Source organism: Hemiscyllium ocellatum, chromosome 2, assembly GCF_020745735.1.
Source record: "Hemiscyllium ocellatum isolate sHemOce1 chromosome 2, sHemOce1.pat.X.cur, whole genome shotgun sequence".
NCBI classification, from domain to species: domain Eukaryota; kingdom Metazoa; phylum Chordata; class Chondrichthyes; order Orectolobiformes; family Hemiscylliidae; genus Hemiscyllium; species Hemiscyllium ocellatum.
This window is the reverse complement of record NC_083402.1, coordinates 40,640,731-40,712,819: the sequence shown is the minus strand read 5'-3', so window position 1 is coordinate 40,712,819 and position 72,089 is coordinate 40,640,731. Positions and strand designations below refer to the sequence as shown.

The 72,089-nt window shown below is 40.3% G+C and overlaps 1 long non-coding RNA gene across 1 annotated transcript; it reads left to right on the top strand.

Moving 5' to 3' along the window:
- Positions 1-30,079: 30,079 nt before the first annotated feature.
- On the top strand, positions 30,080-47,282 carry LOC132827204 (uncharacterized). Its single transcript, XR_009645981.1, has 3 exons — positions 30,080-30,137; positions 40,559-40,722; positions 47,202-47,282. It is a non-coding gene; the product is annotated as an uncharacterized LOC132827204 (long non-coding RNA).
- Positions 47,283-72,089: the final 24,807 nt, after the last annotated feature.

The following is a 72,089-nucleotide window of genomic DNA, read 5'->3' as shown; positions in this document are numbered from 1 at the left end:
TGTCCCATGATTATGGAACCTCTATCAAATCTCTATTCAGGTTGTTCCTCTCCAAGGAAAACAATACCCATTTCTCCAATCTTTCCTCATAACTGAAGTGTCTCATCCTGATACCATTCTCATACGACTTTGCTGCAGTCTCTCCAATGCATGCACGTCTTTCATATAATATAGTCCCAAAATCGTATACATTGGAACACCTGAGGTCTAACTTGTGTCCTATATAAGTTCATCATAACATCCCTGCTCTTGTATTCTATGCCCTTTTTAGAAGTGCATGTACACCACATCAACAGCCTTCTCCTCATCAATCTTCTCTATTCACTCCAAAACATTCCAGAAAGTTAGATAGGCATAATTTTCTGCAAAAAATCCATGCTGACTCTTCCAAACTGACCTACAGTTTTCATTGTGATGATTAATTCTATCCTGAGTAATTACTTTTAGAATTTTCCCCACTATTATATTTAGACTGGCAGAGTCTCTAATTGCTGAGAAAATCTTTCCAATCCTTTTGAAAAAGTGCAAATTGTTTGCGATCCTCCTGTGCTCTGACACCACCTCTGAATTCAGGGCAGATTGAAAGGTTATGGCCAGTGCCTTTACAATTTCCAGTGTCACTTCCATCAATATTCTTGGATGTGTCTCCCCAAGTTCTGGAGCTTTATCAACTTTATGTACTAACAGATTATTTAATACCCTGTTCTGATCAAAGCAAAACCATTCTAGTGATGGAGTTTCCTTCGTTGTCACCATGGTCTACCTCATAGACAAAGACAGATGCAAAGTATTAACTTAACACCTCAGCAGTGACTCTTGCCTTTATGTATAAATTCTCTTCTGCTTTCTAATTGGCCCTACTCTTTCTTTTATCACCATTTTACTATTAATGTGCTTTATGTTAGCTGCCAGACTTTATTCCCAATTCCGCTTTGCTTCTCGTATTTGCTGTTCTCAAATTCATTTGGAGCCTCAGCTTAGTTCTCAATTTACTACCTGACATCTGACTTAAGCACTCTTTTTCTTCAAATATTCAGCAGATATTTGGACAAGGAGTCAAAGATTGGAAGAATCATACATTCAATTTGACCAGTGAGAAGGGGAGAAATCTGGAGTCAATACAAATGAAATGGACAATTGTTTTGTATTGAATGGGTTATATAGGATGTTAATACAATTATTAGCCAGTATGAATTTCACATTTAAAAGTGTCTTACTTAGTTGTGAATTTAGAAACCAGAAACATCAGAGTTTCAAAAGCTACAGACTGTAGAGAAGAAAATCATCTTAGGTCATGACATAAATTTGTGTCAAATCAGTTGCCAAAATATACAATTCCTTAGACTACGAATAGTCAGCGTAGCTTTGTGTGTGGGAAATTGTGCTTTACAAACTTGATTGAGTTTTTTAAAATCACATGGGAGAGTTAGCCAATTGGATACAAAATTGACTTGATGGTAGGAAACAGAGGGTGGAGGGACAGGACTGTTTTTTGGATTGGAGGCCTATGACCAACACTGTGCCATAGGGATCATTGCTGGCTCCATTGTTGTTTCTCATTTATATAAAAGATTGAGATGTTGGATGAGAATATATGAGGCATGATTAGTAAGCTTGTGGATAACATTAAAATTGATGGTATAGTGGACAGTGAAGAGGGTTATCTAAAGCTACAATGAGATCTTCAGCAACTGGACCACTGGGCTAAGGATTGGCAGATGGAATTTAATTTAGCTAAATGTGAGGTGTTGCATTTCGGTAAGACAAGCCATGGCAGGATTTACACAGTTAACAGCAGGGCCCTGTGGAGTGTTGTTGGACAGAGAAATCAAGGGGTGCAGGTACATAGTTCCTTAAAACTGATCTCACAGTAGACAGAATAGTGAAAAAGACATTTACACAGTTGCCTTCATTGGTCAGTGCATTGAGCATAGGAGTAGGAATGTCATGTTGCGTCTGTACATTTGCAATACTGCACGCATTGTGGATGCCACGCTAGAGGAAGGATGTTACTAAATTTGAAAGGATGCATAAAAGGTTTACAAGGATGTCACCGAGATAAAGAACAAAGAACAAATAAACTTATAGCAGGAACAGGCCCTTTGGCCCTCCAAGCCTGCGCCAATCCAGATCCTGTATCTAAACTGTCACCTATTTTCTAAGAATCTGTATCCCTCTGCTCCCTGCCCATTCATGTATCTGTCTAGATATATCTTAAATCCTGCTATCATGCCCGCCTCTACCTGATGGCCCATGGCCCTGCTGGTAATGCGTTCCAGGTATCCACCAACCTCTGCATAAAGACCTTTCCATGCATATCTCCCTTAAACTTGTCCTCTCTCCCCTTGAACTAGTGACTCCTAGTAATTGAGTCTCCTCACTCTGGGAAAAAGCTTCCTGCTATCCATCCTGTCTATACCTTTCATTATGTTGTAGATCTCAATTCAGTTCCCCCTCAACCTCCATCTTTCTAATGAAAATATCCTAACCTACTCAACCTCTCTTCATAGCTAGTGCCCTCAATACTAGGCAACATCCTGGTGAACTTTCTCTGGACCTTCTTCAAAGCATCCACATCCTTTTGGTAATGTGGCGGCCAGAACTGTACGCAGTACTCCAAATGTGGCTGAATCAAAGTCCTATACAACTGTAACATGACCTGCCCACTCTTGTACTCAATACCCCGCCAGTGAAGGAAAGTATACCGTATGCCGTCTTGATCACTTTATCAACCTGCGTTGCCATCTTGAGGGTACAATGGGCCTGAATACCATCAATTTTCTCCAGGGCTTTTCCATTTACTGTATAGTTCACTCTTGAAATGGATCTTCCAAAATACATCACGTCACATTTGCCCAGCTTGAACTACATCTGCTATTTCTCCTCCCAGCTCTCCACTCTTATCTATTTTCTGATGCATTCTCTGACAGTCCCCTTCACTACCTGCTACTCCACCAATCTTAGTGTCATCTGTAAACTTGCTAAACAGACCACCTCTACTTTCCTCCAGATCATTTATAGGAGAATTTGAGATGGGAGAGTTTGAGTTATAAGGAGAGGTTGGATAGACTGGGACTTTTTTCTTGGAGTTTAGGAGACTGAGGAGTGATTCTAGAGGTTTATTAAGTCATGAGAGGCATAGATAAGGTGAATAGCCAAGGTCTCTTTCCCAGGGTAGGAGAGTTCAAAACTAGAGGGCATAGATTTTAGGTGAGAAGGGAAAGATTTAACAAGGATATGAGGGGCAACTTTTTCAAATCAAGGGTAGTGCATATATGGAACAAATTGCCAGAGGAATTGATAGAGGTGAATACTATCACAACACTGAAAAAACATTTGGATAGGTACTTGAATAGGAAAGGTTTAGAGGGAGATGGGCCAAATACAGATGAAAGGGACTAGTTTAATTTAGGAAACCCGTTTGGCATGAAAGAATTAGACCGAAGAGTCTGTTTCTATTGCTGTATGACTCTAATTCAGATACTGCACATATCAGGCAACCCATCCCAAACCATTCATTTTGCAGCAAACATCTCTCGCCATTTACATTTTGCAATTGTGCTGGTCAGATTCCCCTGTGCACTTTAAGTGCTGATTTAGTGAATATTTTTTGTGTTCAGCAGTTCATAATGGCCATGAACCTATAAAAGATCTCAAAGTTTATTTTCAATGTCCAGTCCTATATTGTGCACCAAAACTTGTCCGTCAATCCAGTGTCAACAACCACATGACTCAATAAGATTGATCGTAGATTCGAATGTTGGAGAGCTATGGACTTTTTCTATATTGGCAATTCTCAGTATCATACAAAGATGTTAGCTCATATCGCAATCATAGCCACAAATAAATTATTTTAAAAATCAAGGAGCCTTTATTTTTTCTGTGAAGTTTAAGGGCTGGATTTACAGTCATCTTGCTGGGTGTGTTTTGTCAGGGTGAGTGGACATTTCAATATGTTAGATGACTAACTCTTTGGCTCCATGTCCACCCAAGACTCAGACCCCCATCCATTAAAAGAAAAGGTTAATGGACAATTGAACTCGTTAACAAGGCAATTGACATGAAAATTATTCTGTTGGCATGGACAGGTGGTTAGGAATTGGAAGGCTGTTTTTTTTAACACAAGTGTTTACAGAGCATGGTAAGAAAGGGGAGTGAATATATCCTTCTGAGGGTTCACTATATGCACTGGAATTGCTCAATCACAAGATGTGACCCAGTCACTTTGTCTTTTCTCACCTAAACCCCAAAATACACCAGCTACCCAATTCAACATCTCCCTAGGTTCTTCAATACCTTTCTTGCCAAACAGTTGAGGACTTTACCCTTGCAGGCCCAGCAGCCAATAAAATTGACAAACAGCTCAGTCAAGAATGCAAGTCCATCCCCCACCTTCCTAGCTCCTCTCACATTCTCTGCACTACAGCTATGGGATGGCCTTGTCTAATGTCTGTTCATTCAAGATCAATGTTTCCTCTGGGGGTGGAACTGGAGGATGCCATTCCCTACCTACTCCCTGCCCCCATTGTGATCGTGTTAAACAAATTAGATCTACTTTTGATGCATTTCTTTATGCTAATTTAACCAAATCTAGAATTTTGACTGTTACAACTGCTGTAGAATTTGCAAAGTGCACAAAAATGGCCACAAGCAGCTCATCTGAGTTCTATTGTCCAACAAGTGTTGATTTACATCTCAATATTTCTTGTTGAATTAAGTTTTCAGATTTGATTTCTTTTAGAATGTAAGACATTATGTACAACAAGTTGGTCTATTGTAAATCACCTCCCAGCCTTCTTACTGCATCAAGGTTACTTTTCAATCATAGCCTCCTTTACCGCTGTTCTGTATCAATTCAGTCTACTATGTATAACATTGGTCTGAAACATATTGAACTAAATTTTTCTCTTTGAATCTTCTGTCAATTCATCATTTGAACTGATAAGCCAAATGTTATTAACAAGAATTGGCAACTGTCATTCTCCTCACGGACTTGTTGTTTCAGGTTACTGTCCAGGTCTCTTTCAGAATACCTGTGCATGATTCTATCAGTAGCTCTTGCAGTCTGATCCTTCGTCAAGAGCAAACTGATACATCATAGATGTTACAGCATTGAAGGCCATTCAATCAGACCCTGTATCAATGTTTATTCTCCAATTTGAGCTATCTGTTCAAATTTCTTTTTTCCCTTGCCCTTTTCTTAGTTATGTCTAGAATTACCAGTGCTGCTCCCACAAGCATTATAATCCAAAATCTCTGCTTCATGGTGGAAATCTGCAACTCCACACATGGCAATACCTTCCACAGATCATCTTTTAGACTATTGACATGGGTAACTTGTTAACAATATGATGATCATCAAAGATGATAAAACCAAAACTCTTCTTCCTTCCACTCTGTTGATTCAACACTAGTTTAACAATTCTGATATGACAGATTTTTAAAAATGCTCCCTCTATGCCGTGGGCAAAGATTTCTTCAGCCAAATGAGTTCCAGATATGATGGAGTTCTTCATAATACTGCCCTTTTGGGTTCAACAACAAATCCATCTACTTTGTGAGGTCTGGCAGGCACTACACCATTTACCTCAGAGACACAGGAGTATGTAAGAAAATCCAATTGCCCTGGAGCATTTCATATGTGGGTCCCACACAGTCAATCTGTCCCATTTCTCAAAGTGGTCTTGAAGAGTTTTGTCTGTGGTTTTGATGCTCAGACCACCAATGAAGAGTTTACACAGCTGTTTGTATTCTTCCTGCTTTCCTCAAAGAGAGAGAGGACAGCCCTGGATTGTCAATACCACAAAATGGCTCCAAGCAGAAAGAGTCTCAATAAAGTACAGCTGCCTTTTTGCCTTGCTTTTTTCCTCCAACTTCAATTTCAATGATTTGTTCATTAATTTACCTCCATCTTCTATTCAAATTCATGACTAATACAAATACCAATTCTTATTTTTGCCAGAAACCCTGCTTTGAGTCAATACCGTGAGTCCTCCCAACTTATTCCATGTGCACATCATTGAAATGACAGTCTCATAATGCTTGTTTTTCAATTTCCCATGACAATTTTTCTTCACTTGGAGCTGATTTTGATTTAGCCTCTCCCTAGGACAGGTGGTCTCTTCCGCTTTTCAAATTAGTCCTCTATTGCTATCACATTAGCACTGCAGATTCACGAAAGGTCCTATTAACTCTTAGGTTATCGTTCATCTTTAAAGGTTGTCTAATTCATAACTTCCAGTTTGATTCGGCATGGCTGTTCTATTTGTGGTCCCATTCCCTAAGCTTCATCATTTTGGAATTAGTTCCTAAACATTTTGATAACTCAGCTATATTGCATTGACATCTCCAACGCATTGGTTCTGACACCTGTCATTGTGCCACCTATTAAAACTTTATAACCTCTTAAGCATAAAAATATTAGAAGTCACTCGACACCCGGTTATAGTCCAACAGGTTGATTTGACATCACGAGCTTTTGGAATGCTGCTCCTTCATCTGGTGAAGTCACCTGGTGAAGAAACAGTGCTCTGGACTTTGTCCACCTAGTCCAACACCAGAACCTCAAAATTATGGCAGAAGTGTATTGTTATTACAATTAGATGGCCAAAAGCATGAAGACAGCCTGAACAGTAATTTGCATAGCTATGGTATAAAATACTTTGAATCAAATTTTATAACTTTGCAATTTACATTTGTAAAATAGCAAACCACTAATACACTTAATATATTCATTCAATATATTCTCAGTTCTCTTTCTTGGTAAACACTGTATTACTTTTCTATTTAAGACATATCGCCTCTTTTTTGTTTTGGCACAAACTTTCATTATTTCACATTAACTATCGACTTGAAAGTGGAGTCGCAGGTAAATAGGATGGTGAAGAAGGTGTTTGGTATGCTTTCCTTTATTGGTCAGAGTATTGAGTACAGGAGTTGGGAGGTTATGTTGCAACTGTACAGGACATTGGTTAGGCCACTTTTGGAATATTGCCTGCAATTCTGGTCTCCTTCCTATTGGAAAGATGTTGTGAAACTTGAAAGGGTTCAGAAAAGATTTACAAGGATGTTGCCAGGGTTGGAGGATTTGTGCTGTAGGAAGAGGCTAACAGGCTGGGGCTGTTTGCCCTGGAGTGTCAGAGGCTAAGGGGTGACCTTATAGAGCTTTACAAAATTATGAGGGGCATGGATAGGATAAATAGACAATATCCTTTCCCTGTGGTGAAGTCCAGTACTAGAGGGCATTGGTTTAAAGTGAGAGGGGAAAGATATAAAAGAGACCTAAGGGTCAACTTTTTCACTTAGAGGGGGTACATGTATGGAATGAGCTGCCAGAGGAAATGGTGGAGGCTGGTACAATTGCAACATTTAAATGGCATCTGGAATGATATATGAATAGGAAGGGTTTTGAGGGATATGGGCCAGGTGCTGGCAGATGGGACGAGACTGGGTTGGGATATCTGGTCGGCATGGATGAGTTGGACCGAAGGGTCTGTTTCCATGCTGTACATCTCTGTGACTATGACTCTACAACTATGACTATGACTACCAAAAAATTTAAAATTGTTTGCAAATGAATACAGTTTTCCTCATTATTTTCCATGCTTGTTTTCCCCTTATCACTTAAAGATTTGATTTTTCTTCCATCTTGTCCATGTTTCTAACCTGTCAGTCAGTCAGCGATTTTCATCCTGAAAATAATACTCCACAGCCAAATGTCATGCTTTAGTGATTGGCAGGATAATGAGGATCTGTTCATTTAACTCAAATATTTCAACAAAAGATGAAAGATAATGCTACTAATCAGCAGCAAGAATATTGCATGTTGTCCTCCAATTAAAATCAATGGTGCCAGATTTTATGGCAGTCATGAAAATGGAATATCCCTCACCATTACTCCTCTGAAACTGACAGCAATCACATGCACAGTTAAAGTGGAAATCCAGAAGGATATGTCAAAGATTTGTGCTTTTCCATGTGGTTGAAGTCTTGATTATGCAGACGAACTGATGAAAACCTACCCTTGTATGTTATCAGCCTCACTGTAAAAGTATTTGAAAATGTTACAATTGTTGAATAAGATTTAAATGAATGTGTGATAGATTGATCGGCCTCTTGGGCCCTAAAGATCACTGAGTTTAATTTGTGCAATAAAAGTAAGAAACAGGAATAGGAAGAGGCCATTCAGCTTCTTCAGCCTGCTCCAACATTTAATAAGATCAAAATTGATCCAACATTCCTTAGGTCTATTTTCCCGTCCTTTCCCCATAAACCTTGATTCCCCTCCTGATCAAGAAATGTTTTATTTATGATGAAATTCCACATTTTTGGATAAGGTAATAGAAGTTCATTTTTGATATCCCCATTTCTACCACATGTATGCTTCAATCGTTTATTTCTCTAGCTGTAAAAACATCCTAGAAGCACAGGATAACCAATGTCTTTTACCTTTGTGATGTCAGTGAGAATAATGTTTGCCTGGAGAACGCCTTGGCTTCATAACAAATTCAAACTGATACTGGGAAGGAGAGAATTCAGACCACAGAGATTGCTAGATATTCACAGGTTGCTCCCTTCCACTAAAGAGGCAGGCTCTGTTGTTGCACTGCCAAATGCAAAATCCAAGCCATTTAATATGTTTCAAGCCCAAACATTTGAGACCAAATTCTAATGGAAAATTAATCGATAATTAATTTGTCATTTTTTTCTCAAATTGTTATTAGCAATATTTTGCTTTTCAAGTCACTATATATAACTAAAGTAACATTTCCAAAATACTCAGAGACTGATAGTAAAAATAAGTGCTCATGAGACCCAAGGGAATTTGGCCAATCGAATCCACATTTGGATGAGTGGCAGAAAGTAGAGGATGATGGTTGAGGGCTATTTTTCCAACTATAAGTCTATATCCAGTGAGGTCCCACAGGAGTCAGTTTTGAGCCCTTGCTATTTGTGGTTTACATAAATGGTTTAGACTTCAATGTAGAGAAGTTGATCAGTAAATTTGCAGGTGATACAAAAATTGGTGGGTGAGTAATTTATGAGGAGAATAGCCTTAGTTTGCCTGAGGATATAGATGGTTCAGTCAGATGGGCTGATCGGTGGCAAATGGAATTCAATCTAGATGAATATGAGGTGATGCAGGTGGGCGAGCACAAGTAAGGCAAGGGAACACAAGATGAACAGCAAGACCTGGGAAGCTCCAGGGGTCTGAGGGACCTTGGTGTGCACCTTAATGTATGAGGACAGGTAGATAAAATGGTGAAGACAGATGGAACTCTTGCCTTTATTAGCTGGAGCAGAACATTTAAGAGCAGGTTATGCTCGAACTGTATAAACAATGGTTAGACTGCAGCTAGAGTACTGCGTACAGTTCTAGAATCTACAATATAAGAAATTGTGATAGCACTGGAGAGAGTGCAGAGGAGATTTACCAGGAAGTTACCTGCACTGGAGAGTTTCAGTGATATGCAAAATGGAACATAGAACAGTACAGTACAGGAACGGATCCTTTGGCCCATGATGTTGTGCCGAATACAATGCAAAATTAACTAATCATGTCTGCCTGCTCTTTGTCCATCTTCCTCCACTCTTTGCTTATTCATATGCTCATCTAAATGTCCTGTAAATGCTGTTATCTTATCTGCCTCAACCAACATCCCTGGCAGTGGGTTCCAAACTCCTATCACTCTCTGTGTAAAAAACCTACCCCTCACGTCTCCTTTGAACTTCCCCCTCTCACCTTAAATGCATGCCCCCTGGTATTTGGCATTTCAACTCTGGGAAAAAGATTCTGACTTCCAACTCTGTCGATACATCTCATAATTTTATAGAGTTCTACAAAGTATGCCCTCAGCCTCCATCCCTCCAAAGGAAACAACCCGAGTTTTTTTAGTGCCTCCTTATAGCTCATGCCCTCTAATCCAGACAGTATCCTAGTAAACCTCTTCTGCGCCTTTTCCAAAGCCTCCACATCCTTCCTGTAATGTGGCGATCAGAACTGAACACAATACTCCAAGTGTGGCGTAACTAAAGTCTTATAAAGCTGCAGCAAGACATCCTGACTCATGTACTCAATTCCCTGATCAATAAAGGCAAGCATTTCATATGTCTTCTTTTCTACCCTATCTATTTGTGTGGTCACTTTCAGGGAGCTATAGACTTGAATCCCAAGATCCTAATAGTCTGCCATTACGTACATACTGAGATTGGACAGATAGCAATTGTTTTCCTTAGAGCAGAGGAGATTGAGACAGGGCATGATTGAGAAGTATAAAATATTGAGAGGCAAAGACATGGTAGAGAGGAAGGAATTATTCACCTTGATTGATAGATCAATGACTGGGGGTGATAGTTTTAAGGAAAGGGTGGTAAAAGTCTGGAACTCAATCTCTGTAAAATAGTGGAAGCAGAAATCCTCATAACATTAAAGAAGTACTTACCTGTGCACTTGCAATGCCAAGGCATACAAGGCTATAGGTCAAGTGCTGAAAGTGGGATTAGAATAGTTAAGAGTGTTTCTTTGACTGGCACAGATGCGATGGACCAAAGGGCCTTTCCCTATGCTGTAGGTTCCTATGACTCTACCCAATATGTAGAAATATTGTTAAATGTTGAGATAAACTGTAACGATCTAAAAAAAGTATTCACTGAATATTTGAAATACCTGCAAGAAATGCCCTTTACATTCCTGTATTTTCCCCTGGGTTCTGTGAATTGAACTTCAGCTTAAATATTTCAACTTTGTCTCTGATGCTTACAGTGTCCAGCTACTGCAGAGTTGTTCTGTGTTTGAGGCAGATGTATCTAGGATCTGCAGCCTTTCAGCTATTCTATAATACTGCAAAACCAGAATGTTTTATGCTATTCATGTCACATTATAACTGTCTGAAAGAGAATAAGGAAGCAAAATTATTGCGTCCATCAAATACAATGGCCAGTCTTTTCAGTCAACAGTGAACATTCCTGAAGAAGGGCTTATGCCCGAAACATCGATTCTCCTGCTCCTTGAATGCTGCCTGACTTGCTGCGCTTTTCCAGCAACACATTTTTCAGCTCTGATCTCCAGCATCTGCAGTCCTCACTTTCTCCTAGTGAACAAATGGTTCCAACCCATCATCACATTTGCTCTTATCCATGGATATGTTTGAGTTTTGGCTGTTGAGGTTAGAAATCTATTTCAACATGTACCCTCTACAGACTCTCTGGAAACCCTGTGCACACCAAAAGAAATTGTGTATCTCTTTTAGCAATCAGAATAAAGATTCCATTGTGAGGCAACAGAATTTTTAGTTAGAATAATTAATTCAATGCAAAATCATTTCCAAAAAGCAAACTAAAAAGCATGAAGATGGGTGGGATTAGGAGAGAAATAAAATAAACAAGAAATGTTGTATTTGTGTTTTAAAATCTTCAGCAAATAGTAAAATCTAAACAAATAAAATGCCTTAATGTAAATGTTATTTTTCAGTACTAAGCTTATTTATCAGTATCAATTTTATTTGTTTTGGCTGTGAAGATCATGGACATTCATTGTCTATCCCTAATTGCCCTTGAGCTGTCTTTTTGAACTATTTTCATCTACGTGGCATAGATAGTCATTAGTTTTGTAAGAGTAAAGTTCCAGAATTGTGATCCAGTGAAAATGAAGGAACAATGATGCATTTCTAAGCTGGGAGTGTGTGATTGTGAGATGTGATGTAATGACACAAAGATTGTGATTGATATGTATATTAGTATAATTTATTTTATTTATGTTTGGCTTTTCGAACTAAAGGAACATGTGTTTGGTCTATATGCATGTGAGGATTTTAGTAATTGTCTTGCCAGTATTTCTGCAGCCATGATTTTTAGTAAAACAGCATGTGTGAGAAAGCAGTTTCTGGGGTGTTCACAAGAACTTATTTGTTTTGTGAGAGTTTTACAATTGAAGAGAATAAACATTTCATTTTCAGTTAAGAAGAATCAAGGAATCAATTTTCTTTGCTGAGGGGAAAACCAATAGATTGGAAAGCTTTGTTTTACGTTCACTGAAGGTTTGATTAATGTTGGATATAAGAACAGTTTAAAACGGTTTGGAAATAGGTTACTTCAGTTTAAAGGTTTTAGTTTGGAATTTCCAGAATAGATATGTGTGACTAGAAAACTAAAGGGTTATTTAAAGTTGAGAAAGTTTAAGCTCATTTGTATGACTGTCAAGGAAGAGGTCTTCCAGATGGGGGATTAAAAGGAAGAGTAAACCTCCAATTGTGACAGATAAAGGTACTTTCTCTCTGGTATTTGAGTATTGTAAAGTGATGATGCTGGAATCGATGGGTTTTTGCTTGCCATGTGTTTTGAAATATTCTGAATTGTGTTAAATGGAAAAGCTTGGTTTGTTCTGTTTTATCTTCATTTTCCTCATTACAGAATCATAAAGTACACAAATGGCCCATCATGTTTTCACTAACAAAAAACTAGTCTGAATACACACTAGTCCCACTTTCCAGTACTTGGCCCATGGCCTTGAGTACAATGACATTTCAAGTGCTTATCTAAGTGCTTATTTAATGGTTGTGAGGTTTCCTGCCTCAACTACTCTCCCAGGTAGGTCACTTCAGATTCTCACCACACACTGGGTGAAAAGGTTTTTCCTCAAATCCCCTCTAAGCCTCCTGCTTCTCATCTTCAAATTACATGCCCCTTGTTATTGATTCTTTAACTAAAGGGAACAGTTGTTTTCTATCCACTCTGTCCATGCCCCTCATAGTCTTATGAAACTCCTCTCAGTCTTCTCTGCTCCAAAGAAAACAATCTGAGCTAATCCAATTTCTCTTCATAGCTAAATTGCTCCAATCAGGCAACATCCCAGTGAATCTCCTCTGTTCCCCTCCAGTGTAGTCACATTCCTCCTATACTATGGTGACCAGAACCACACACAATACTCCAGCTGTACTCCCAAGTCTGGTATAGCACTAACGTAGCCTCCCTGCACTTAGAATCTATGTCACAACTGATAAAGATAAGTGTCCCATATCCCTTCTTGACTACCCTGGTAATCTATCCTGCCACTTTCAGGGATCTGTGGATTAGTACTCCAAACCCCCTCTGTTCCTCTGAGCTTCCTTGTGTCTTGCTGTTCATTGAGTACTGCCTTCTCTTGTTACTTCTTTCAAAACATATCACTCCACATTTATCATTTAAATTCCATCTGCCATTGATTTGCCTATTAAAATCTTCATGGAACCTAGGACCTTCTTCCTCACTCTCAACCACCCGACCAACCTTTGTGTCATCCACAAACATACTTACCAACCCCTCCACATTCTCATCTATGTAATTTATACACACAGATGTATATACACATCTAGATCATGAAGAATAATGGACTCAGCTCTAATCCCTGTCATGCATCCCTGGACACTGGCCTCCAGTCACACAAACAGCTTTCCAGGATCATTCTCTGTCTCTTACTACTAAACCAATATTGGATCCAAAATGCCAACTTACCCTGGATCCCATGTGATTTTACCTTCTTTTTTAGTCTCCAATGTGGGAGCTTGTCAAAAGCTGTTTTCAAAATTCTGTATTATTGTCAAAACCAATTCGATAACATTGTGTACTTAAGTTTCAGTGAAATGTTAGATGTTAAGAAAACAAAACATGATCTATCAAGCCAGATCTGGCTTTTCCAGTAGCACTATCAGCTGGATTCATTACAAATGAGAATTTGTGGAATTTGAATTCACTGAAATTAAGAGGGACCCTTGCATTTTGTTTGAAACAACATACTGAGTAGTTCTGGAAATAAGACAGCTATGCTGTGATGAAGTTTTCTGCACAAATTTTGAAGATGGCTTTGAATGTTTAGATTAGATTAGATTACTTTACAGTGTGGAAACAGGCCCTTCGGCTCAACAAGTCCACACCGACCCGCCAAAGCGCAACCCACCCATACCCCTACATTTACCCCTTACCTAACACTATGGGCAATTAAGCATGGCCAATTCACCTGACCCGCACATCTTTGGACTGTGGGAGGAAACCGGAGCACCCGGAGGAAACCCACACAGACATGGGGAGAACGTGCAAACTCCACACAGTCAGTCGCCTGAGTCGGGAATTCAACCCAGGTCTCAGGCACTGTGAAGCAGCAGTGCTAACCACTGTGCCACTGTGCCGCCCACTAAGACATTCCTGGAAATTGAATATATAATAGTGGATTATTTGAAATTTACAAAGAAGCTAAGTTGGGCGAGTTAGCAGATAACTTGATGGTCGAAGTAAAAGCAGTATCTTGCCAGGTTGAGATAAAGTAAGATCCAATATTTAGAATTAGAAGATGAGAAATCTAAATTTGGGCCATCGCTGCTGGAATTAGTCAGATACAGTTAGAAATGAAAACATTTATCCTAATGTGGAAGGATTTAGGGAAGGGATAAACCAACCCTAGTTAACCAAGGGAGTTAAGGATCTATTCAAATTGAAAGAAGAGGAATACAACATAGCAACGATGAGTTGAAAGCCATAGTATTTAGAAAGTCTGAAAAGTCAACAAAAGATGACCAAAAAAAATAAAGTGTAGGAATTAAACTATGATAGCAAACTAGAAAAGTGATCACAGGCCTACTGAAAAACATAGTAATGGAGAACCAGGAAATAGTTAGGAGTTTAATAAATATTTTGAATCTTCATGACAGAGGACACGAATACCATTTTGAAAATACTAAATAATCAAGGGGCCAAAGGGTAACTAAACACAATAACACTAGGGAAAAACTACTGTGGAAACTAATGGGGCTAAAGACCAACAAGTCCCTTGGGTCTGATGGGTTGCATCCTTGAGCAGGATGGATAAAGAAGAACTTAGATGTACTATTTGGATTTCTAAAAGGTATCGGATATGAAGATACTTAGCAAGATAAGGGCCCATATTGGGAGTAGTATATGATCATGGATAGAGGATTGGCTGACTAGTCAAACATAGACAGTTGGAATCAAGGTGGCATTTTCAGGATGACTGTGTATAAATAGCAGAGTGGTTTGAGGATCAATGCTGAAGCCACAGTTACTTACAATATATATTAATGACTTAGAAGATGGAAGTGAATTACCTTGCCAAGTTTTCAGATGATATAAAAATAAGTAGGAAGGCAAGTATTGAGGATAGGCAGAGTAAGTAAGTGAGTGTACAAAAACCTAGCAGATAGTATAGAATGTGCAAAAATGTGAGATTATGGGGGCAAGAAGAATAGAAGAGCTGAATATTCTTTAAAAGGGAAAAGATTGAAGAAAACCATCGCAGAAAGGGATTTAGGAGTCCTCAAGCATGAATCACAAAAGCTGGCAGGTTCCTGTGTAATAGGGAAGACAACTGGATTGTTGCCTTTATTTTATAGGGAATAGAAAATGAAAATAGTTAGGTCTTGCTAAAACTATATAATACACTAGTCAGACCACAGCTGGAATACTGTGAACTGTTTTGAGCCTCTTCTCTAAGGATATACTTTCATTGGAGGAAGTCCAGAGAAGTTTTACGAGGCTGTTTCCAGGTATGGAGATATTTTCTTATGAGGTGAGTTTGGACAGGTTGGGCTGGAATGCAATGGAGCATAGCAGAATGACAGAAGACTTGTGGAACATACAAGCTTCTTGGGAGACTTCACAAGGTAGATGCAGAGCATACAGGACCAGAGGGCATACGTTCAGAGTAAGGGATCACCCACTTAAAACAGAGTTTAGGAGGATTCTATTTGCTCAAAGGTTCATGAATCCATGCCATGATTAATATAGTCATCTAGTCATAGAGATGTACAGTGTGGAAACAAACCCTATGGTTCAACTGGTCCATGCCGACTAGATATCCCAATCCAATCTCATCCCACATACCAGCACCCAGCCCATATCCCTCCAAACCCTTCCTATTCATATGCCCATCCAAATGCCTCTTAATGTTGCAATTGTACCAGCCTCCACCACTTCCTCTGTCAGCTTATTCCATACATGTACCACCCACTGCATGAAAACGTTGCCCCTTACGTCTCTTTTATATCTTTCCCCTCTCCCTAAACCTATGCCCTCTGGACTCCCCAATGCCAGGAAAAAGACTTTGTCTATTTATCCGATCCATTCCCCTCATAATTTTCTGAACCTCCATAAGGTCACCCCTCAGCCTCTGACGCTCCAAGGAAAATAGACCCAGCCTGTTCAGCCTCTCCCTATAGCTTAAATCCTCCAACCCTGGCAACATCCTTGTAAATCTTTTCTGAACCCTTTCAAGTTTCACAGCATCTTTCTGATAGGAAGGAGACCAGAATTGCACGCAATATTCCAACAGTGGCCTAACCAATGTCCTGTACAGCCGAAACATGACCTCCAAACTCCTGTACTCAATACTCTGGCCAATAAAGGAAAGCATATCAAACGCCTTCTTCACTATCCTATCTACCTGTGACTCTACTTTCAAGGAGCTATGAACCCTCTCTCCAAGGTCTCTTTCTTCAGCAACACTCTCTTGGACCATACAATTAAGTGTATAAGTCCTGCTAAGATTTGCTTTCCCAAAATGTAGCACCTCATATTTATTTAAATTAAACTCCATCTGCCACTTCTCAGCCAATTGGCCCATCTGATCAAGATCCTGTCATAATTTGAGATAATCTTCTTTGCTGTCCATTAATTTTGGTGTCATTTGCAAACTTATTTACCATACCTCTTATGCTCGCATCCAAATTATTTATATAAATGATGAAAAGTAAAAGACCCAGCACCGATCCTTGTGGCATTCTATTGGTCACAGGCCTCCAGTCTGAAAAACAACCCTCCACCACCACCCTCTGTCTTCTACCTTTGAGCCAGTTCTGTATCCAAATGGCTAGTTCTCCCTGTATTCCTTGAGATCTAACTTTGCTAATCAGTCTCCCATGGGGAACCTTGTTGAACGTCTTACTGAAGTCCATATAGATCACATCTACTGCTCTGCCCTCGTCAATCCTCTTTGTTACTTCCTCAAAAAGCTCAATCAGGTTTGTGAGGCGTGATTTCCCATGCACAAAACCATGTTGACTATCCCTAATCAGTCCTTGCCTTTCCAAATACATGTACATCCTATCCTTCAGGATTCCCTCCAACAACTTGCTCACCACCAACATCAGGCTCACTGGTCTATAGTTCCCTGGCTTGTCCTTACCACCTTTCTTAAATATTGGCACCACGTTTGCCAACCTCCAGTCTTCTGGCACCTCACCTGTGACTATCAATGATACAAATATCTCAGCAAGAGGCCCAGCAATCACTTCTCTAGCTTCCCACAGAGTTCCTGGGTACACCTGATCAAGTCCTGAGGATTTATCATCTTTATGCGTTTCAAGACATCCAGCACTCTCTCCTCTGTAATCTGGACATTTTGCAAGATGTCACCATCTATTTCCCTACAGTCTATATCTTCCATATCCTTTTCCACAGTAAATACTGATGAAAAGTACTCATTTAGTATCTCCCCCAATTTCTGCAGCTCCACACAGAGGCCGCCTTGCTGATCTTTGAGGGGCCCTATTCTCTCCCTCGTTACCCTTTTGTCCTTAAAATCCCCTCCCATAACCATCCTATTATTCTTACAGATAGTTGAGATCTCCTTACAAGTTTGTTTCTCAATTTCCCTCTGACTATTAGGGGGAGTATAATACAATCCCAATAAGGTGATCATTCCTTTCTTATTTCTCAATTTTTAACTTTCTGGGAATATCCTACAAGAGAGGGTTGTTGATGTTGGATCATCAAATAAGTTCATAACTGCAATAGACAGATTTTTAATCACTAAGGGAATCAAGGGTTATTTGGAAAATGGAGGACAGTAGAGGTGTGGATTATGAGATCAGCCATGGTCTTATTGAAAGGCAGAGCAGACTTGATCAGCTGAATGGTCTACTTTTGTTCCTACATCATATATTTTATGGTCTTATTATAGTGTAATGCATGTGATTTATATATATGATATCATTTTATTTTGGTTGTATGAGAGGTTTAATACTTAACTTTTCAGTATTTATAGAGACTTTTTGTCCTATAAGCAGCATGATTAAAGGAGCCACTGACATGATAATGTATATCTGTTTGTATCGGGAGAGTGTTAAGAACGAGCAGAGTAAATATTGAGGAGCATTGGCTTGCTTGCTGTTTAGAAGAATCTTTTTTTTAGTTTAGGGGAAAAATCCTGTAGATTTGTGTTTCAGATTGCATAAATCCTGCATGGATGTATGAAGTAATTTCTCCTAGAGAAATTAGTTATTTTTGGAAAATTAGGCAACAGGTTACTTCAGCCTAGGGATTTTAGTTTCAAACCAGAAGTGTTTGGTTAGAATTTTGAAGGGACTATTTGAAACTGTGAAAGTCTAAACTCAGTTGTGTGAATAATCAAGGAAGAGGCTATCAAACTCTCTTGGTTTGAAATTGAAAGGATGATAAAGTTAAACCTGTAGATGTGACAGAGAAACAAATATGGTTTGATGTGCAAGTACTGGGACAGATTGTACTTATACCATATATTTCAGAATCTTTCAAATTGTGATCTATGTAAATAGCTTGGTTTGTTCTGGTTTACCTTTGTTTCTTTTGCATAATAAACTTCTGTTTTACTGTTAAAAACTAAACTTGTAGCATTACATCCTTGTGTTTCAATGAAAGATTGCCTTGCTAAATAAAAAAAGTCTATCTTGTGAAATAAAAAAAGACCTATCAAGCCTGATGTCAGTCTGGGTTTTGAGTTGTCCAGTAATAATATCAGCTGAGATCATAATAAAATGAAGTGGCCAAAAGATATTTGGTCTTTAATGTTCCAAAATGCTTTGATAGGCACAGCTATGACTATGTTTGGCAGTTTGTCAGAAAAGTAATTTGCAGATCATCCAAATATCAAATACAGAATCCTCAATGCTGATGAGCTTGTGTCTGAAACTATCAATTAAAATTTAGGACACAAGTAAGAAACTAATTAAACATTTGTCGAATTTGCAAGGAAGAAAGAAATGCTACAGGCCAGTGGTTTAGATCACTCAAGAAAAAACTGAGAGAATGTAAAGGAAATTGTGATCATGGAAGAATTCAGAAATAGTATTCCTGCAAACTTAAAAGCTTGTTTAGGTGAACATCAAGTAATCAAGATCAGGGAAGCAGCGGCTTTGGAAGACACCTATGATATCTCAAATACATCATTTCACTGGGAAGTAGCCAAATGGAAATCCATAGAAAAATTGTAGGAATTAAAAAACCAGTGGATAGTTTCAGAAAACAAACAAAATGTTGTCAAAATAATAAAGGAGAAAGTCTTGAGCAAAAATATGATATAAGAAAAGTAACATGTTTCCATTTTATTAAGACTGGACATACCAAAACCAATTGCTGGAAATTAAATGGGAAGCAATACTTCATCTAATTATATTTTTCAAGATCCATGACAGGAATGACTTCCTAAACCAGATGTCAATGCATTGGCAGATTGCTCACATGGATCAGCATGCACTGAACCACAGACTGGCTGTGAAGTTGCAGGGCTTATGGGAACACTGATGGGAGACTGATTACAGTAGTAGGAATGTTTAAGAAATTTTAAGAAAAGGAGAAATCAGGAAAGGAAATACGTAGAGAAAAAAGTATTGGCAGGAACATAGAGAGAGCATGGTTTCTTAGAAAATACTATGAAAGGAGCAATGACTTTGAACAATCATGAGAATTTTTCTCTGTCAATTTACAAAGAGTATCAGACCACTGGAAATTATCAGTATTTTATCTCAAAAAGGGAGTATTTCACTATGGTTTGAATCAGGAGTTATCCCAATAACAAAATTGAGAGACAGTGGAGCAAGTCAGTTACTGATGCTGACTGATGATGCAATTTAACTTCTAGAAGGGTAACTGAAAAATTAAATATAAATTAGAGGTATACATAAAGCTTACAAATGAGTCTTATTACACTGTTAGATTAAGGAGTAACTTGACAAATGAAGAATTTGTGATTGAATTTCTGAATTCTAAGATGAGGAATTGATTTTATTTGGGAAATTACATTTCAGGTTCAAGAATATTGGCTAAGGGGGATGGAACAATTAGTGGAAGTAAATGAAAAGGATATGCTACAGGAGGACACTCTGGATTGTTTTCTGACTGGATTGTCATCATTTCAAGTCATACCAAAGCGTGTACTCAGACATTGGATGAGAGACAATGCCTGAGCATTATTATTTGAAAGGCAAAGTATAAATGAGAAAATGAAGACCACTTCAAATATTAAGTGACGAGGAATGGGACTGATCCATTAGGTAGTAGTTCCATCTGAATATCATAGCAACCTTTTACAAGTGGCTCACAAAATTTCAATTTTAGGTCACTTACATATTAGTAAAAGAAAAGCTCAAGTATTGTAATAATTTTATGGCTAGGATTACTTACAAATGTGGTAATACTTTGCCGGACATACTCTACATGTCACTCCTACCATCAATTAAACCTGTACCTTTAATTTCAATATCAGTTTTAAAGGACTGGTTTTCAGCATATTTACAAGTTGTGTAGGAGCCCTGCCTTAAACCTGGAATAGGAATCAGTATCATTTAATGATTGTGGACGTTTCTTCAAAACAAATAACTGTGTGATTCACATCAGTCCTTTAGTTGGTTTTAGTCAAAACGGGGAAGAACATTTACATCACTTGCATGAGCTGTTCTATTGGCTACAAAAAGCCAGTTTGGTTCTAAATCCTGGCTAAGAGTGAATTTGCTCGGAGAAAGTGAGATTTTCAGATGCTGGAGATCAAAGCTGAAAATGTGTTGCTGGAAAAGTGCAGCAGGTCAGGCAGCATCCAAGGAGCAGGAGAATCGACATTTCGGGCATGAGCCCTTCTTCAGGAGTGAATTTGCCAAGGAAAAGTGACTTATTTCTGCAATCTTGCAACACGGCCAAATATGACCAAGAGAAGTGTAGGCGATGGCTAGTTTGGAATTTCTGGTGCCAAGGACAGAATGCAAAATTTTGCGATATGTTGACATGAGTATATTTTGTTGCAAGTTTATTCCGAAATTCAGCACTGCTGTAGTATTTGTAACAAAGGCAGAGATTTTGAGTGAATTCAAGGACATCAAAGTACTTTTGAAAACTTGAAAGCTGTGTTGATAACTTCGCTGGTTTTAACCATGCTGAATGATGAGAAGCTATAAATTTGTACTGATTGTTTTTGCCAGCGACATTGATGCTGCCTGTTTTAGATATAGTATAGAGATTGAATGGTGATACTCCAAGCACCACCTATTCCACTCTTGTCAGTATTTATCTCATAAATGTTTCATCCACGATTGTTATTGGAAGGGACCTGCTCCTTCCAAATGGAAAAAAAATAGCTCCTTGTAGCTGGTAATGTAATAGTATTAACCCATGTGTTGCTGACCAGTAGACAGAGCAACTTGGTAGCCCTGAATCTGTAGAGATGTTTGCTGTTTCCTAGTCTATATTATTTCATGCAGAAGTTCAATCAGAACATGTGTGTTAATCAATCCTTCTTGTCCCTTACCTCCAGAACTTAACTTGGGCAGAAAGATAGAATCGGCAAAGCAATGCTGGGATCCATTATATTTGTGTTAATACCCTGAACTGACCTTCATTCCTTCTGCTGTTGGCTAGGTTTGGCCATAGTGTCCAGAGATGCGCAGGTCAGGTGGATTCGCCATGGGAATGTAGGGTTACAGGGATAGGTGTGTGTGTTGACTGGGTGGGTTGTCTGGATGGATTGCTCTTCAGAAGAGCAGTATGGACTCGATGGGTCGAATGGCCTGCTTCCACACTGTAGGAGATTCTATGAGGTGGCAGTTATGACAGTCTATTTCCGTAACTCTTACCATCCTTTTTTATCTGATGCCAGAGGTCCTGTTCCCATGCCCTTCTAAATCTTTCCGGGGGGGGGGGGTGGTAAGGCTGCCCTCCGTGCTATACCAACACCTACATTCACCAGAGCTGCAGGAGGGATCCAAAATCGGAGAAACGTTTCCTGAAAGAACATGAACTTTATGAAGAATGAAGCTCTCCACTGCCAGTGTGCTATGCCTTTAACTGAATTACGAAGCTGCCAATCTCCGAACTGGAGATAACGCCTTTATTTAGTGAGCTGGTCTGACTTACCAGAGGGCGATGTAGCTCTCTGGGCTAATCAAATGCTTAATTTGCTAATTTCCCAAATAAGCAACGGGCAAAACTCTTATAATGGAGGGGACGCAGAATTCATAATTTTCACATTTAAAAAATCAGAGTTAACTAAAACGCCAGAAATACATTTCTTTCCCAGGGACACCTTTCTGCTGGTGGTTATACACTTCCAGTCGCTCTTGTGCACTTAGAGTTTGCCTTAATGACTATTAAAGCTGTTAAAGAGATTGTGCCTCATAGCCAGGACCACAGAAGACCCACGCTCACTGTTACAGAGCTGTGACAAGCAAACTGAGCATAGCCCTGGGGATTACTGCTACTCTACAAAGAAAGAGTTCCTACTTTCTGCAAACAGCAGAACAGATATAATTTGTTTCTGAAATATCCATCTGCAGCAAGACCTGGATAATATTCAGACTTGGGCTGATAAATTCCAAATAAAATTTGTGCCACACAAGTGAGAGGCAATGACCATCTCTCGCAAGACATAATTTATTCATTTGTACGCGAAGTTCAATAGCATCAATATGGCTGAATCCCCCAATGTCAACATCCTGGAAGCTATCATTAGCCAGACACTGAACTGGACTAGTCTTATAAATGCCACAGCTACTGAGTGGTCGCGGGACTAGGCATCCTGCGCAAGTCACTCAATTCCTGACCCTACAAGGCACAAGTCAGGAAGGTCTGTGACAGAATACTCCTATCTGCTTGAATGAATGCAGCAGCAGCAACACTCAATAAGGACAAAGCAGCCTGCTGGATTGGCACCACACCCACTGTCTGTACCATCAACAAGATACACAGTGGAAATTCACCAGGACTACATAGATAGCACCATCCAAATAAACGAAAACCACCATCTCGCAGGGCAAGGACAACAGAAAAACACCACCATCTACAAGTTCCTTTCCAAACCAGTCACCGTCCTGACTTCGCAACATATTATTGTTTCTTCAAGGTAGCTGGATCAAAAAGCTGGCAGTCCCTCTCTGACCACATTGTCTGGCTATTGCACATGGAATGCAGCAGTCAAGAAAGTAACTCAACACCTAGGAATGGGAAATAGACGCCCGCATCTCACGAATAGAAGAAAAAAATTAAATTTGCATGAAATCGTATGAGTAATCAAAATAAATGATAAAGATTTCTTCGTTAATATTAGTACTTTGAACGGAAATATCACAACTTTAGAACACATGATCAGTGCAAGAGTCTCAATTTCAGATTATAAATTGTTCTGTATTTTGCAACAATCTGTATTATACTCGACATGTCCTAAAACGCGAGAATAAATGAAAATTGCTCATTGTCAAGATCAGACCAGATTTCCGATCCAAGGCATGCGAAACACGGGATTTCAGAAGATTATGTACACGTGACTAGTACTTGGCCTATACCTGATAGAGAAAATATTTTCAAACCTTGACGTCATTAATGGTAGTTTTAATAAATACCAACTCATTACACAAAGAGAATCGGAGACAGTCCCTATTTTGTAGAAATACATTGGAAATTGTTTTATGATTTCTTTCATCAGTGTTTGGGTTCGTGTGGTGAGCATTTGAAACATGCCATAAATTCTGCTTTCCCTGTAAAGTGCACTTGATGGATGCTGTCACGTGATGACATTGCCTAATCTCACAGATCCTATCGGTATTGTTCTATCGGTGAAGTCTAAGTGTGTGTGTGTTTTTAAATACCAGAAAGTGATTGTGCTAGTAAAATCCTGCCGATTTGATAATGCGATTAGCGGTGGTGCCATCATATCAGCCAACAAGTCCCCAGTATATAAAGCACAAGTGTGCGATGTTACTGACCCAGGCAGATGTGCCAAATCGTTGAGAGCAGGAGTGTGACATCTTGAGCAGTCACGTACTGTGGTATTTCCACAGTAAACCCTCGTTCATCAATAAAAGACGCGAAGTAAAATGACTAATGCAATACGTTACTGATTTACCAGATTTCATTGCAGTAAATCCTCGCCCACATATTTTTTTTCTTGCATCAGCTGCTTGACTGATGTTCTCCCTGAAGCAAGGCAGTCAGCAAACAAGGCAATAAAAGTTCAAGTACACTTAATGTAAACAGACGTATCTCTAAAATCCTCCAATAACCGAGTGCACTAACCCAGCCTTTTTTAGATCATCACTGTTCCAGGATCTATAAAACCTGCAACGAGTACGACTTCAGAACCAAGCTTTTTTTTTATGCAGAGTCGTAAAAACACTTTGGCGTTTTCTGAACCAGCCGTTCTCTATCTAATTTTGGACAGCCTGGGATTTCTGACCGAAGTTATAACGATTGAAGCTACCTCACAAATATTAAATGATGATCATTTCATTCATTTATTGGTGTCCTTTAATTTGGTGAATACAACTAGCGACATACTCAGATAGTGGAGAAGGGAGACAGCTTCAAATTAAGGCAACTGCTCTCCGCCTCAAGGGAACAAGTCGCAATTTGTGTTGTCTTTTGAGAAATGAAATGTCTTTCTTGTTGTAGGTGCTTAGGATCAATAACATAATGGCCAGTGGAAAAAAAAGGCATCTTGCACAATAATAACTTGCATTTAGACAATAGACAATAGGTGCAGGAGTAGGCCATTTTGCCCTTCCAGTCTACACCACCATTCAATATGATCATGGCTGATCATCCTTAATCAGCTTCCTGTTCCTGCCTTATCTCCATAACCCTTGATCTCACTATCTTTGAGAGCTCTATCCAACTCTTTCTTAAATGAATCCAGAGACTGGGCCTCCACTGCCCTCTGGGGCAGAGCATTCCATACAGCCACCACTCTCTGGATGAAGAAGTTTCTCCTCATCTCTGTCCTAAATGGTCTACCCCATATTTTTAAGCTGTGTCCTCTGGTTCGGCACTCACCCATCAGCAGAAACATGTTTCCTGCCTCCAGAGTGTCCAATCCTTTAATAATCTTATATGTCTCAATCAGATCCCCTCTCAGTCTTCTAAACCCAAGGGTGTACAAACCCAGTCGCTCCAGTGTTTCAGCGTAAAGTAGAACCGCCATTCCAAGAATTGACCTCGTGAACCTATGCTGCACTCCCTCAATAGCCAGAATGTCTTTAATCAAATTTGGAGACCAGAACTGCACACAGTATTCCAAGTGTGGTCTCACCAGGGCCCTGTACCGCTGCAGAAGAACCTCTTTACTTTTATACTCAATTCCTCTTGTTATGAAGGCCAGCATGCTATTAGCCTTCTTCACTACCTGCTGTACCTGCATGCCATTTAGATAGTAATCTGCCTTCCTGTTCTTGCCACCAAAGTGGATAACCATACATTTATCCACATTAACCTGCATCTGCCATGCATCTGACCACTCACCTAACCTGTAGAGGCCACCCTGTAATCTCCTAACATCCTCCTCACATTTCATCGTGCCACCCAACTTAGTATCATCAGCAAATTTGCTAATGTTATTACTAATACCATCTTCTATATCATTAACCCATCTTCTATATCATTTGTATGACTTGAGTATAGAGTAAAGCCCCAATGCCTTATTTCTTAGCTCTGAATTGGCAGAGGTATAGGAAACTTGCACAATTAAGGTAAGAGAAACAAAGATAGCAACTTGCATTGTTCTTTCTCCCCCAGAAAAAGGAAACATCTCAGAGAACTCAGTAACTTAGCAAGTTAGATAACTAGCTTGATGGGATGGACGTGTACAGTGATACAGAAAACAGATATTTTGAGAGGCCACGAAAATGAAAGATATAAGAAAATCTGGAATGTAGTTTAAGGAAAGAGTTGAAACTGTCAAAAGAGTAGTAACTAAATGAAGAAGTCTGCAGTATGAGTCGTGAATAGTCATCTTTCCTTATTTGACGCCATTAAAATGTTCAAAAATTACAACCAGTACACGGGACAAATAAACAATTAACATCCATGGATTGACTGTGATTCTCCCATAACTGCAATGTACTCAATGTTAGCCATTTGTTATTTTACCAAACTGTTGAAGACAGTGAAGCTGTAACCCCTCTCCTAGCTGTGGGTTTCTTGAGGATAGGGGGAAGTTAGATGTGTGGTTGGAGACTAAGTGGGAAGTATCCTCTGTATATTTATGTGTATTTTGAAGATAACTTATAGACAGAGACTGTATAACGTACTATATAATTATATGTTATCAGTTATCTAACTCAATAAATCATACAATACAGAAGACACCATTGGCCCATCCAGATGTACCACCAAAATATTACTATCAACATTGGTCCCACTTTCTTGGACTAGGCCCATAGCCTTGAGTCTTGAATGTCATGGCAATCTGTTACCGTGACATTTTGCCAACAGCTGGAAGAGATCAGGCAAACACCGTGCGATCCAATATCATCTTCCATATATTCCTTAATGTTTAAAAAGCTTTCCGCTCAGTCCACTTTATGCATAATGCCGCATGTCAGTGATGAGGAGTGAGGGGATTCCTGTGGAAGAACAGACAATTGTAAGTAAACATTTGGAAGGACTCGTGTGATAACTGTTGTCATGAATCACTAAATCACTTAATTTGGATCCCAGCACTTTTGCCTTAGATCACCGCTGTTACCTTAGCACCGAACTGTGCTTAAGGTATCCAGAATTCTACATCAGAAGTCTTCTAAAAATATTTTTAAAACATGAGTTGTAGGTGCTTTTGGGATGATTAGAATTTGTTCCCACTTCTTGTTGCCCTTGAACAGAATAACCTAGCAGTTTCAGAGGGCTGCATTGATTTGGGTTTGTATTTACATTAAGGCCAGACCAGCTAAAGACAACAGATTTTTTTCCATACAGAACATTAGTAAACCAGGTGGATTTTTGAAATGAAAATCGATTGTGATTACATATTTGCCATTAAACTTGCTTTAAATTGCAGGGTTTTAAAACTAAACTTAGATTTCATGATGTATCATGGCGAGACTCAATCCCATGTTCCCAGAAAGTGAATCTGGATTCCTAGGTTGCCAGTTCAATGACAATATCTAAAGGTTTTGTTTACTTAACGAAATCACCACAATTGCAATGATAAATTTAGTTGTAAACCTAGATTTTAGAAAATCATTGTATCCTTGTAAAATAGGAGCCGTTCGTTCAACCTGAAGTGAATTCAGGTTCCAGATGTGAAATGATTGTTAGACGAAATTGTGTCAGGTAAAGGCTTTAAAGAATTTAAAGGAACACAGAAGAGGAGTTCATATACTGACGAGTCATCATCTAATCGAGCATCAAAGACCTGAATGGCCTGTCCTGTTTCTGCGTTCCTTGGGACAGTCTCCCAATGCACAATAGTGTCAGAATTTACTTTATCAGCATCTTCCTAATCAGGAATAAGTAAGCCTTTTTAAAAAAAAAATATTGGATGTGGGAATGACTACCTAAGCCAGCATTTGTGCCCATCTCTAATTGTCATTGAATAGCTTGCTAGGACATTTCCGAGAGAATTTAAGATTCAACCAAATCGCTGTGGGTCGGGAGTCACATACAGGCCAGACCGGGTATGGCTGGCAGATCTCCTTCCCTGAAAGACAGTAGTGAACGAGTCGGGTTTTTACTGGTTATATTGAACCAATGGAATCAACAAATCTGGCCTTACCAACCAGTTTACTGTGAGGTTATTTCATTGCATGAAAGTCCTCTGTTTCTAATTGTTTCATTCCCATCTCATATGCAGTTGTGCATTGCATCCATACGAAGTCAAAGCGCCTGTTTATTTAAATTCCCTGAGTAAGATTGACGCCTTCATGTTGACTTTTCTATCACAGTATAATACATTGATTTGGGTTTGGATTTAAATCAAGGCCAGACCAGGTGAGAACAACAGATTTTTTTCTATACAGAACATTAGTGAACCAGGTGGATATTTGAAATAAAAATCGATTGTGATTACATCTTTGCCATTAAACTAGTTTTAAATGGCAGGGTTTTAAAATTAAATTTAAATTTCACTATGTATCACGCATTCGTGTTCTGATATGCTGTTATTTCTGAGTGAGCATTGAAACGAGAGTTAATTACCAAATTGTTTCCAATTAAATTGATTTCATATTCAGGACATACGTCGCTCAGTGTTTGACGGCACCTTTCCAGTTAAGAATCTGCGTGGACTATTTAAAATTTGCAGACCACGCTAAAGACTTAATTTCTCCCACAGAGGGCACTGCCCTTTCTTTGCTGAAAACAAGCCCACACATTGGAAGGTTGGGAGATGGGGGGCTGTGGTACATCACTTTAGATACCCATAGACCTTTAAGAACTGGAACTGGGACAGTGCAGGTCCCTCTCAGTTGATGAACTGGCACAATTATCTAGCGGAAGAAACAACACCGGAAGCGCATGACAATTAAAATAAAACATTTACCTTGGGGAAATTCAGAAAATCTTGTTCAATTACAATTTCATTATTTCAGTCGCACCATCTGCTTTTGAACATGAGCATGGAGATACAGCTAATTTGCAACGCTTTGTGTTTTCTCTCCAAGGCAAATACAGGAGACAGCATAAACAGTACGTGCCTGCATATTTAGGCATTTACGTGCAAAAGGCGAGATTTTGACATGGATAGACATAAATCACATCCAGCGATTTGAAATTTGATTTTCAAGGTGGAATTTCCCCAATCACAATCCTCGTTACTCTGCGACCTCCCGATCAAACTGCCCAAAGTGCAACGTTATTCTGTGCACGAATATAGTTTCAGTACAGATCATTTAGTTTACAAGAACCCCCCTCCCCCTCCTATTCAATGCCACAATTCTGTAGCAAACTGGTTCGTAAAGCTGTGCAGCTTCCAGTGGGTTTGAATAATGTTGTTAGATAACTGCGAAATCCGACTCCAAAATATTCATCCCAGATGTTTAGTTTGGGTATCCCTCTGGGCTAATAAACTAAACAAAAGCAAACCTTGCAAAGCTAAAGCAATGAAAACCAGGCTACATAAACCAAGGGAAGTTTACATGACTGTTGTGCAGAAGAAACAATTGCATGAAATTTTAAAGTTAAGCCTGTGGGCTTTCCAAACATTAGCTGCACATCTCAGTGACTGTCATAACCCCTTCGTTATTCGTTACGTTAATCAGCTCAGGTTACAACCGCACATATGGCTGCATGTTTGCATCTATACTAATCTGATCAACAAATTTAAATTATTTCGCATTATCATCTTCATCTTCGGAAATTCTTCCCTCAATCCTGTGCACATTCACGTCCTTAAAGGAGACTTGTTAGGCTATGGGAGAATTTTACTCAAAGTAAAGCAGTGCTTTCGTTTCGTGGTTAATAATTTCGAGCATCGTTTCTTCAGAGCAGTTCAAAAGAGTGTCACGGATTTGGCAGTAACTTGAGCTGTTTGATTCGGAGCAACTCCATTCGACATTAGTAATGAAGCGAATCGTACCAAACTCCCTGCTGAGAGAAAGGCGGCCGCCTTTTCTGTACGGCTAGCGTTGAGAAATATTGTTATTTCAGTATTTCCAACAACCGTGGGTAAATGTCAGTGTTTGTTCGTTTACAAGCTCCTTTACCAGAACTGCAGAACTGGGGGTGGGGGGGGGGGGGAGAAAAACCATGCCTGCAGTGAACATAAAGAATGTTTTAACTTCTCCAAGCTGCCCTTCCAGGAAAGAAGCTGAATAAACAAACCCTGCCTCTTGTAGAACACGCAAAGCAGTTCTCCATGGGGGGGGGGGGGGGGTGAGCTCACGAAGATACATCTGTAACACTAATATAATGTCACCCGCAAAAATACACTGACTTTGACCATTATTGGTTCTATTTTATTTCGTTTTTGCGGGGTGCGACTTTTTGAAAATTACTGTTACTAGTTTTGCCTTAAGTTTCGATTAACATGTTACAACTGCAAAAGGGGAGAGGAGAATTAACTTCGACATACGCATCCAGCTTACACCAAAGCAAATAAAAGTACTTTTCTCGAATGTAAAATGACGAAATGGAGGTGAGATTGAAAGGTAAGGTAGCCCCGAGTTTAATGAAACAATCTACAGGCTATTTGTTCTTTTGTATATATCATAGAGTGCGATTGCGTTTGAGAGTGATGATGTTCCTTCGCTATAGCGTGTACATTAACAGCTGTGGTAATTGAGTCTGTAAAGTCCATCGCATTTAGTTCTAGACTATTGCTTCATAGACAAGACAAAGAAGACTTAAAAGCAGTTTGAAAAGACTAGCCTTTGAATGGCTACTATTCAATTTGTATTTCATTCCCCGCTGGTCATGGAATTGAGATCAGAACAAAAAGTGAAAACACATGGCTGAGGTCAGCAGGATCAGAGAACCACCACATACAGCAAAGGCTACAAAAAGCAATGGGAACTTGTGTGAAGAAATAGATTGTATAAACAGAGCCTGCTATCGTCTGCACACTATTATCCTGTAATTTACACGGTATGGGAGCAAAGACATGTATTAAATAGTGAGATGTTTCACCACTTTTCAAACCCTGCTTCATGCCAGTCAACTTCAATGTGCATCTGGGCATGTCTGAAATTCTTTTGCTAATGTGTTTATTTAAACTATCCGAGAGAAATTATTACATCACCAGTAAATCATGTTTATACATGCCGAATTTTCCTTTCAAGTTGCCAATACTGCAGCATGGTTTTAATTGCATAATAACGTCAAGATTAAAATTGTAAAATAAACGTTATGATTTATAGTGAAATGAAGTGATGGACAAAAGGTGGCAAAGGAATCTAAACTTGGTTGTTACACCTTAGCCAAAAGCACTGTCACCATGGTAGAAAGTGCAGGATTGCATCAGCAAGAGCAATCAGTAAGAACATTGTGATGTTTCTAATGGTAGGTGGGAGTAAGAATGCTGTGCTTTCTACCATTTGAATGGTTTGAAAATACCCGAATGAACTAAGTAATTGTGTTGATGGTTGGGAAGGGTCATCAGATGCCATTGCAGATGGCATCTTATGAAATGTTATTTTGATCCAAATTGTTTCAAATAAAATAAAATCTTGGGATTTTTTTTGAGGAAAGGTGGCTGTGGAGGGGAAATCGACTAGTTGAAAATCTCGATGTGACAGATCAAATCCATCAGAAGTACAGGGTAGTTAAAGATGAAAGGCCTGATCTATGACTGTACTAAATGTCCCATATACTGATGGCCCAGTAAAATATGCAAACACCACGCAAGAACTATCGAATGATCCACTGGCAACATGTAATAAACATGAGATTTCTGGCGGATTCTTGAATTGTTTGAAGCTTCATTTGCATACCGGTATTTATCATGATTGTGGTAAATGTGAGTAACCTCCTATTCCAAAGTAAAGCTATAGTTTAGAGCTGAGGACTTATTCCGTCGTTCTCTGTAATCACGGTTTGTCCAAAACGCTGAAGATAGTAAGGGGAGCCATTGCACTCTGTTGTGCCAGGTAACTGCACACAGCGAGAAGAATCCTTCCCACCAGGTGTTCAGCCCTGCCTCTGAACTGTATAAACATTGCTGCTTTCAAAGACAAATGTTCCAAACTTTCGGCTGGACTAACACCAATCAAATGTAAAATGGGTTGGGTGTGTGTGGAAGTAGAACAATCGACAAATTCAACTCTCAGTCCTTGAAACTAGTTCTTGAATGTATTGTCACAGGCTCCTGCCGTATGGAGTATTTCTGTAACCAACTGTTCCCTACTCTGCATTACAAATGTTCTCCTAGTCTAATGGGACTGAAAGTTTATAAGGGTTTAGCTACAGTGTGCCCCTTGGCGCGATATGTTGTTATAGCAAGAATAAAAATACTAAGTTAGCTGACTGTTTTAAACAAAATAAAGACGGAGAGCCGTAAAGTAACCGCGTGTGACCACTGAGGGATTCAAACAAGCCGGAAGAAATTGGAAATGGTGCTTAGAGTGTAACCTGACAACTCCAAGTCTCTGAAGCGGAATCCGCAAAATATATAATGAAGAGGTGGTCAAGGAACTAGCAAACCAGACCTTCAAATAAAAAGGCAAAGTTTGTGCAATAAAGTCGAGGGACACAGATCCAAGTATCACTGCCCCTCCCATTGCTGTCAAAACAATGACAGTTTCAGGTGATTCTGATGCTGTTATAAAGCTGACAGTAAATTCAACTAAAGGCACCAAAGTGAACGCTGTCATTTCTAAAACAACCACCCGATGAAGGAGCGTCGCTCCGAAAGCTAGTGCTTCCAATTAAACCTGTTGGACTATAACTTGGTGTTGTGTGATTTTTAAACTTCTAAAACAATATATTGGATCTGGTAATTTGCTAACATGAAATTTCCTTAAACGGGGCGTTGTTATATTAAGATGGTACTAAGCACGAGTTTCATGTGGGCAATGTTCAGTAATTAAGTAAGTTGCCTCATATAAGATAACAAGCAGCATTCCCTTGCAAAGAACAATTTAACATTACACTTCCATTCGTATTCTTTTGTTTACCGGAGAGACAAGTTCTGTGCTGGCCTGGTTTTTTTTTGAGTCTACACTAGGGACTTGAAATGTATAAATGTGGCCCTTTCTCCCTGATCTTTTCCCACCCATTCCCTTTTGCGCCACTGATCCCGTGATCACGTTCTCGGGCGCTGAGGACCACATCAACCGACTCGGAACACGGTGGTGTGTTTGATGAGAGGTGGTTAGAACTCAATCTATTGAGATAACGGTAAAAACTATTTATAAATACGTCGCAGACATGCCGGATGGTCCCTGACACAGAATTCCGAATTTGAAACAAATTCCCCGGGTTACTGATGGAAGAATTCATCTTGGTTTTAATGTAGCCTTGACTTGCTGCCGTTTAGCTCGGGACGTCTTTGTATCAGCAGCTGGCACATTGTTTCATTCCCTCACTTTGATCAGGATCGCTTCTTTCAGTGTCACCCAACGTGATCCTATTTGAGGATTTTCCTATTTGGCACTGGGCTGGGAATGGGGAAGGGCAGCGCAGAGCTCAGTTTTACAGTAACAGGCAGCCCATACATTAACAGCAGATTACTTACAAAACTCTGAAGCCATTTTAAGTGTCAATCTTTGAGGTAAACTGGCGAGCGCATTGGCTGTTCGCTGCTTCTGTCCTTCGCTGAGCAGAAGCCCTCCCGTCGATATCTCCGCCACTCCCGCTCGCTAGCAGTGGGAGTAAGATACCTATTCCTTGCTGCGGTTATTTGATGGTATTTATCAAAGGGTTTAAGCACTGAACCTGTTGCTCCCCTCTCCAGCAATAATGTCCCGAGTTTTTACAACATCCCAGAAACAGGAAGTCGTCAATCTAACCTTTCAGAGGGCTGACACACCGTTGTGTTTATCAATAGCAAATATATTAAAAAGAAGAAACAACCTTTTCTAAATGTCTCAGAAAGTAGCGAACTTCTAGCAGCTTTCTGCCTGGATATATTGTCCTTTGTTGCATGCTAATCTCTACTCACTCATTAAAAGGCGTGCACAGAGGTATTCCTGCACACTTTTAGAAACTAAATAACTGGTTCGACAGTAAGATTTTCCAGCAGCGAAACGCATTTAAACAACTGTGCTGGTAACATTTTTTTCAGATAAATATTTGGCTGTTTCACAAGGCCCACACTGGGCCTGTGGAAGCGCAGGGCTGAACAGTGCTTCGGACAGTGGAGTGAAAATCCTTTAGTCCTGACCTTTAGGGGAAAAATCTACCCGAGTACAAACCAGTTAGAAATGTATACAAAGTCACAAAGAGTTTATATTCCTCGCCAGTTTAATATATTCTCATTAATATAGCGCGAGTAATTTGTAAAGGGATAAACATATTAATTTGCAAGTTAACTAATGTAAATAAGACTTAATTTAATCGGAGCAATGTTATCATTTACTGCTTCCACAGGGTTTAGTAGCTCAGAACGCTATTCCTAATTTTAACTGCAAAGAAATATAATTGAGTTGACTTCGTTTTAGTCGAACGTTGCTATGTTTCATTGTAAAATAACATTCAAAAGGAAGCTTTAAAGTGTCAATTATAACTCAATGCACATATACCATAATTGAGGTGCTGATAGTATTCTCCACAGCAAAAGACCCAGGAAGCAATGCATTGAGTCCCCGATCCACTGCTTGTGTGTTCTCTTTTTTTTTGATGAATTTTGAAGAGATAGTCATCTAATTAAATTTAAATTAAGCAGGCAAAGTTATGAAATCCAAATCACAACATTTGGCCATTTAATATGCCCTTCAGAATACAACTTTAACAAAATTATCCATCATAACTTCCAAAAATATCAGACATGTTCAGAACAGGGCAAAATAAATCTCCACCCACTTTAATCTTTAAAATGGTGACAGTGATCCCTGTATTGATTATTGAGGTAGTAAAATATTAAAATTTTAAAAAGTAGTCAGATGTCTTAAGTATTTAAGGTGATCATAACACAAAACAGAGAGGAAAGGCTCAATTAACATTACACAACTCCATCTTCTTCAGGTTCTTCCTTTGTATTGATAGTCTGTCAGTCATTTCTGTTTTTTGTCAGTAAGTTTGATAACAAACAATGGAATGATACTTAGTGAGCGCCAATATTGTTCAGGGTCTATAGGCCACAGGTGTGCTTAGTCAGGGGAGTGCCCTGGGTGTGTACCACATCTTACTGGTGTTAGTCTTCAGGGGCCTTGTCCTCTTGCTGGGACCATCTATCACTTCCACTGTTCCTGACTTCATCCATCAGGAGGGATGATGTCCCTATCCACACCAGATGAAGCTGACGATGCTGTCTCTTGATATAGCTCACTGGCCATGGAAATAATGTATGAGGAAATGTCTGCTTGGGACCTAAATGAGAGTTGAGAGCACTGATGGCGACCAACTAACCTCATCTGCATTTGAAACCAAAAGTGCGCAGCTGCATTAGACTTCACTCAGGACAATATCCAGGACAAAGTAGCCCATTTGACTGGCACCACATCCAAAAAGATCCATTCCCTCCACCACTGATGCTCAGTAGCAGTAGTATGTAACATCTACAGGATGCACTGCAGAAATTCACCAAAGTTCCTTAGACAACACCTTCCAAACCCAAGATCACCATCATTTAGAAAGACAAGGCAGCAGACATATGGGAATACTGCTTGCAAGTTCCCTTTCATGTCACTCACCATTCTGACTTGGAAAAACATAACTGCTACTTCAGTGTCACTGTACTTAAGTCTTGGAACTCCCTCTCTGCAAACCTTGTGGATCTACTGACACTACTGTGTTTCAAGAAGGCAGTTCACCATCACCTTCTCAAGAGTGTCTACAGCCAGCAATGCCTGTATCCCGTGAGTGAGTAAAACAATAATATCCTTCATTTAACCCATTCCAGTTTCATTTTAATAAGAAATGACTGCTTCAACTTTGCACTCCAAATTCAGCACCACATTGAATTTACACAACATAATGTAAAATCAAAACAAAGAGTTGAAGAGCCTTAGTGGCTAGCTCTCATGTCTCTGAGATGGAAGGAACTAGGCTCAAATCTCATTCCAGGACTGGCTTGCCCCTTTTGCTGACAAGTCAGCATATGTTGGTACTGGTCCCCATCTAGAAACATGGAAAGAGTTAATGGGTGGAAGGACAGCGTCCATTGTAGAGTTGCCTGTCAAATGCAAAATTGATGGCTGATATGAGCAACCAGCTTTGCGGTGACCCCATGTAACATGGGTAAAAGGCCAAAGAAGGATTCAAAGCAAAGCAACAAAACTGAAGCTGGAGATCTGAAACAAAAACAAAAATTGCTGCAGCAGGACTGGCATCAGCTGTTGGAAGAAAGCAGAATTAATGTTTCAGAGCAGATGACTCTTCATCAGAACTGGTGTCACCACGTTGAAACATTGCTTTCTTCCCACAGATGCTGCCAGGTCTGCTGAGTTCCTCTAGCAGTTTTTGCCATGCAGCTTGAGTCTACCAGTTCCAAAAATTCTTATCCAGTCACCCTGCAGATGCTGTGACCTGACATAAGCACCCTGCCATAAACTGCCAACTAAAGATGTTGCAAAGCAGAAAACACGTCTTTTGCTAAATTTGTAATGTAAAGTATGGCTCCACAAGGCCCATCTTTAAGGTTTCCAAGCTGTTCTGTGTGTATGCACCTGTGACATCCTGGCACAGACATTTCAGTGCAGATGTATAAATGGTCGTGACAGGCAGAGGCATCATGGGACTAAAGTCAGAAATAAAAACAAAAAACATTGGAAATGCTGAGCAGGATATGCAGTATCTATAGATAAATTATAGTTAACATACCATCAGACTTTGGAGACAAATATAACTCTCCAAACCAAAAGTGAATCTTGGTTGGATTTTATTGAGAATATGCATCCAGTTTTGGTTTCTTCAAATGGAAGGTATAACCAAGACATTGAAAATGGTTCAGAAGAAGACTACGACAATGATCCAAAGTAATCAGTGTCAGTTACTCAAATAAGTTTAAAAGTGTGTCCATTTGCTTTGGAAATGGGTACGGAAGGGTGTTTTAATAGAAGTATAGAAAATAGCAAAAGCACTAGATTTTCTTTATTAATTCATGGGATGTGGCTGTCTCTAGCTGGGCCAGCACTTATCGCCCATTTCCAGTTGCTCTTGAGAAGGTGATGGTGAGTGCCTTTTTGAAGTGCTGCAGTCCCATGGGTGTGGAGACACTTGCAATGCTGTTAGGGAGCAAGTTCTTGGATTTTGACCCAGCTACAATGAAGTAACAATGACATATTTCCAATTTAGGGTGATGAATGGCCTGGAAAGAAACTTGCAGGTGGTGATGTTTCCATGTATCTGCAGCCTTTGTCATTCTAGGTGATTTAGAAACTGCTGAGTTACTAAGTTACTGAAATGCATCTTATTAATGGTACACGTTGTACTACTGTGAATCAGTGCTGAAGGGAGTAAATGTTGCATATGACGGATAAGAGTTAATGAACCTGACTGCTTTCCTCTTGATGATGTTGACCTTCCTGGAATCCAACTCAGCATCAGTAAGCAGATTGTTGCTGAGTGAATACAATAGCACATTAATAATCACCTCCATCTGAAGCTATTTACTGATAATACCGAAGTGAGTCAAATTGGTTGAATACTAGCAACTATGATGCTGGGGACCTCAGAAGGAGGATGACTCATCTTCTCAGAACTTCTTACTGAAAAATGAATGCAAATGCTTCAGGCTTGTTTTCAGCTCTGATGTGAGAGGCTCCCCCATCATTGAGTATAAAGACATTTGTGGAGTATCCTCTGCCTGTTTATTGCTTAATTGTATGTCGCGATCCATGACTGGATATGGGAGTACTGTAGAGCAATAATCTGACCTGTGGATTGTGGGATTGTTTTGTCCCGTCCATTTCTTGCTTCTTCCATTGTTTGGAATGTACATAATTCTGTGTTGTGGCTCACCAAGTTGACAGCTCATTTTTAGGTATGCCTGGTGCTACCAGGTTTGCTGATATCCCTAGAATTCCTCCTCTGCTCTTCATTGAACAATGATTGACACGATGACTTGATCATAATGATAGAGTGGTGGATATGCCAGGCTTTGAGGTTGATTAGAGTGGTGCTAGAAAAGCACAGCAGGTCATGTTGCATTCATCAGGGATTTTGCCCGAAACACCAATTTTCCTGCTCCTCGATGCTGCCTGATCTGCTGTGCTTTTCCAGCACCACTCTAATCTAGATTCTGTTTTCCAGCATCTGCAGTACTCACTTTTACCAGTCTTTGAGGTTGCAGATTTTGGTTGGATAGAATTCAACTGCTGATGATGGCCCATGGCACTTCATTATATGCAATATTGAGTTGCATGATCTGTTCTGAAAAGGAATCCTGATGAAGGGCTTATGCTCGAAACGTCGAATTTCCTGTTCCTTGGATGCTGCCTGACCTGCTGCGCTTTTCCAGCAATACATTTTCAGCTCTGATACTCCAGCATCTGCAGACCTCACTTTCTCCTTGCATGATCTGTTGGAAGGTTGCCCATTTAGCATGCTAATACGGCCATGCCGCACAATGGATGCTATTCTCAATGTAAAGATGGGACTTTGTCTCCACAGTGGTTGTCCATTGGGAACTCCCAACAACACTGTCATGGACAGATGCATCTGCAGCAAATAGATTGGTGAGGATGAGGTCAAGTAGGTCTTTGCCCCTGGATGGTTCCTTCACCACTTGCTGCAGACCAGCTGACTCAGTCATGACGCTACCAAGCCAGTCTTGGTGATGGACATTGAAGTCTCCCACCCAGAGTACATTTTGTGACCTATCATCCTCAATGCTGCTCCCAGGCAGTTTTTTAACATGAATGAAGACTGATTCATCTGCTGAGGGAAGAGTGGTATGTGCAATCAGCAAGAAATTCCCTCTGATTGCATAACACTCTGCCACTACCTCTTCTGGGTCTATACATCCAGTGAGACAGGGCATACCCAGGGATCATAATGGTGGTGCCTAGGACATTTTCTGTAAGGTATGAATCTGTGAATATGACCAGATTAGGTTGTTGCTGCATTGGTCTGTTGGACAACTCTTCCACTTTGGCTCAAGCTCCTGGATACTAGTGAGGAGAACTTTGTCGGGTTGATAGGGTTGAGTTTCCCATTGTTATTTCTAGTGCCTAGGCTGATGCTGTGTTGTCTATGAGTTTCATTCCTTGCTTTAGACATTGTGGCAGTTTTTTTTTTATGCAGCTGAGTAGTTTAGTAGAATACTTCAGAGGACAATTAAGAGTCAACACTTTGCTGGGTTTGGAGTCAAGACCAGGTAAGGGTGGCAAATTTCTGTTCCTGACAATAAATTATTTCAAACTTGATAGGTTGGGTTAGGCTACAAATCATGAATAGAAATTATACAACTGTAGGGCATTGTTGCACATGAGACAGTTTTTCTTTTTCCAGGTGAGGTGAGGTATGTCTGTGGTTAGGCCAGCAGGCTGGGCCTACTAACCATTTGCGGGGAGACTGTGTCCTGGCAGTTGGTCTTGTCTTCAGTGCCTTGGGGAGTGCGAGATGAGGAGTGGAAAATTCTAGTTCTTTGATAAGTCCATGAAAGAGAAACTCAATTTTGTTAAAACTCATTTGAAATCTCATTTTAAAAGATACCAAAAACGGAAGGTCTACTAGTTAATCAACTGCAATTGGCATAATCATTTCCAGTTGATGAACAGTAGCATTTTGAGGTAATCTGACCAAAAGAACACCCTACATAAAAGTCCATGCACATTTTCACCAAACTTTCAACCAAACCACATAATGTCAAAAAGAATGATGTCAAGACGTAAATGTCATCCGGTTTGATGGGATACACAAGGAGGATTACTCTTTGTGGCAATGAAGTCATATTTTTCAGAGAATAGCACTACATACTTGGCAGAACATGAGAGTTAGTGTTCATTCTATGTACAATAGCTGAAAGCTTTCTGAACAAACGTGGAAGAAAATGGCAAACTCAGGAACATTGGTATGTGTTATTAAGTCATTATATTCCTCTGAGTGTGCAACAAGCCATTAGGCAATGAACAATTAATAATTGACAATGAACCATACTTGAGAAAGGAACACCTCAAGCCATAATCTAATCATATCCATACCATCGATTTGGAATCAACTTACTATGACCATGTTTGGGAATCTGGTCAGTGGTGAAGTGTCATGTGGTCAGCCAATGAACTGTCTTTTGAATTTTTAACAAAGCTGCTTTCTCCATACTATAGATTTCTCTTTCTTACTCTCTAGCTTTCCTGCAAGCTTGACTCCTACATGCTATGGGCAGTGTTTATAAGAATCAACCAACAACTGCTGACTCCAGAAAACTAAGTAGAAATTAAACATCAACTTTGCAAATCCAGAATTCAGAGAAATCCTTGAGACCCATCTAAAGTTTCCAAAACATCAGTCCACCAAAACTAATCAATTAAACTTTCCTGAACCTGTCTAAGAATTTATGATTTTTATCCAGATCAATTGTCAGTTACAATACCATTCTCTTTTTAAAAAAAATCTGACAAGAAAACCTGCTGTGTGTGTCATTTGCAGTTATAGTGTTCATTTATACAGCACGGCACACACTGAATTGAAAAGTGATTTTTTTTAAAAAAAGCTTGTTGCAGTCAAAAGAGGAAAACCGTTCAGTCCCTTCTCAGTTACCCTGACAATAAGATAATCCAGTCCTGTAACACCATAGACCAAATATCTGTGTTTACCAACATGCCTCAAGATTGAATTGAGATAATCCCCAGCCAGGAAAGCTAAGCTGGAGGGGATGGTGTGATACCATTGCAGAGGTTAGATTCCCTACAGTATGGAAACAGGCCCTTCAGCCCACAAGTCCACACCATTCCCCTAACCTATATTTACCCATGACTAATGCACCTAACACGATGGACAATTTAACATGGCCTGCACATCTTTTTAATTGCAGGAGGAAACCGGAGCACCCGGAGGAAACCCACGCAGACAAGGGGAGAATATGCAAACTCCACACAGATAATCACCCAAGGCAGGAATCGAACCTGGGTCCCTGGCACTGTGAGGCAGCAGTGCCAACCACTGAGCTACTGAGCCACCCACAAGACTGGGTTCCTGGTAATTGAGCAGCCAGATTATTTTGTTGGAATAAAAATATTTCAACCATTCTTCTGTTGGGCCTCACCCGTTCTGTTGGCATTGCAACAGATTGAAGTGTTCACATTCTAACCAATTTGAACCTGAAATGACAAGTTAGAGTTATTTTTGTAAATTTATTCTTTCATTGGATGTAGGCACCCGTAATAAGGCCAGAACATGTTACCCAGCAAACATACCCTTAATTGAGTGATTCTCCAGATCATTTAAGAGGATCCTTGTGTCAATCACATTGCAGTAGGACTGGCATCACATTGGCCACATGGGATTAGGGCAGCTGATTTCCTTCCCTAAAGAATATTAATTAACCAGATGGGGTTTTACAACAATAAATATAGCTCTTACTGCCATGATTTCAATATTAGTGGGATATACGGTCTGAAGCAGGCCATACTGCAAACACTTGGTGGGCAGGTCTTTTCAAGATATAGCTGTTAATACCACCTCTATTTTGAATTCGTGAACAGCCCTGAGTAATATATGAAGAATAAGCTGCAACATTAATGAAAATCTGCTCCTTTTAGTTTTGTTCCCTTCCTTCCTCAGACTTAGAAGCAAACAACAAAAAAAATTGCATAGTATTGCAAGGGAAGACCTCTATGAAGAGGTCTCTTGGACTCAATATTCTTAAGCTTATTCCTTTCCTTTTATTGGATGTCCAAATAGCCACCCAGATAGTAATAGTGATGCTTTACAGGAAGCTAGAACCTTGCAATAATGTTTGCAACCCATGTACAGGATACACTTAGTGTGTGTGACTAGGTAGACCACAGATGAAGAGAAGCATTTGGTAGTGCAGATGACGGGAAGGAATCTAACAGTCAGATCATAGAATCCCTACAGTGTGGAAACAGGCCCTCTGGTCCAACAAGTCCACACTGACCCTTCGAAGAGTAACCCACCCAGACCCATTCCCCTACCCTATTATCCTGTATTTACCCTGACTAACGCGCCTAACCTACACATTCCTGAATACTTTGGGCAATTTAGCATGACCAATTCACCTAAACTGCACTTGCTTCAGTGACTTACTGTTTTGTGAAAATCGCAGTTGTCCAGTAAACTTGGGCAGCCAGCTCATGCTGTTGCCATTTCATGGTAAAGGAGATGAAATCAATGACCAAGGTGACTGTGGTATCAAGCACATGTTCGCAGTCTTTCACTGATATGAGCGAGGTTCTTACCTTGGCTTGAAGGATTTGGAGGTAAAAATGTTTAGGAAAGGGTGACTTGATTGGTTGCAGATGTTTTTATTGATAAACATATGTGAACACTATTTTTCAGCACACTCAGATTTACTTCCTTTCCTATGAATTGAATTTATAAACTTTTCTTTTACATGTAATAATGTTTCAGATTGACATTAGAAAAGCTATGAGCCAGAGTCTGTGCTGTCATAATAAACCTACTCTGCTATTGCAGGTAGAAACCAACTAGTTTTCTTTTCTAGTCAGAGATATCCAATGTATTGAGACTGCTACCTATTATTAGGAATTGTACCACCCTTACAAACTGCTCTAATTATCCTATTCCTTAAACATTCAATCTTTAGCCTTTCAGTTCTTCTAATCAAACAACAGAACTCACAGTTTCCTTTTCTTTCTAATATGTTGCAAATATCATTACCATGCAATTCCAGGACGACTGTTTAATGTCAGTCTGGCTTATGTAATGCTCAGAGCTCTTAGATTACCATGGAAGGCAAGTGGAATTTTTGGCATTTATTGCTAAATGAATGGAATATTAAAGTAAGGAAGTACTGGTGCAGTTGTACAAAGCATTAGTGAGACCACATCTGGAGTACTGCATACAGTTTTGGTCCCCTTACTTGAGGAAGGATGTAATTGCATTGGAGGCAGTTCAGAGAAAGTTCACTAGATTGATTCCAGAAATGAAAAGTCTGTCTTATAAGGGAAGATTGAGCAGTTGATGCCTATACTCACTAGAGTTTAGAATAATGAAATATCTTTTTGAGATGAATATGATGCTATAGGGTATGACTAAGTGGACATAGAGTGGATATTTCCCCTTGTGGGGCAATCTAGAATGAGAGGTCATAGTTTTATGCCAAGGGATGTCAGATTTAAAACTGAGATGAGGAGGAATTACTTCTCTCAAAGCATCGTGAATCTGTGGAATTCACTACACCAGAGAGCAGTGGATGTCAGGACAGTGAATAAATTTAAGGAGGAGATTGATAGACTTTTATTTAGTAATAGAGTAAACAAGTATGGTGAGTGGGCAGGAAATTGGATTTGAAGTCGAGGTGAGATCAGCCATGATTATATTGAGTGATGGAGCTGAATTGCCTACTCCTGCTTCGAGTTCATACATTCTTATGGGCAAAGTCCCCAAAGGCATTCTGTGTTACTATGGTGCAATATTCCTCTTCATTGTCCTCGACATAGAGTTATAGAATGCCTACAGTGTGGAAGAGGTCATTTGGCTCATTCAGTCCACACTGACTCTCCAAACAGCATCCTACCCAGACCTATCACACGACCGCTCCCCACTCCCCATCCCCCCTACTCTATCCCTGTAATCCTGCATTTCCCAGGATAAATTCATCTATCCTGGGTGTCTGTATGGAATGAGCTGCCAGACTAAATGGTGGAGGCTGATACAATTACAGCATTTAAAAGGCATCTGGTTGGGTACATGAATAGGGATATGATTAGATCAGGATGTCTAGGCGAAAGTCTCCAGCAGATTCTGGAAATTAGAGTTGAGAGTGTGGTGCTGGAAAAGCACAGCAGGTCAGGCAGCGTCTGAAGAGCAGGAGCATCGACTTTTGAGGTAAAAGCCCTTCATCAGGACGTTTAGGATATCTGGTCAGCATGGATGAGTTGGACCAAATGGTCTGTTTCTGTGCTGTACATCTCTATGGCTCTATGACCATGGGCAATGCAGCACGGCCAGTCCATCTAACCTGCACATCCTTTGACTGCAGGGGGAAACTAGAGCACCCGGAGGAAACCCATGCAGATATGGGCAGAATGTACAAATTCCACGCAGTCACACGAGGGTCAAATTGAACCCGAGTCCCTGGTGCTGTGAGGCAGCAGTGTTAACCACTGGGCCACCATACTGCCCTAGTCATCTCTAGTTTTAAACATGTACAGAGGAACCTCAATTATGCGAAGGACATGGGAGGGTAGTATTTTGTTTGGTTAATCGAATGTCAAATCACATGGGTTAGCCAAGCATCAGGACCTTGTGATCTTGCTGGATAATCCGAAATTCGGATAATCGAATGCCAGTTAATCGAGGTTCCTCTGTATGTAGAATTGATGTGGCATGGGTGCAACTCACATACCCCAATACCTGCAACATAAACATATTGCCTACAATTACCTTCACTTGTAATTGAAGTGTTAATTCAATTACAACTGTTCACTTTTGCTTTGCCCTCAAGATTTCGCCTTTGGTGTTTTGGTGATCAAAAGCCAATGAGTAGGTGCAGCAAGCAATTAGGAAGTAAGTTTGAATAGAGGAGTAGCAAATTCTTACTTCAAATAGATAGAATGTTGGTTGGATTGCACTTGTACTATTGCATCCATTTTAGTCTCTTTATGTCTGGCTATTGCTATACAGGGAGTGCAATGAAGGTACACCGAAGTTGCTCCAAACCAAATTCCTTGATCCAATCCACAGCTAGGTCCCTAAATCTGAACAAAGTAAACTACAAAGGCATAAGGGGTGAGTTGAATGCAAGAGGTTGGGTAACTTCATTAAAACGCATGATCGCAGACAGTCAAAACTTCATATTTAGGAAATTAATGTATGCATTGCAGCAGTTAAAAATACATTGTCGGCAAAAAAAAATAACAGGAAAAGTGGCCCAACTATGGTTAATAAAATAAACTAAGGCTGCTATCAGATTCAAAGTGAAGATCTAAATTTGCTCAGAAAATGGAGCAAGTCTAAGGACTGGCAAACTTTGGAATTCAGCCCACGTGGATATGAAAGTTGCATATGAAGAGAAAAATAAAATATGAGAGTAAGTGTGCAATGAACATAAAAGCAGGTGCAAAAAAGAATGTAAAAAGTGCAATATTAGTAAAGACAGATATAAGCCCCTTGTAGTCTAAAATAGGAGAATTGATAATGGAGAACAAGGAAATTAATAATTTTGAACAAGACACAAAAACTTTCCTAGAAGTGCTATGGAGGCAGCTGTCCTTTGTGAAGGAAGAATTGAAGGAAATTAATATTGCTGACAAAAAGTGCTGGAAACATTAAGGTAATGAAACGCTTGAAATTTACATCCCATTGTACTAAAGAAAGTGGCCATGGGATTAGTGGATAAATTGGTTGCCATTTTCTAAATTCTGTAGTTTCTGGAAAAGTCCAGACAGATTGAAGAGTGGCAAATGTAACCCCCTCTGTTTAAAAAAAGGGAGGAAAGGAGAAAACTGGGAATTACAGAATATTTATTCTAGCATCAGTACTAGGAAACATGTTGGAGTCTGTCATAAAAAATGTGATAAGAGAATACTTAAAAAATACCACCAATATTACACAAAGTCAACATGGATTTTTGAAGGGGAAATTGTGTTTGACAAATCTACTGAAGCTTTTTAAGGACATCAATAGATGTAGAGTAGATGACGGAGAATCCATGGATGTAGTGTATTTGAATTTTCTGAAAGCTTTTGATAAATTATGACATAAAAGATTGTCATGCAAAATCAAAATATGAATGAGATTCAGTCAACAGTCAAGAAATGAAGGGTGCGAGTGAAAGTGTCATTTTCAGAGTGGAAGGTGAAGGTACGTCAGGTACCTGGATGAAGGAATCAAATGTAATATTTCCAAGTTTGCCAATGACACAAAAATAGGTAGGTGTGAGAGTGGTGAAAAGGACATAAAAAGGCTTCAGAGTGATTTAGACAAGTTGAATGCACAAATACATAATAGATGCAATATGATGTTGAGAAATATAAAGGTTTCCTCTTTGGTAGGGAAAACAGACTGAAAGAGTATTATTTAAATAGTGACAAGTTGGGAAATGTTGATACGAAAAGGGAGTGCTTATACATCTGTCATTGAATGCAAGCAAGTAGGTGTGACAAACAGTTAGAAAGGCAAATGGTGTACAGGTCTTAACTACACAAATGTTTGAGTATAGGCCCAAGGAAGTCTTACTGAGATTTCTCACAGGGCAAGGTGAGACCACACCCGGAGTACTGTGTGTTGTTTTGGTCTCCTAACTTAAGAAAATATATACATGACATGGAGAGAGTGCAACAAAAGTTCACCAGACAGATTCCTGGGATGACAGGAAACGTTTGGTTCACTGGGCCTGAATTCATGAGCGTTTTGAGGAATGAGAGGTGATCTCATTGAAAGATGTAACTTTCTAACAAGGCTGCAGATTGAATACAGGGATGATGCTTTCCCCAGAGTCTAGAGCAAAGGGGTCACAGTCTCAGGATATATAGGCCATTTCAGACTGAGATGAGGAGCAATTTATTCACTCAGAGCTTAGGGAAACTATGGAATACTCTACCTCAGAAAGCAGTGGAGGTGAAATAGCAATAGATTACTAAAAGCTGCAAGTGCCAAGTGGTATGGGGAGAAAACTGGAAAATGGTGTTGAGATAGAAGCCTTGATCATGCAGAATGGTATAACAAGCTTTATGGGCTGAATGGCCTGCTCCTGCTCCTATTCTCTAAGTTTCCTGGTGAGTCTATTCCATGACGAGAAATTGGGCTAACTTCATCTGGAATATCGAAGAATGAGAAGTGATTTAATTGAAACAAAATGCTTAAATGGATAAATATTTTTTAAAGAATTCTGCATATTTCAATTCTAAGTGGTTTTCCTTACTTAAGAAATTGTTTCTGTTGGTTATACTACTTATAATAGATATTCTCCCTGTGTCTGCGTGGGTTTTATCCGGGTGTTCAGTTTCCTCCCACAATCCCAAGATGTGCAGGTCAGGTGAATTGGCTATGCTAAATTGCAAAGTCAGGGGTAAATATAGAGTAGGGGAATGGGTCTGGGTGGGTTACTCTTTGAAGGATCAGTGTGGATTTGTTGAGCAGGAGGGACTGTTTCATACTGTAGGGCATCAAATCTAAACTAATACTGAAAGGGATAGACAAGGTAGATGCAAATAAGTTGTCCAGAACTGGTAGACATAATTTCAAAAGTAGGGAAAGCCACTTAGGACTGAAATGAGGAGAATGTTTATACTCAGAGTATTGTGAACCTTTTTAATTCTCTACCTCAACCTAAAAGTTGTGTCATTCAGTATGTTTGAAGAAGAGATTGACCAATTTCTAAATGGCAATGATATAAAGGCCTATGGAGATAGTTCTGGAAAAGGCATTGGAGTGGATGATTAGTCAGGGTGAATGGCCTATTCTTGTTCATATGCTCCTTGAAATATTAGTTTGAGATTTACTTATATGTATATTCATTTATTCTGCAGGGTCTGAGGAGATGGTAGTTCACACATTCCTTGAATCGCTACAGAACTCCCCGTAATGTCCCACAATTGGAGAAGTCTGGAATATTGATCCAACAATAATAAAAAGATAGACGACCAAGTCAGAGTACCGGGTGACTTCAGTGGAAAATTAGAGATGGTGCAGCTTTTGTTCTTCTTGTGATTAGAGGTTGGAGCAAGGCAAACTATATGTTGCTGTCTTAATCTTGGCAATTACTGCATTAGATTCTGCAAATATCACATACCATAACACCGATACACCAATGCTATTTATTATTGATATTAATGACTTTGAAGTAGAAACATAAAGTAGCTAAGTTTGCTGACAATACAAAGCTAGCTGGAAAGGTAAGCTGTGGGAAGTACACAAGTAAGCTGCAAAGAGGTGTATACAGGTTAAGGGAGTGGGCAACAAGATGGCTGGTGGATTATAATGAAGGGCAGTTCACTTTGGTTATTAGAATAGCAAAGCAGAGTAATTTTTAAAAGGTTATATTTGTGTCCAATGCTAATGTAGCTGTCTCTTTGGCTTGAAATTCATATGATTTTGATGACATCTCTGTGAAGCTCTATGAGATGTTTTCAGTCTTAAAGGTGATACATAATTCTTTTTGCAGATTTGGGCAAGGGAATCATTGAGATTCTTAATCTCTATTGTAAACCTGAGAAAGAAAGTCATGGAAACCCAATCATCACTTGTGAATTAAGTGTTGTGAGGGCAAAGTTTTTTGATTCCTTCCTAGTTGAGTTACATTCGTATTTCTGTCACATAATCTGTAGATGGACAGTTTGTCTTTCTTTCTCACGTAAATGAGTGAATTGAATTTTCTGAATTAAAATCTTATATAGGTCATAAATGAGGCGAAAGTGAGGACTGCAGATGCTGGAGATGAGAAACAAGATTAGAGTGCTGCTGGAAAAGCACAGCAGGTCAGGCAGTATCCGGAGAGCCTGATGAAGAGTTTTTGTCCGAAACATTGATTTTCCTGCTCCTCAGATGCTGTTGAACCTGCTGTGCTTTTCCAGCACCACTCTAATCTTGGGTCATAAATGAGGTGACACAAAATCACATGTGCAACTGTGCATATGTAAATGGATACCAGCACATTGCATTGGAATAGATGTTCCCTTTTTAGACATGTGGCATGTAATTGTGATGTTCAACATTTATACTTATACAAGGCATTCAATAAGTTAGTACGCAGGTATAGCAAACAATTAGGAAAGCAATGATATATTGGCCTTTATTACTCAAAAGTTTAGAGTACAGGAATAAATACATTGTATTATGATTGTACAAGATTTTGGTGAGACTCTACCTGCAATTCTGTGTGCATTTTTGGCCTCCACATTTAATAGAAGATATATTTGCTTCAGAGACAGTACAGCAAATGTTCACTAAATTAGCACCTGGCATGATGGGGTTGCTCTGTGATGGGAGACTGAGCAAATGAGATCTATTCGCTGGAGGTGAGGTGAATGTGAGTTGATCACATAGAAATATATGATGAGGTAACTGCTGAGAGACTGTTCTGTTAGTCAGGGAATCAAAAACATGGGGGTACAATCTCAGGGTAAAGAGCTGATCATTTAGGACTGAGTTGAAGTCCAACTTTGCCACTCAAACAAAGATGTGTGAACCTTTAGCGTTCTCTAATGTAGAAGTTCTGGAGTTTCAATTGTTGAATGCATTTAAGGCTGGAACAGATAGATTTTTGGTTGCTCAAGGGATATAAAGAGAGGGCAAGAAAGTGGATTTGAAGCCACGATGATATTGAATAGCAGAGCAGGCTTGACTTGCCCTGTCCTATGTTCAGCTTTCTGAATAGTTTTGCAGCTCCTGACTTAAACCTTATAGATAGAGGATAAGATTTGAATGGAGAAAGTGAGGTCTGCAGATGCTGGAGATCAGAGCTGAAAATGTGTTGCTGGAAAAGCGCAGCAGGTCAGGCAGCATCCAAGGAATAGGAGATTGAACGTTTCGGGCATAAGCCCTTCTTCAGGAATGAGGAAAGTGTGTCCAGCAGGCTAAGATAAAAGGTAGGGAGGAGGGACTTGGGGGAGGGGCGATGGAGATGCGATAGGTGGAAGGAGGTCAAGGTGAGGGTGATAGGCCGGAGTGAGGTGGGGGCGGAGAGGTCAGGAAGAAGATTGCAGGTTAGGAAGGCAGTGCTGAGTTTGAGGGATTTGACTGAGACAAGGTGGGGGGAGGGGAAATGAGGAAACTGGAGAAATCTGAGTTCATCCCTTGTGGTTGGAGGGTTCCTAGGCGGAAGATGAGGCGCTCTTCCTCCAACCGTCGTGTTGTTATGGTCTGGCAATGGAGGATTCCAAGGACTTGCATGTCCTTGGTGGAGTGGGAGGGGGAGTTAAAGTGTTGAGCCACGGGGTGGTTGGGTTGGTTGGTCCTGTTTACCTGTACTTCCACGCACACGTCATCTGATCTTGATCAGATGGGCGAATGGGCTGAGAAGTGGCAGATGGAGTTTGATTTAAATAAATGTGAGGTGCTACATTTTGGGAAAGCAAATCTTAGCAGGACTTACGCACTTAATGGTAAGGTCCAAGGGAGTGTTGCTGAACAAAGAGATCTTGGAGTGCAGGTTTATAGCTCCTTGAAAGTGGAGTCTCAGGTAGATAGGATAGTGAAGAAGGCGTTTGATATGCTTTCCTTTCTTAGTCAGAGTATTGAGTACAGGAGTTGGGAGGCCATGTTGCAGCTGTACTGGACATTGGTTAGGTAACTGTTGAAATATTGCGTGCAATTCTAGTCTCCTTCCTATTGGAAAGATGTTTTGAAACATGAAAGGATGTTGGCAGGATTGGGGTATTTGAACTATAAGGGAGAGGTTGAATAGGCTGGGGCTGTTTTCCCTGAGGGGTGACCTTATAGTGGTTTGTAAAATCATGAGGGACTTGGATAGGATAAATAGACAAAGTCTTTTCCCTGGGGTGTGGGAGTCCAGAACTAGAGGGCATAAGTTTAGGATGAGAAGGGGAAGATATAAAACTGACCTAAGGGGCAACTTTTTCACGCAGAGGGTGGTACATGTATGGAATGAGTTACCAGAGGAAGTGGCGGAGGCTAGTACGATTGCAACATTTAAAAGGAATCTGGATGGATATATGAATAGGAAGGGTTTGGAGGAATATGGGCCAAGTGCTGGCAAATGGGACTAGATTGGGTTGGGATATTTGGTCAGTATGGACGCATTGGGCCGAAGGCTCTGTTTCTGTGCTATACATCTCTATGACTATATGACTGCACTGTATCAGTTGCACCTGATGTGGTCTCCTCTACACTGGGTAGACAGTAAATCAACTTGCGGATCGTTTCAGAGAACGTCTCTGGGAAACCTATGCCAACCAACCCCACCTCCCTGTGGCTGAACACTTCATCTCCCCCTTCCACTCTATCAAGGACATGCAGGTCCTGGGCCTCCTCCATTGCCAAACCCTTACCACCCGACACCTGGAGGAGGAATGGCTCATCTTCCATCTTGGGATTCTGCAATCACACAGGATCAATGTCCATAAGACCATAAAACATAGGAGTGGAAGTAAGGCCATTCGGCCCATCGAGTCCACTCCGCCATTCAATCATGGCTGATGGGCATTTCAACTCCACTTACCACTTACCAGCATTCTACCCGTAGCCCTTAATTCCTTGTGACATCAAGAATTTCTCAATCTCTGCCTTGAAGATCTTTAGTGTCCCGGCCTCCACTGCATTCTGCGGCAATGATTTCCACAGGCCCACCACTCTCTGGCTGAAGAAATGTCTCCGCATTTCTGTTCTGAATTGACCTCCTCTAATTCTAAGGTTGTGTCCATGGGTCCTAGTCTCTTCTCCTAATGGAAACAATTTCCTAGCATCCACCCTTTCCAAGCCATGTATTATCTTGTACGTTTCTATTAAATCTCCTCTTAATCTTCTAAACTCCAATGAATACAATCCCAGGATCCTCAGCCGTTCCTCATATGTTAGACCTACCATTCCAGGGATCATCCGTGTGAATCTCAATGTCGATTTCATCAGTTTCCTAATTTCCCCTCCCCCCACCTCATCCCAGCCCCAAGCCTCCAACTCAGCACCACCCTCTTGATCTGTCCATCTTACTTCCCACCGATCTGCTCCACCCTTCTATCTGATCTATTACATTTTCCACCTGCACCTTCATCAGCCTGTCACATTCCCAGCTGCTTCCCCACAGCCCTGCCCCCTCCCATTTATCTCTCAGCCTCGCCCCCAGCCCACAAGCTTCATTCCTGATGAAGGGCTCATGTCCGAAACGTCAATTCTCCTGCTCCTCGGATGCTGCCTGACCTGCTGTGCTTTTCTAGCACCACACTCTTTGACTCTGATTGCCAGCATCTGCGGTCCTCACTTTCTCCTTGTTTTCCTTGGAGCAGAGGAGATTGAGGGGAACATGATTGACATGCATTAAATTATGTGGGACACAGACAGGATAGACAAGTAGAGACTTTTCCCCTTATAGGAGGGACCAATGAACAGGAAGGATACATTTAAGGTAAGGGGCAGGAGTTTCGAGCAGATGTAAGGAAAGTATTTTTCACCCATAATGTGGTGGGAATCTGGAGATCACTGCCTGAAAAGTTGGTTGAGGGAAAAAAACCCATAAAATTTAAGAAGTATTTAGACATGCACTTGGGACGCCAGGACAAACAAGGTTATGGGCCAAAATGGAATTAGAATAGTTAGATCAAAATCTCGGAACTCCCTTCCTTGCAACCTTATGGGTGTTCCTCCACCTCAAGAGCTGCAAGTGCTCTGGAAGGTAGCTCACCACCGACTTCCTCAGGGCAATTAGGGATGAGCAATAAATCCTGGTCTCGCTGGCGATGCCCATATCACATGAATGTATTTTAAGAATCTCACACAGTTTTGCTCCCAGCCAGTCGTCTCTTTATATTTTGAGGATGTGAATACTTACTCAAAATATTAAAATAACTTTCTTGGAAAGTGCCTTCAGACTAAGTGAACACTTTAAAACTTGTTTATTTTCTACACTTGGGATTTACGGTACCAAGCCCAAGTGGAGGGTGGGGGAAAGCGTTGAGGTGGTGAAGGGGTTAGTCTGCCAGAGGAGGTGAGACAATGGCTGAGCAACCATTTCAGAGAGCGAGTAATACATCCATCTAATTGATGTGTGAAGGCATGAATTCAACTGTGATCATGGCAGCTGGTGAAAATTACATTGAAATGAATTATATAACTATCTGGTGTTGAAAGCTATTCTCAGTAGTGATGATCATGAAACTATCGTCAATTATTCCAAAAGCCCAACTGGTCCACTTACTGCCCTTACTTGTACTGGTTTAATTGCAACTCCAGGTCCACAGTAATCTTTTAACTATTCTCTGAAATGACCAAACAGTTCAGGGATGGGAAACAAATGCTGGCCACTTTCCATGAAAGAAAAATAAATAAAGATTTTCCACGCTTGTTTTTCACATGGGATCAGTCTCCAGGGTTACATTACTACTTTCAGAGCATTTTAACTCAAAACCTATTTGCATTGACATGAAATTGGCAATGTTACGATACCCTAAGAGTAATAGAAAATCTGTTCACTTAATTTTCTGTCCAATTCAATGGAATTTTCAGATTATTTTAGTGAAGGAAAACTGTTTGGTGTTTGGATATCATAGAACAACATATGGAAGTAATTCATTCCCAAACTCCTGTAATCACAAACTCAGTCTGTTATATGATGGCTGTAACTGTAATGAGAGATAAACAACATGATAAATTCATAAGCTGTACTTATCCAAAAAGATGTTGCATGATGCACTAGTAAGGCAATGCTAGGTGTCAGTTACATTAAACAACATTTTCTGGCTATTCTTGTATTATTAAGTATGGCAGCCTAACGATTCCAACACATCAAAGGCACCTAACATGTGAAGAGTGAAAGAGTCTTTCATATAATATATACAAAGGATCATATGGCTTTAAGAATAAATTTAGTTAAGATGTCTCCTGATAATCTATCTGGACCATTCGTACATCACTCATCAAGAGCATTGAAACAAAGTCCCAGTGCAGGATTTAAAAGCTTACATCTGTAGCACTGCCTGATATCATCCCATCCCTATGGCCCATTTGTGCTACTGTCCATGTCCCAATTCCTTCCCCTGTGCAATATATGCTGCATGACTCTATATTGGGAAGACGGAAGGATTAGGATCTTCAATCTCTATTAAAAGCTTCAGGTGGAATCTCATTCAGGTCTGAGTGATTTAGGCTATGACAAGTTTGTGGCAAGATATGACGAGAGGTCCATCTCCATATCAAAAGCATCTCAACAAGCTTTTGACAAATAGTGTGGCAAGTTTCTTACTAAGCAGCAGTATGTTGCCAATTAAAGATAGATTTTGTGAACATCTTGGGTTGTCTGGCTAGGTTGCTCAGTGGGATGGCCCATAGTTAACACAAAGGCTCTGTGCACTGACATTATGGGGAAAGATGTGGTAACAAGGGGAGGAGGGCCACAGCTGTAGGAAGGAGATTCAGCAGTTTTCAGAAATGGGCCGGGAGGATGGGCGAAGGAAGGATGACATTTGTGAAGGAACATGACCATATCTGCTAGGGGGCTCATGTTGGCATGGGGGAACGCTATTTGTCAATGGTCAGGAACACCTCTGCTTCAGTGAATCACTGCCCCTTGGAATGGTCACCTCACATGCCTGGGACTGAGGGAGAAAGGTAGGCAGATAGAGGCTGATGTATATGATTTGCGTGGGGACTTGGGGAAGTGAGAAACCTATGGAGTTTATGGGAAGGGTAACCAGACAAGGGATTTAAGTGTTTGAGGGTGGGAGGGGAGATCGATATAATGATGGGGATGATGCGAGTGTCTGGCTTAGGAGTGAATACTGTCACCTTCCATCATGCTAAAAATTGAAATGTGTAATAGAGAAGAAAGTGTATGATGACACTTAGTGGACTGGGCAAGTGACACAATCTGTGAGGGAAGGGGACTACAGGCCCTACTGAAGTTACTGCTTTTAAAGAGACTGATGATCTATGGCCGTGTTCCAAGTGCCAGCAGCCTGGAATATTTCTTCCTTGGCTAGCTGCAGAACTGTGCTAATGAGCTGCTCTTCAAAATGAGACAATCACATAAGCCTAATTTCCCACAGAGTGTCTTAGGTGGTAGGAGGCTCAGGAGACAGCCGTGTTGAGGCTTCCTCCGAGGCTTTGATACTCTGGTCCTCAGAGGTAACTTCTGGGAGAGTTGGCTGTTTCACTATGGTGGTGGTGGATATGCTGGGGGTATCTGAAAGTTATAGAAGGAGTAGACATAGTGGCCATTGGTTAGATGTGGTGGGCAAATGAGACTGACAATGGGATTATTGCAATCAATACAGTGGAATGAGAAGTGGAACATGCTTGGGTTTTGGTATATTGATGTCACTACATCTCCACAGCAGTAGTGCCAGTCATTTCCCATAGTTTTCTGCCCATTGGGGTTCTCTCCTCAAAGGGCTATTAGTCCTGGTGGTTGAAAAGTGGTGAGACATTCTGAGGAGGTGAGTAGGCGGTGCAGAGAGCATGCAGGGTTAGTAGTGTGGGATGTCTGGGGAGATAGTTAAGACTGAGTGAGGGAAGATGTTGTAGAAAGTAGTGAGAATAGCAGACCATGACCCTTAGTGGGAGGGGTGTGCAGTCGCAGAGATAGTGTGAGGCTGTAGAGAGGAGCATGTGGCACTTAGCTATGGCACAACAGAAAAGGTCATTGACCTTCTTAATGCACCTCTGGCTGTTCTTCCAAACTGTGGGAATAGTACTGATCTAAGTGGAGATCTTGGACCAGGCTGATAGGGTATGGTGTTGTAGCCTCCACAGTCAGTCCTCCAGGAAGAGGACCCCACTCCCCACCCCAACCACCAGGTCCTTCAGGTCCTTGTCAGAGAATCACAATTTCATCTTCATCTTCTCCAATGTATTTGGATTCGTTCTGTAACTGAGCAGGGTAGCTTTGGAATACCAGCACTTGTCAGGGTAGTACACAGTTTTCTTTCACAAAGATGGCACAGATGCAAGAGATGACAGTCTTTGGATGGGTATCTGCTGAGTGATGAACTGTTCTGGTGCTTGGTGTAGAGCAACACGGAGTTGGAATTGGACATGATGGATGCCAAAGGGGTTGGTAAGATATAGTGAGCAATCTCACTAGGCTTCACAACAAAAATCCCTCCAAAAATCCCAATGTGAATTGGACTTAACCAAAAATAAATGTAAGATTAGGCCTTCCATTCCCTGTCCCCCCCTCACTTTCAATTATCAGAGACTGAAAAGACCGTTGGCAATATTGATGTCATATTTGATCCCATAACATCCCTGATTCATTTCTGCTGTTGTGGTTGAAACCTTTGTGATCTCGAGACTGATTTCCAATGACTCTTGGCCAGCTCCCTAATTCTAACATTCACAAATTTAACATTAATCAAAATTCTGATGTACATGTAATAACTGTTACTAAGGTCCACTCATGACCTCCTCTACTTTCTCCAACTTCCAATGATGTCCAGTTAAGGAACATCTCCATTTTTAAATTCTTATCTTTTTGCAAACCCTTCCATGACCATACCCTTCTTTTTTTTTGTGATATCCTCTAGGTTCACAGTTTCACCCCTCGCCCATACCTTTGCACTCTTCTAATTCTCACTTGCAGATGTTTTCCAATTTCAATTGGCCCATCTTTGATCACTGTTCAACTGCCATTATCCTAAGTTCTGGAATTTCCTCCATAATGTCCTCATCTTTCTAACTCTCATTCCTTCTTTAAGATCCACCTTAAAAACACCTTGGATCAAGATTTTGCACAGGTATTTCCTTATGCAATGTGTTGTCAAATCTCACTTGATTGTGTGTGTAGTGCCTTGGATCATTTTACTTTCGGCTGAAAATGTGTTGCTGGTTAAAGCACAGCAGGTTAGGCAGCATCCAAGGAGCAGGAAATTCGACGTTTCGGGCATAAGCCCTTCATCAGGATCATTACCCGATCCAATCATTTTACTTTCATAAAGCTACTTTATAAATGAAAGTTGCTGCTGTGTGTAGTCTTTCTGGTTATATATAAATAATCTGAACCTCAGTATAAGGAATTCAATTTTGATATTTACAGAGGACATAAAATTTGACAATATATTAAAGAGGGAGAATGAAAGTAGTAGACTTCAGGAAGACATAGCCTGACTTGCGAAATGGACAACACATGGCAGATACAAAAATTTAATGAATATGCGTGAACTGATGTTTGAGACAAACAACATGGAGAGACAGTACAATTTAAATGGTATTATTTGGGGAAATTTGGTCAAACATTTTCACAAATCTTTAGGCATAGCACTGCAAGTTGAGAAACTTTGAGAAAGTGGATGAGATACTTGTTTTTATAAATTGGGAGCACTGAATATGTAAATAAGCAAGCTAGGCTAAGCATTTAAGAATAACTGCTGAAATATTGCACCACGCTCTGGGAAAGATATCAACTCTTGGAAAGAGTACAGAGGAGATTTACCAGAATGAGATTATGGATGAGAGAATTCAATTCTATTATGTGGCGAGAAAGAAAGACTGAGATCATTCTCCTCAGAGAGAAATTGTTAATGGTGTTAGGGGGTGGGGTGTAACAGAAGATAGAGTGTTCAAATTTAAAGAAGCTTTTGATTGAACAGTTGGGACATATGCTCTTTGGCAAATGGATCAATAACCAGAGGTCATGATTTAAAATGATTGCCATGATAAGTAGAGGGGAAATGAGAAGAAGATGTTGCACACAGAATATGAGGGAATACCTGGGGAGTGAGACCCAATTGGACCATTCTTGCAAAGATTTGGCCTGGGGATGAAGATATGATCATTTCCTTTCGTACTGCATAATTATATGAACAGGTAGCCAACAGTCATTAATAATTAGCAACCAAATGAAACTCCAGCCCTCTTTATGTTTATCATACCTAGGATGATGGCGTGGATAAGATGATATTACTAAACTGATCCTATTTTCAAGTGGATAAGATCATTTTTTTTCACTAACATACAGAGCACTGCCAGCAGTTACATGTGTGATGTATACTATAGATTCCATTCTGTGACATGCCTGGAATAGAGAGCAGAAATTTCCCACTATCTATTGAAGTGTGAGATTGTCAAGGGAGATTATTTCTGGTCTGCCATGGCTCATGGCCACTTTTCTCATGCATTCATCAGCTCTTCATATCAACAATCATCTAACAGGTCTCTTTGGCATAGATCTCATGGAATCGCTTGGCAGGAGAAGTAGAAGTGCTTGGCATTGTTGGAACATTTCGGCTTTCGTAATGCCGGTGCCAAATTTGAAACCCAGTCACTTCAAAACTTCAAATACTGCAAGGAACTGGCCGTCGTATTGTGATGTTCAATCATGATCACTGACAGCATGATAAAGAAGGAAGGAATGCTCACTCTCCTCTTTGTGGATAAGGATGTGGAGGTCTTAATAGACTGGATGGCAGAATGGAGGGTAATCCGCCACAGGTGACTACACCACCAGGCTAAACCAGCTTGGATGCAAATTGCAGCCCAGGTTAGTACTATATCCTGGGTAAATCAAGATGCCCAGCAGTGCAGGATGAAGTTTAGTGATTTTCTGTTCTCCCCATGGGTAAGTATATTTCTCTGCTACCTCATACTCACAAGGCCATCGCTCACTCTAACTGTGCCTCGGCACACACCTCCAACAAAGGCTCATGGACTACAACTTGCACTGTTGTGGCATATCCATTCAACATTCCTCACTCACTTCACTCTCCCAAATGACCAAACTTTCCAGCTCTCTGTGCTTCCTGTTTACTCACTGGGTACACCACAGCACCTCCTCCACACCTACATCCTCACTAACTGGTTTTCCATGCACTTCTGTCAGACTCAATCATGTCCTTTGTCATAAAACAAGATAAATCCCCTGCACTGATGTCTCCATAGCCCTCCAACTGGCCTACCTAAATCCCTGGAGTGGTTGTGTTTGACCTGTAGGACTGACATGGACCCAATTCCTACAAAGACATGGATATAAGAACAGCGGTAAGATTAAGCACCTGATTGACCGAGGCTAAACACCTGAACTAGAATCAGATGAGCCCCTTGATTGACTTGAGGTTGGAACCCAAGTGACAATAATCCACATTCACCCACTCAGACCAGTCCCGTTTGTCTTCCACACAAGGGTATTTGTTTAAAATATATGCAAGTGTATTTGTCACATAAACTGCTGGCATCTGTTGCTGGTGTGATATTGACTAGCTTGATGCTGTGTAGTAGCATGTCCATCCTCTTGATAATTCAATGCGCCCACTGTGACAAGCTGCCTGCCTCATTCTCTAGCTCTAAAGAACTATGCAAGCCGCAGAAGCTGGCAGCTTGTAACTGAACACTTTAAGATTCTGTGTGCTAAGAAAACAAGTTATAAGCCATAAAATGCATCTTGTGCAGATATGAGATGCATATGTGCCTCTGCATGTAAAGTGACTTGGCAGAAGGATGCAAGTTGTTGGTGTCCCCAGGCTCCAAAATAAAGTTTTGAAAAGTTGAAATGCGAAGTGCATTGGAGGGAGAGAAGGCATGTTGATGTGATGAGACCATAAGACATAAGAGTAAAAGTAGATAATTCAGCCTAGCAAGTCTGTTCTGCCATTAAATTGGATCATGGCTAATCTAAAATACATCACTCTTCGTTCTTGCTTTTTCCCTATAAGCCTTGATTTCCTTACCAATAAAAAACCTGTCTATCTCAACTTGAATACACTTAATGACCAATCCTCCCCCAGCCCTCTACAGTAAAGAATTCCATAGATTTGCTACCCTCTGAGAGTAGAAATTTCTCCTTATTGTCATCTTCAATAGGTAGCATCTTATTCTGAGATCATGCTCTTGAGTTTTAGATATCCCCACAAGGGAAATAACGGTTCCACATTTACCTTGTCAAGTCCCCTAAGAATCTTGTATGTATCAATTTTTTTCTAAACTCCAATGGCTACAGGCCCAACCTATTCAACTCCTCATCATAAGTGGGTAGCATGGTGGCTCAGTGGTTAGCATTGCTGCCTCACAGCACCAGGGACCCAGGTTTGATTCCAGCCTCCTGTGAGTGTCGGTGTAGAGTTTGCACATTCTCCCCTTGTCTGCAAGGATTTCCTCTAGGTGCTCCAGTTTCTCCCACAGTCCAAGATGTGTAGGTTGGGTGAATTGGCCATACTAAATTGCCCATAGTGTTAGGTGCATTAGTTAGAGGGAAATGGCTCTGGGTGGGTTACTCTTTGAAGGGTCAGTGTGGACTTGTTAGGCCAAAGGACCTGTTACCACACTGTGGGAAACCTAATCTAATCTAGTAAAAAGACGACCCCTCCATAGTTGGACTCAGCCTATTGAACATCACTAGGCTGCCTCCAATGATAGTATTTCTTTCCTGAGATAAGGGACCTGAAACTTTTCACAGTATTACAACTGTAGTCTGACTGGTGCATTGTATATTTTAGCAAAACCTCTCTGCTTTTATATTCCATTCCCTTTGAGATAATGGCCAAAATTGCATTTGCCTTCTCTGTTGCCCACTGAATTTGGATGCTAGCTATTTGAGATTTGCAGATGAGAACTCCAAAATCACTGTGTTCCATAGTTTTCTGCAGTCTTTTTCCATTTGAATAATATTCAGCTCCTTTGTTCTTCTTGTCAAACTGCATAATCCACTATTTTCCCACATTATATTCCATCTGCAAAATAAATGTCCACTTGTTAACCTGTATGGATTCAAGCAGGTATATAGTGTTAGGCCACAGATGAGCCATGATCTTATTGAATGGCAGAGCAGGCTCAAGGGCTGAATGGCCTTACTCTTGTTACTATGTTTCAGTGTCTAAATTCTCCAATTTGTGTCATCCTCACCACTTGCCTTCCCATCTATTTGTGTCATCTGCATATTTGGCAATAGTACATACACTTTCCTAATCTAAATCATTAACATTTATTGTAAATAAATGTGGCCCAAGTATTGATTACTGTGGAACACCCCTAATTACAGGCTGCTCCCCCATTCCCAACGCTCTGTCCTCCATTAGTTAGCCAATCCTCTATCCATGCAAGTACACTACCTTTAATATGATGGCTCTTATTTTATTAAATAGTTTAATGTGAGAATTCAAATATATTACATCCACTGCTTTTTCTTTATCTACAGTTTTCCTGATTTTTTTTACCTCCTCAAAGAATTCTTGTAAATTTGTCTGACATGATTTTTCTTTCATGAAGCTTTCATAACGCTTGTAGTTTGCCAATGCTGATTTGCATGGATATAGGATCGAAGAGGATGGTGGCCCTGGAATTTGTAGGGATCTCAGTGCAAATAAACAGTTGGATGGTGAATAGGGCAAGTATTTAGTAAGCTGCAGCAGCCAAAACATGTTCTGACTTACATGTCAGAAATTTGCATGAACTAACTTGACAGCAAAGGAGAGGCAAACTGGAAGTGGCAGAGAAGTAAGGTGAATTGAAACTTTAATGTAATGGAAATGCATGGAAATAAAATCATCATCGCTCCATTCCAAAGGTATGAAGTTGCCATTTATTGAGGGGAAAGTGTTAAATATTTTTCTCAATGTTGAGATTCTGATTTTTTTTCATTCTCTAAGTGTTTTCCTATCTTTTACATCATTGCCCACATCACATCAGGGATGTGAAAATTCTGTTCATGGCTTTGCTTGAGTGATTATAAAAATATGAAGAAACAGTTCTACGAACTTGCTTTCAGAAATTTTAAAACGATATTACATTTTGCTTCCAACCTTATTTATCTGGGATTGCACTCTGCATATTGCCAGATATAATTTTACGATCAGTAAACTTTGTGTGCAATTCTGGTCTCCCTGCTATAGGAAGGATGTTGTGAAACTTGAAAAGGTTCAGAAAAGATTTACAAGGATGTTGACAGGGTTGGAGGGTTTGAAGTACAAGGAGAGGCCAAATAGACAGGAGCTGTTTTCTGGAGAGTCAGAGGCTTAAAGGTGACCTCATAGATGTTTATAAAATCATGAGGGGTATAGGTAGGATAAGTAGACAAGGTTTCTTCCCCAGGTGGGGGTGTCCAAAACTAGAGGGCATAGTTTTAAGGTGAGAGGCAAAAGATTTAAAAGGAATCTAAGCGGCAACTTTTCCATGCAGAGTGTGGTGCATGTATGGAATGAGATGGGAAGTGGTGGAGGCTAGTGCAATTGCAACATTTAAAAGGCATCTGGATGGATACATGAGTAGAAAGGGTTTAGCGGAATATGGGCCAAGTACTGGAAAATGGGACTAGATTAATTTCAGATATCTGATCGGCATGGATGAGTTGGACTAAAGACTCTGTTTCCATGTTGTTCATCTCTATGATGATATGACTCTAAGTAAATAAATTAGAAATGCAGAGCCAGAAAATAAGTTGTACCCGCATGATGTGGGAGCTGGTGGGCTCCATTGTAGTTCTTCGTGACAACCATGTATTGGTTGCTTATGGAATTTTGGCTCAGAGTTCCTGAGCTGGAGTCTGACTTTCAAAGACCGCAACACATCTGGGAGGGGGAGAGTGTATTTCAAACCTAGACACTGTGTTTCAAGAGGCAGTCACATCCTTCAGATTAACTATATCAAGTTTGGTCAGTTGTCAGGGATAGCACTGAAGGAGCCTCAGCCTTTGAGTTTGTCTAACAGGTTTGAGATTCTAGCTCCCTGTGTGGATGAAAGTGGGAGCAGAAGGGAGGATGTGCAAACTGACCATCCCTCCATGGTTCAAGGAGCCAATCAGAAGGGTGAGAAAAAAGAAATGTTGTTGTAATCAGGGATAGTATAGTCAGGGGAATAGACACTGTTCTCTGTGGCCAGGATCAAGAGTCTCAAAGGCTGTGTTGCCTGCCTGGTGCCGGGTCAGAATATCTCACCTGGGCTGCAGGAACTTGGAGTGGGAAGGGTAAAATCCAGTTGTCATTGTCTATACAGGTACAAACGATACAAATAGAAAGAGGAAAGAGGTTGTATGAATAGCTAGAAGCTAAATTATAAAGCAGAAACAAAGAGGTAACAATCTTTGGATTATCACCTGGACCATGAGCAAGTTGGCACAAGGTCAATAAGATTAAAGAGTTTAACACATGACTCAAAGATTGGTGTGGGCGAAAAGGGTTTGAATTTATGGGACATTCACACCAGCACTGGGGAAGGAGGAAGCTATTCCAATGAGACTGGTTGCACTGAATCATGCTGAAACCATTGGAAAGGCTACCAGAACTCATAGTTCCACCCTTTCCATCAAACATTGATGGGTCCTCAGAATCAGAGATGGACTTGACAAATGTAGCAATCTTGACACCTTTGATACTGGATGAAGAGAGTGAAACTCTACAGAGACACTCCTGGTGCAAGAGGCAAGTGCCTGTGTGTTACATCCGTTTCGGATGCTAAGTCAGAGAAACCTGATCCGGTGCTAAAATGCCCCAGGAGGCTCTCCAAGAAAAAGGTTCAACCTATGCCCTCAGGTGCACAGGGGGAGGGATGTAGTGATTGTAATGAGGTCAGCCAGCTGTCATCATAGAATATGAGTTCCCTGATCCTCAAATTACTGAATAAAGTGATAGGACCTGAGAATTAGGGAAGGCTTGGGATTGTAATATTACTTAACTACGTCCACCAATCCTTGAAAGATTTTAGCAGAATAGAGTTAGAATGAGCTTTGTTGTCACATTTACTCACAACAGTACAGTGAAAAGCTTACAAGTCGCCACTTACGGTGCCATCTTTGGTACGTAGGCATAAATTCATGAGTACATGAATTCTTATGAGAACAATAGAACTGCAAAGGAATAAGAAGTCCAGCATCACAGACCTTAAAAAGTACAAAATCATAGCAATAAATTAATGGAATAAAGAAATAAAAAGTTCAGAATAGCAATCCTTCCTCAACAGTGCCATAAAAAAAATTAAGAAGAGAATTAAAGACAATATCTATCTTAGCCCATTTCATAGCTGTGAGCTCAAAGACACCGATTATACTCCCCCCCCAACCCCCACCCATTAGAATCCTGTGCTGGACTCCCACAACGTCAAGGAAAAGTCGCATAGGGTTACAGACTGATGCTGATGAAAACTGCCGTCAGAGGGAGCCCCAGGTCAGACCTTGGAATCCCTGGCTCGGACCCACCTCATCTTCAAAGCTGCTGACACAGCCCATTCAAATGACCCACCGGGACACAGCCACAAGAATGGCTGGATTCACACCATGTTCTCCCCTGCAGCAATCTCTCAGTGCTTACTTCCTTACCCAAAGAAGCCAAAAAAAGGTAAAGCGAACTTTATGATAGAAACAAATATATTAAGTAAAGAATACAGCAGGCCTGGTGATAGAAGCAGATGGGCCAGGAGCCCATACAGCTCCTAACCTGTCACTGCCATCTGGTGCCTCAAGGAAAGTAAGCCTCCTAATAGCAGAAAAAGCTGCAGCTCCACGGGCTGTCAGGAGATTTACTTGTTGTTTTTCATTTCCCACAATGTTGTTTGCACTGAACAAATAAAGCATTCATTCCAAATACTGGGCCCAGTCCTCAACATCAGGATCAAATGAGTCAAGCTTCCCAAACAAAGACATAATGTAAGAAACGTGTACCCCAGCTCAAAAGCGACTGTTGTGAGTGAGTTTCTTCAGAATCATACTTTACTCTCGTTGCCATTGAAGTAACTCCACACATGCCAGTATCTCAATCCAAGTCACCATTTATTTATACATGAACACTCCTTGACTTTAGTACTGCCTCAGTCTGAGTCAGCCATCAGAGTATCTCTGATACTCCTTTGTTTTTCTTTTCTTCTTTTTTAAAATGTTGCCCCTTTTAAATTTTTCCCCTCGCACCCTAACTCTCTAGTTCTGGACTCCCCCACCCCAGGGAAAAGACCTTATGTATTTACCCTAATTATACCCCTCATGATTTTATAAACTCTACTGAGGATGGCACAGGGAGAATGTACAAACTCCACACAGACAGTCGCCTGAAGGTGGAATCGAACCGGGTCTCTGTCAATGAGTCAGTCGCGCTAACCACTAGGCGACCGTGTTCACGCCCCCCTGATACTCCTTTTATCTGTCAGTCAGAACGCCCTGATTGGACAAGGTTAAACAGCCCCAGTCAAGGAATTCATAACCTATGAGATCCAGCTTGCTGATCTCATTACAAATGTCAACTTTGATTTTTGGACTCAAGTTCTGGAGTGAGTAGAGCAATGGAGAGTGAAATATAATGCAGATATGTTTAAGTGCTGTATGTGTTAAATTTTTTAAAATGGTTCATGAATGGCATTGATGTACTTAAAGACAAAGTTGAAGGTAACCTAAGCCTAAGTAGACTGAAGAACTAATGATCAGCCAAGCCAGGACAAGAACAATGGACCAAATGGCAAAACAGTAAATACAAATCAGAAGTGGGAACGTTTAAGCTTAAAAATGATCAAATTAGACAACATTTTTGTTTTTTGCGCCTGATTTTGAAAAAAAAGACTTTCAAGCACCAGAGGTAGTTCTGCAGAGATCCAAAGAGTTGTGAAGAAAAGATTAAAGGAATTTTGTTTTTTCATCCTAAAGAGGAAATGCCTAAGGTGTGATCTTATGAAGATTACATAAGCTTTTTATGTGTATAGAAAAAAAATTAAACCAATGCATTGATTTGACAAGTAATATTTCAATTGATTATTTATTCCATGATTACAATGTGCTCATTTTGAGTCGATTGCGTATTTGGTGATTGGAACTTTTACTAACAAAATGAGAAATGTCGACAGTTTGATATGTAGTGTGACACGATGGATATTGGACACAGTTGGGTACAGATCATCAAGATCTCAAGGAATATCCTAACAAGCTTGAAGAGCTAAAGGATATTCTCCTCTTTCTGTATTTCCACACTTCCTGTCACCAATACATTTTAGAACTTAAAGAAAATTAGAAAATATGTCAGTTTTTGAATGGCGCATACTTTGTTATCTTCAGGAAGACAATAAATAATGCTAAATACTTGATGCAAAATTTCAAAATAATAGATGCCATTTTGATGACAACAAAATTAAAATTAGTATTCATATGGCTGTTACAAAACGTGGACAAAATTACATTTTATAAGTCAGTGTTGGTGGATGCATTGCTCAGATGAAACCATAAAACAAACATTCTGCTAATGTAAAGAATGATCTGTAAGGCATGTTATTCCCAGGGCTTGTGTCATATTAGAGTGCCTTCTGCTTCTCTTACATAATGGCAACTGTTCATTTTTGTGGGGAATAATCAGCTGCACTCAGTTAAGTTGTGGTTGTATAAACAGTGCAAAGATCCAGGCTGCCAGCTTACTGCGGAACAAAATCTCCCACCTTCAGGGCATGATTTAATCTTGCAGACAGCTTGTTGCCCCCCAATTGAACTACTCAGCCAGAGTGAATTGCACTAGCTGTGTAGAATGTTGGTTCGGTGGTGTCAGTGTGTAAATGTGGGGGTGGAAAGAGGGTCATTAAAATTCAACTCAATTAAAACTACAAGAATAAAATATCTGCAACAAGTTACAGCCATACTGTCTTTCAAATGCTAAATTTAATTTAAAGTGCATCTATTCCCTTTTTAGACTTCATAAGTATAATCTTAAGCAGTTTCTTGGTCAACCTTTGCTGGGTTCTGAATTGTCCCCTAAAATAATCTTCAACTTGTTAAGTTTGCTGGCATGCAGTTAGGCCACTTACCTTGATCTAATACAATCTTTAACTTTGCTTCTGAAATATGATTGATTCATCTTTGAAATTTAGTGTTGGGCCTTAGGCAAATGTATTCCTGCTGTAGACCATTTGTACTTCTTTTAAATATTAAACACTGCCTGTCGACCATCAAGCCTTTTTTTTTGTGTTCACCCAAACCACCATAGCCAACTTACTCCCCAGACTTTAGAATTTTTAAAAGATTTTTGACCATTTCATATTATAGTCACTATTTCCACAAAGCTCCTTTATAAAAAGGTTATTAGTTATCTGTTTCTCATTACATAATTAATGTGAAGTAGCTCAATCATTAATTGGCTCTTCAATGTATTGTTATGCAAACCCATCTTGTGTACATTCCAAGAATTCATATTCCACAACAATAGTGACTACACTAGGTACTCACTATTGTTTACTCAGTCCATATGTCAATTGAATTTATCCATTATTACTGTACTGGCTTAAGGTGAGAGGGGAAAGACTTAAAAAATACCTAAGCAGCAATTTGTTCATGCGAAAGGTGTTGTGTGTTTGGAATGACCTGCCAGAGGAGATGGTGGAGGCTGGTACAATTACCAAAGGTGGCTGGAAGGGTGTATGAATAGGAAGTGTTGAAAGGGATATGGGCCAAATACTGGCAAATAGGACTAGATTAATTTAGGATATTGAGTCAGCATGGACGAGTTGGACCATAGGGTCTGTTTTCCTGCTGCGCATTTATAAGATTCTATGACTCTACCCATATTATATGCATCTCTAAAGTTAGTTAGCTCAGTTGAATGCACTGCTGACTTGTGATGCAAAGTGCCATCAAGAGTTTGAGTTCAATTCATGCACCAGCTGAGATTACCATCTCCTTCTCCTTCTCAACCTTCCCCTTCAGCTGAGGGGAGGTGACCCTCAAGTTAAACCACCACCAGTCATCTCTCCCTAATGGAGAGCAGCCCTATGGTCTGGTAAAACTATTGTGACTTTACCCTTGCATCTCTAAATTTCTGATTCATGCTATGCACAACATTACTATTGCTGTTCAGAATTGACCTGCCCATGCTATTCCTCAGCTTTACCCAAAATAATTCTACATCTTAGTCTTTTGATCTAAGATCCTCTCTCACTAATCTTATGATCTTGTCCTTACCAAGAAGACTACCCACTTTAGATTAGACTTACAGTGTGGAAACAGGCCCTTCGGCCCAACAAGTCCACACCGACCCGCCGAAGCGAAACCCACCCATACCCCTACATTACCCCTTACCTAACACTACGGGCAATTTAGCATGGCCAATTCACCTGACCCGCACATCTTTGGACTGTGGGAGGAAACCGGAGCACCCGGAGGAAACCCACGCAGACACGGGGAGAACGTGCAAACTCCACACAGTCAGTCGCCTGAGTCGGGAATTGAACCCGGGTCTTCAGGCGCTGTGAGGCAGCAGTGCTAACCACTGTGCCACCGTGCCTTTATTTTCCTCTCTACCTAATTTCCTCAATAATGAATACATTCGGATATTCAGTTCCCTATCTTGGTCACTCCATTGTTATATCTGTGTAATTGGAGATAAATTATACTCTTTTGCTTCAATTCGGGCCATCAAATTATCAACCTTTTTGTAAATGATTCATTCATTGAGATAGACTGCTTTTTGTACTGTTTTTATCACATTATTCTGCATTCTGATCCTATTTCATATTTGTCTTTGCTTTGGGTCTGCCTTCTAATTTTGCTTACTACCTTTCTACTGCCTGTTACTTATTTTGCTTTCCTCCAGTCTGTTCTCCCAGTTATTTCCCAAACCCCTGCCAATCCAACTTAAACCCACTCCACAGCAGCACAAGTCTCTCTGATGGTATTAGTCCCAGTCCCACACTGTTGTAACCCACCCATCTTGTACTGGTCCTACCTGCACCAGAGCTTGTGTCAATGCCTCAGAAATATGATCCCTCCCTCTTTTACTAGTTCCCCAGCCCTGTGTTCAATTGCTCAGTTCGAATGTTCTGATGCTCCTGACCATGTGGGATTGGGAATAATCATGATATTACTATTTTGGAAATACTGTTTTTCAATCTGCCTCTTAGCTTCAAAAAATCTGAGTTCAGGATCTCAACTCCTTTCCTTCCTATGTTATTAGTACATATGTGGCTGTTCACTGCCCCACAAGAAAAATGTCCTGCAGGTGATCTGAGTTATCCTCAACCTTGGCTGCAGGTAGGCAGCATATCACCTTACAGTTGCATCTACTGCCACAGAAATGTCTGTCTGCTCTCTTAACTATAGAATCTGCTTTCACCCACGCTCTTCCAGTTTTCTTCCTCCATTCCCTCACAGCTCGGCCACTGTTATGTATCTGACTTGGTTTAGAATGCACTCTTCTAACAAATATTGCCCTCAGCAGTATCCGAAACAAAAAACTGGTTAGTGAGCACAATTATCTCTCATGGACAGCACAGTGTTTCAGTGATTAGCACTGCTGATTCCCAGTGCCTGTGACCTGGTTCAATTCCCCTCTTGGTGACTGTCTGTGTGAAGTTTCTGTGTTCTCCCCATGGCTACATAGGTTGCCATCGTGTGCTCCGGTTTACTCCTATTAACCAAAGAATTGCAAGTTAGTTGAATTGGCCATGCTAAATTGCCCATAGGTTAGGTGCATTAGTCAGAGGGGAAATGGGTCTGGGTGGGTTACTCTTTGGCGGGTCAGTGTGGACTTGTTGGGCCGAAGGGCCTGTTTCCACACTATAGGGAATCTAATCTATCTAAATTGCCCACAGTGTCAAAGGATGTGCACTATGTGGATTAGCCATGGGAAATGCAGGGCTCCAGGGATAGGGTAGTGGGATAGATCTGGCTGAGATGCTCTTTGAAGGGTTGGCCTAGACTCAATGGGCCAGATGGCCAGCTTCCATGATAGGCTTTCTATGATCTCTTGGCACTCCTACACTACCTGCCTGGTTTGCTTAGATGATCTGATGGTCACCCATTCTCTACTTGCCTACATGCTCCTAACCGCCAAAGAAATGAAATCCATGTAATTCAAAGTCTCACATTTGTACCATGGTGACTCAGTTACTGAAACCCTGATCTTCTGCAGCCAATAACACTTCTTACAAATGTGTTCATCTGGCACAAGGCACATGGTGTGTTCATGCCTTCCCATATGCTACTGGTTGCACACTTTGCTCAAGTAAGTAAGAAAAGAAAAAAATAGGAGCTTTTGCTTTTCTCAAACTGAACCAGTATTTTGTTGTTGGTTTTGGTTTCACAGGTTTGACCTCTATTCTGCTAATAACATCTAACATTTACACCTAGTCTTGACCTACCTAGCTTCCCTGCAATCATTACCACTCCCTTTGCCTTTTCTTCTGTGATAACATTGATTTCTAATTGTGTGATCTCATGCACTGACTGCTCTTGTCATTCTAGATGGTGAAAGTTGAGATTTTGGGAGGTGCAAATGAAAAATCAACAATTTACTGCAGTGCGTCATATACATAGTGTGTGTTTTGCATGTACCAATGAAGGGTGGGATGGATGTTTAGTGGATGAATGGTTCACCATGCTGACTGTTGTATTATGCATAGCGTTGACTTTCTAAAGTAGTCTTATTCATTCCACCAATGGAAGTTCATCTACGTGAAATATATACTCGATTTCTCTCTCCTGCCCACTAGCTTGCCATTTTCCATTCAAAACTTTATTGTTGTGGGAGAATGGGATGTTGATTTTATAATGTATTGCATATGAAACTGAATACCCGACTCTGGATCTACACCAACATAGTTAACCTTAACTACTCTTTGAAATGATCTAGCAAGCCATTCAGTTTATCAAATAGGATGGACAATAAATGCCAGCGATGCTATGTTGCATCATGAGTAAAATAAATTTCCCCTTCTCGGAACCCGTACAGTAACATCAAGGTGATGAGATAATTGGTCTCCAATATCCAACATTGTTTTGCAAGTGTGAATCCATGACTGAAGAGATTTTCCAATCCCAATTGACTTTAAATAGGGATCCTTGGTCACAAACTTATTTGAATGCTATTTTGATCACAAGAGCTTCCTTGTTTCCAAAATTGAAACCTTTGACAAAAGGTTGTAATGCAATCTGGAGTCAAGTGGCTCTGCTGAAATCCAAATTCAGCACCAGTGGTTTATTGCTATGTAAGTGCTGTTTGGACGCATATCAATGACACCTTCCATCACTGTGCTATTGGTTGGGAGTACTTCTGATAGATTGGTAAGTGACCAGATTGGATTTGTTCTGCTTCTTGTGAACAGCTGGAATACATTGACTTTTTTTGGTTAGATCTTATTTGGTTCTAGAGTACCACATTTCTGCACGACCATTTCCTCCAATACACTCAGCCATTTCTTGATTTCATATGAGAAGTGGTGACTTTTGGTGGATGCCTCACTTTAATAGAGATCACTTCAACCACTTTGAGCTAAACTTTTGCACTCAACCATTGGCTTCAGCCATTAATGGGAATGAGGATATTTTCTTCCCATAATTTACTTTTGTTCATCGCATTTACGACTGAATGTAGCAAGACTTCAGAGCATTGACTTGATCCCATTGTTTATAGCATGCTGAATTACTGTTTAAGTAGCTATCTATATCACATATTTTGCAAGCGCACTTCCAATTAAAATGAAAGATCTACAACAGGCTTAATAGGAAAGAAAGACTTTGTCATTGCAGAGCTGTTTCTATAACATGGGTTGCTAATACACAATGAGTTACAGGTTAGATTCGAGGAAATGGACTCCCTCTCAATGTGAGAGCGCTATTTGTGAGGTTAACATGCAAATCCAAAGGTCTATCCTTAACCCATAATTAAGCAATTAGAATAGCTCATTTTTTGCCTTCCCTACTCCAGGATGCTGTAGATTCTGTTTGAGTGCCCCCACCAATGTCCTGGGATGAAATCATTCAAAACAGAAGTCAAATGTGAGTATGTACCATTTTACATAGTGCAAACCTCATCAATAATCTGATCCTTGATTAATTACAGTTTTATCCAAGTGATTTTGTTAAAGAATTGAGAGGATTCTGGGTAATCTAAGATGGAGGACATGAAAAAAATGTGGCTGTAGGAGCTGCTCTTTTTTTGATGTATTTTAAATGTTGGAGCTGATTTCCTCGAATTCTAGAAGCAGTAATTATTGTTTCATAAGCTGTTGCATTGTTTGGAACGTTGGGAACAAAAATATCAAAACAACGGCACTTTAAAAAGGAGGAAGACAGACAAAGGGCAGTGACCACATGGGCAGTGATTCAAAAGGAGAAAAAAAACTACACTGCTGTCTGACCCAGCAGTAACCTGCACAGCTGCTGACTTTGCTGCTTGTTTAAGTATCTTTGGGCATCAGAGTTAGTTCTAAGAAAAATGAACAAACAGTGAAATTCACTACTGAACTTAGAGAAACCTGTGGTGGGATCTGACAACAGGGAAGTAGCTAAGTGGTTTTTAAAGTGCGATCTTACTGGATTTCTTTTGTAAATCTACAACAGTTAGTAGAGTAGGTTTTTTTATTATATGTTGTTATTCAGATCTGTCTCTTGATTAAACTTTAAAAATATAAAAACATACGCACTAGTCTGGAGCAGTGTTTTTAGAGCAGGAAGACTGCTATTTTCTGGATCTATAAATTGTTAAGGTGCAAAGATAGCCTTTAGTAAAGTGATGTGCTCCTCCTGTCAGACGTGGGAGATTAGCGAGAGTTTCCATGTTACTGAAGATTATGTCTGCAGTGTCTGTTTGGTTGTGAATCCCATCAGATCACATGGATTGGTTGGAGCAGCAGTAAGAAGGAATGAGGAATTTACAAGAATTGGGTGTGTGATGGGTGGTAGTTGCAGGGAGGGAGATAAATCAAAGGTAGAGTCAAATAGATGGGTGATCTCCAGAAAAGGTAATGCAGGAGTCTGTTGTGGCTGTCCCCATTTCAAGCATGTATGTTTTGGAAAATGTAGGGGCTGACAGACTCTCAAGGGAAGTAGCACTGACAGCTAGGTTTCTGGTACTGAGAGTGCTCTAATATAAGGA